Source organism: Amphiura filiformis, chromosome 1, assembly GCF_039555335.1.
Source record: "Amphiura filiformis chromosome 1, Afil_fr2py, whole genome shotgun sequence".
In the NCBI taxonomy this organism is placed as follows: Eukaryota; Metazoa; Echinodermata; class Ophiuroidea; order Amphilepidida; family Amphiuridae; genus Amphiura; species Amphiura filiformis.
In genome coordinates, this window is record NC_092628.1 from 16008400 (window position 1) to 16080488 (window position 72089).

Here is a 72089-nt window from a genome sequence, read left to right on the forward strand (position 1 = left end):
TTGAATGATGGGGAGTGGGGAAGGGTGAATATAGGGGGAGTCTGTACTTCACATATATTGCATGCATGTTTCCCTCGCCTCCCCAATTTTAATAGGGCACGCATTTCCATTGTTTAGTGCAGGTGTGCCAACTATTAATTTCCTGGGTTGTCCGAATCAATTCCAAAAATATGCATCTAATTTCATATTTTGGCTTGTAAAATAAAAACCGTTAAAGGTATGGCCACCAAATTTTCAGGAAATAATCCTCACATGAATATCAATATATGAAATTAATATTAACAAAAAATATTGTGAAATAAGGTATAAGTCAAAAGAATGTTATATAATTGCCGATTATTTTCGAAGTTTAAAGCTATGATAACTCGTCCAAAATATGCATCTAACTTCATATTTTGGTTTATAAACTAAAACCATAAAAGGTATGACCACCAAATTTTCAGGGAGTAATCCTCACATTCATATCAATATGTAAACTTCATATTGATAAAAATATGTGAAATAAGGGATAAGTCAAAAGAATATTATATGATTGCCGATTATTTTCGTAGTTTAAAGCTATGATAATTCTTCCAAAAATGCATCTAATTTCATATTTTGGCTTATAAAATATAAAGCATTAAGCATATGGCCACTAAATTTTCATGGATTATTCCCCATATTCGTTTCAATATGCAAACATTAAAATTAATCAAAAATAATATCGATAATCAATTATTATCGATTATCGATAACCAATAAATCCTTTTTCAATATTCAATGTTTAAATTGTATAGGCCTACGCAACCAACAAAACTGTATATCTGCAGTAATTTGAAAATATGACTTTCTCCTAAGTGCTATAAAAGCATAATTTTTTTACCATTTATATGCACATCATATCTCATGCAACCTGAATGAACGAAACTTGTTCCGGTTTGGATTGTAACACCTTAAAATTCACATCTTTCGTAAAAACGGTTCAAATATTTTTTTCTGAATTGAAAAATCTCTCATGGTATATAATGGCCATATTAGGCATTGTGATTGGCAATTTCAAACTTTTTTCAGTTCAATCATCATGGCCGTGGACACGTGATGCTCTGTTTTGAAAGCCATCCGAGTTTCCATTTTGACAAACAACTCGGTGCGGCAATTATGGTGATATGTGTACAGTGCCTTAAAATAAAGGTAGAAATACAGAAAAAAGAAAGAAGGACGGACATTGGCAAAAATTAATATAATGATGAATATAATATGATGAAAGATATTGTAAAATAATAACAAAAAAGAAAGGAAAAGAAATCTAAATATATTCAGGGGCTCGAACCCGTGTTCCAATGCGCCTGTGGCAGATGCCGTATCCATTGAACCACAGAGCTGTGTTACTTCAACATGCTTAAACTATAATATAATGCTATTCAAGATGCATGTATATAAATATACGCTCTACAAACGGTATACAGTCAAACAAATCACACTTTTACGGCATTTGTTTCATTAACTGAATATTTATCATATAGCAGGTGTTGGCTGACATTGTGCTCCACATTTATTTCAGTTTTGGGCCGGGGTAAAATGACTTTGGGACAAAAACGAACGATATACACGTTTGTATAAATAAATAAAAAAGAAAGTAATATTATATTAAAATTCTTTACTCTTTAAAGACGTGTATACCGTCCGATTTTGTCCCGTAGTCATTTATCCCGGACAAAAACTGAACTAAATGTGAAGCACAATGTCAGCCAACACCTGCTATATGATAAATATTCAGTTAATGAAACAAATGCCGTAAGAGAGTAATTTTTGGACTGTATACCGTTTGTAGAGCGTATATTTATATACATGCATCTTGAATAGCATTATATTATAGTTTAAGCCTGTTGAAGTTACACAGCTCTGTGGCGCAATTGATACGGCATCTGCCTCAGGCGCAGTGGAACACGGGTTCGAGCCCCTGAATGTATTTAGATTTCTTTTTCATTTTTATTTTACAATATTCTTCATCATATTATATTTGTCATAAGCCAATGTCCGTCTTTTTTCTGTATGTCTACCTATATTTTTACGGCACTGTACAAATATCATCGTAATTTCCGCACTGATGATGTTTTTATATAAACATACGTAAAATTGCCCTATCTATGATACGGGTGCAATTACATTAATTTGATGTAATGATAGCTGATTGAAATTGCTCATTAAGTTCTTTTTATTTATCATTTGAATTAGAAGCAATTCGATGTAATACTGCATTTAAAAATCATTCTTTCTTTTTTTGTCAAAGAGTTTTCGCGTAATTCAGACCCAAGCCAAGACGCAAAACCAGGCATTAGCGATGTTTTTAATGACCACCCCCTAAATAAACAAATACATTTTTTCTATTTTTTTTTATTGATCGTAAAGCCCTATCACTTATATGTGTTTGTGTGAAATATGAAGATAATACAACATTCCGTTGCAAAGTTATTGAGTAAAAACGGAAAACAGATGCAATATTTAGGATTTGACTCGGACAATCCAGGAAAAAAGGTTGGCACAGTTTGCCTGTCTTTTGGTATATCTCTGCCCCCGCTCCCCAATTCAATGTTGGACCAAGCCATGTTGTCAACAGGTCCGTGAGACCCTCCAACATTGAATGATGGGGAGTGGGGAAGGGTGAGATATAGGGGGAGTCTGTACTTCACATATATTGCATGCATGTTTCCCTCGCCTCCCCAATTTTAATAGGGCACGCATTTCCATTGTTTAGTGCAGGTGTGCCAACTATTAATTTCCTGGGTTGTCCGAATCAATTCCAAAAATATGCATCTAATTTCATATTTTGGCTTGTAAAATAAAAACCGTTAAAGGTATGGCCACCAAATTTTCAGGAAATAATCCTCACATGAATATCAATATATGAAATTAATATTAACAAAAAATATTGTGAAATAAGGTATAAGTCAAAAGAATGTTATATAATTGCCGATTATTTTCGAAGTTTAAAGCTATGATAACTCGTCCAAAATATGCATCTAACTTCATATTTTGGTTTATAAACAAAAAACCATAAAAGGTATGACCACCAAATTTTCAGGGAGTAATCCTCACATTCATATCAATATGTAAACTTCATATTGATAAAAAATATTGTGAAATAAGGGATAAGTCAAAAGAATATTATATGATTGCCGATTATTTTCGTAGTTTAAAGCTATGATAATTCTTCCAAAAATGCATCTAATTTCATATTTTGGCTTATAAAATATAAAGCATTAAGCATATGGCCACTAAATTTTCATGGATTATTCCCCATATTCGTTTCAATATGCAAACATTAAAATTAATCAAAATAATATCGATAATCAATTATTATCGATTATCGATAACCAATAAATCCTTTTTCAATATTCAATGTTTAAATTGTATAGGCCTACGCAACCAACAAAACTGTATATCTGCAGTAATTTGAAAATATGACTTTCTCCTAAGTGCTATAAAAGCATCATTTTTTACCATTTATATGCACATCATATCTCATGCAACCTGAATGAACGAAACTTGTTTCCGGTTTGGATTGTAACACCTTAAAATTCACATCTTTCGTAAAAACGGTTCAAATATTTTTTCTGAATTGAAAAATCTCTCATGGTATATAATGGCCATATTAGGCATTGTGATTGGCAATTTCAAACTTTTTTCAGTTCAATCATCATGGCCGTGGACACGTGATGCTCTGTTTTGAAAGCCATCCGAGTTTCCATTTTGACAAACAACTCGGTGCGGCAATTATGGTGATATGTGTACAGTGCCTTAAAATAAAGGTAGAAATACAGAAAAAAAGAAGGACGGACATTGGCAAAAATTAATATAATGATGAATATAATATGATGAAAGATATTGTAAAATAATAAAAAAAAAAGAAAGGAAAAAGAAATCTAAATATATTCAGGGGCTCGAACCCGTGTTCCAATGCGCCTGTGGCAGATGCCGTATCCATTGAACCACAGAGCTGTGTTACTTCAACATGCTTAAACTATAATATAATGCTATTCAAGATGCATGTATATAAATATACGCTCTACAAACGGTATACAGTCAAACAAATCACACTTTTACGGCATTTGTTTCATTAACTGAATATTTATCATATAGCAGGTGTTGGCTGACATTGTGCTCCACATTTATTTCAGTTTTGGGCCGGGGTAAAATGACTTTGGGACAAAAACGAACGATATACACGTTTGTATAAATAAATAAAAAAGAAAGTAATATTATATTAAAATTCTTTACTCTTTAAAGACGTGTATACCGTCCGATTTTGTCCCGTAGTCATTTATCCCGGACAAAAACTGAACTAAATGTGAAGCACAATGTCAGCCAACACCTGCTATATGATAAATATTCAGTTAATGAAACAAATGCCGTAAGAGAGTAATTTTTGGACTGTATACCGTTTGTAGAGCGTATATTTATATACATGCATCTTGAATAGCATTATATTATAGTTTAAGCCTGTTGAAGTTACACAGCTCTGTGGCGCAATTGATACGGCATCTGCCTCAGGCGCAGTGGAACACGGGTTCGAGCCCCTGAATGTATTTAGATTTCTTTTTCTTTTTTATTTTACAATATTCTTCATCATATTATATTTGTCATAAGCCAATGTCCGTCTTTTTCTGTATGTCTACCTATATTTTACGGCACTGTACAAATATCATCGTAATTTCCGCACTGATGATGTTTTTATAAACATACGTAAAATTGCCCTATCTATGATACGGGTGCAATTACATTAATTTGATGTAATGATAGCTGATTGGAAATTGCTCATTAAGTTCTTTTTATTTATCATTTGAATTAGAAGCAATTCGATGTAATACTGCATTTAAAAATCATTCTTTCTTTTTTTGTCAAAGAGTTTTCGCGTAATTCAGACCCAAGCCAAGACGCAAAACCAGGCATTAGCGATGTTTTTAATGACCACCCCCTAAATAAACAAATACATTTTTTCTATTTTTTTTTATTGATCGTAAAGCCCTATCACTTATATGTGTTTGTGTGAAATATGAAGATAATACAACATTCCGTTGCAAAGTTATTGAGTAAAAACGGAAAACAGATGCAATATTTAGGATTTGACTCGGACAATCCAGGAAAAAAGGTTGGCACAGTTTGCCTGTCTTTTGGTATATCTCTGCCCCGCTCCCCAATTCAATGTTGGACCAAGCCATGTTGTCAACAGGTCCGTGAGACCCTCCAACATTGAATGATGGGGAGTGGGGAAGGGTGAATATAGGGGAGTCTGTACTTCACATATATTGCATGCATGTTTCCCTCGCCTCCCCAATTTTAATAGGGCACGCATTTCCATTGTTTAGTGCAGGTGTGCCAACTATTAATTTCCTGGGTTGTAGGTATAAATGCCATAAATAGTTTAACGCTGCAACATGCTATGAATAAAATTATCTCAAGTGGCGGCCTTTTCAAATCATAAGCTCTTGTATTGTATTGTGGTCTGTGGCTGTCATTTCTATAGACACAGTGAGATAGTGGAAGCTTCAATTTTAAATGGAAACGGAAAGACATCTCTAGAGGTGATTTTTATTTTATTAATTCAGTTTATTTGTAATCTAGCGCTTGATGGTGCGTTTACATTTTCGTTTACATGATTCCGTCTGTTAATGTAATAATAATTGACCTGGTGGTGACGCTGTGCGCTGGTAATGGATCGAGGCGACTGCATTGAAAACCCTAATCATCATTTATAAAAGGCCTACGTAATCAGTCGATAGTGCGGGCAGTCTTCACTCGCAAACCACTAAACTTTGTGATATTTTTGCGTTGGAAATAACGTTGCAAAATGTGTGATAATAAGATAGCAGGATGTGATGCTCTAGTGGCTAGTAGGGCCGTGCCTGTAGTGCGGGAGGTTGAAATTTCGAACCCTACCATAGCGTTTTGATTTTTGTTGTTGAAAATTATGAAAATTTTTATGATATTAGTAAACAACTTTCAGGAAGGGTTTCTGGTCATTTGAAGTAGAAATAATGAGGTAAAGTGAAATAAAGCGGTTTTTTTTATCTTGACCGCTTATTAACTGTGGTGTTCTATTGTAGATCATCAAAGTTGCTCTAGACAACGAACCGCTGATTCCAATTAGGTGTATGTATGGGTAGGGTGTAAGGTCGACGGTGTAAAATTTACAAATATGCCAAAAAATCAGGTTTGAAATTCGTACATCATAATATTTGATATGTACGCATAAAGAAAACAATTGCAGGGAAGACCGTGGTAAAACAAACGTGTTACATATAAATATTTCCAAATGATCATAATACTGACCGGCCGAAAATCAAAATGCTACGGTAGGGTTCGAACCTTCAACCTCGCGCACTTCAAGCCACGGCGTTAACATCTAGACCATCACAACCTGCTGTATTTTACTCGTATCTTTTGCAATCTTAATTATTCCTCATTCAGTGTCTCGATCAACAAAAATATTTTTAAAACTACTTTTAAGTTCAGTCAAATGAGGTGGTATTACTTTTTATATTGACTTCAATATTTTGTAAGTCAAGGCAGTATTTTGCTTAAATAAATAAATATCACTGGAGTCATCTTGAAACAAATTCATCAGGATTGTGAAGTAAACTAGAGTTTTCAATTATGTAGTCAAATCCAATGAAATTCTACTCACTTAGATAGTTTCGTCTTCCTGGTCGGAAGACTTCTTCAGTAATGCGATGATCCGCTGGTTTTCCCGCGAGACTTCTCATCCCTAGGGTGCACAGTTCTTAGTAGCGGATCATATATGTGATTTAGAGAACATACACCTTCATCGCGATTAACATTGTTTAACGCAGTGTGGTTACCCTAAGTGGTCCATCGATAAGGCAAAACAACAAATTCAAAATAAACAGCCAAATGTGAGCAGGAGTAGTAAAGACAGTGCGGATCGGTGCAAAGGAATGGTTGTCATTCCTTATGTGCAAGGAGTTTCTGAAAGGTTGCAAAGATCTTTCAAACAGTATAGGATTAGCACGGCCATGAAGCCCCTCTCAAGAGATTGCTTATGCATCCTAAGGACAAGATCGACTCCTCACAATCCTGCGACTGTGTATGTGAAATTCCTTGCCAAACTTGTAATAAATCATACATCGGCGAGACAGGGAGAAAGTTCCAAACAAGACTGAATGAACACAGAAAAGACACTGAAAAAATCAAAGATGTCAAATATACCAGAGCAAAAAGAAAAGAATCCGTCACTGAACAGCACAAGTCGGCCATCACCGACCATGTAGCACAGGAGAACCTAGACCCTCCCTCGGGTCCATGGAGAACGACTGGTAATGTAGATTACATAGCATTAAAACCCAACCCAATACATGGACCCTCCCAGTCTGTAAGCAATTTGCCTTCAAGTTCCCACAAAATGCTGGGAGTTCACTTTTACGGATTTGGAGTCTCGCAATCTTTCTATATACCATATCCATGTTTTCACTACATTAACGTTTGTGTAAGCGACTAAAACAACGATATTGTATCCGACCAATCAACGCAGCTTGGCAGCGCGGGGATATTTGAAAAGGCTTCCCTAGCTAAATAATGTGCAAACATTTGCAAACCGCACGCGATAATATACGCAATATGGACAATAGGCCTAAGTCCGAGTCAAGTGGTTGCCTTTTATTATTGCGCGTACCATGGGTCTATCAGACGCGTGCCACTTGAGCTCAATACCTCTCAGTTGTTGACAAGTGTCCCATCCGATCTTGCGTCACATCCCGCGGCATAGCTTTGTGCTACCATATTTGAATTGAAACTGGGGCGGGGCTTTCGTAAGTGACATCGGAAACAACGTGCTTCGTTGAACGAATATTTGGAAGGGAGATCTCTAACAGCTTGGACCAGTCTCGGAATCAGCGCTCAATGGACTTTCGCATTCACTTATAATACGAGTATATTTCTATATTGCTGCATGGTTGACTGTGGTGGGTGTAATTAGTGGCGTCGATTTGTGGATGAAGAGGAATGGGTTTTTGGCATTGAAAAATATAAGGGGGGGTTACAGGACTTTTCATATTTTTTTCATAGGGCATTATGTAATTATTTATTGTTACATTATCCAGAGATGGAACCGAACCGAGACTGGGGGCCAGTCTAAGGAGAACCATGTCATTGACTAGGAGGGGCTAAGATTGTCGAAAAGGACTCAAATAAACACACAAGATGGATACGCGAGGCATTATGGATCAGAAAGAGGGGGCAGGAGATGCTAAATCGAATTGAAGCCTGGGTGTATATTCTCTAAATCACATATGATCCGCTACTAAGAACTGTGCACCCTGGGGATGAGAAGTCTCGCGGGAAAACCAGCGGATCATCGCAAGTCTTCCGACCAGGAAGACGAAACTGTCTAAGTGAGTAGAATTTCATTGGATTTGACTACATAATTGAACACTTTAGCTCATAGGAGTCAACTGGACTATTCTGACGATTATTATTCGATATAATGGACAAGGCCGGCTGTTATTTTGTTAGTGACACTGGTCACCAATGGTCACGCACGATTGCGACACAGGGCCGTTATGAGAGTAACTTTCCAACCTACGACTCGATTATTCCACCAATCATTTTCGCTGAAAATTTAATACAAGCTCACGTTTGTTAATGTCTGTCATTACAGAAAAGCATACGTCCGGCGTTTACTCACTGTTGTAGATATAACCATTTTTGTGATCGTAACATGCAATTTTCTCATTTTCTCAGCTACTTTTTTTCTCATTTTCTCAAGCTTCTTTATTTTCAATATAATTCAACTTTACTTGATTTTTGTTGCTTTACACTAATGTTTGGTATCTTATCCGTGGTCATGGTACGTACTTTAAGTAAAAAACGACCCGTGTCTCCCATTTCTGGAGCTATTTCGCTAAAACACATTTGCCGGGCAAATTTTCAACATTTTATTAGTAACACCGTGTTCACCCACAACCCGTAATAATTTTCTATCGAACAAAAGAGGTCACGAAGTTGCCGTCGTACTGAATACAAAACAAGTCACTGAGGTACATGAACCGGGTACGTGAACTTCCATGATTGTAATGATTTATAGTAATGTTTGTACCGCACAACAATTACATCGAATACATATGACATATCTTCAGTCTCAGATCCGTTGTACACCACATTTCGCCATACTGCATTTTAGAAACGCTTGCTGTTAGAATAAGAAAAATTTTAATTGTAATTATTGCACAGGTCACGGCGACCCTGTGACCTTTCCGGAAAAAAGCCGAGTGGCAGGTTTTTCAAATAAATATTTTCTGTGTAAAAACTGTACCATCAGATAGGTAATGGAATATATGAATATTAACTGTACATCTATCACAACAATTTTTGATAACAACTTGCGTCACAATTGATCTAGTATAGAAGGTAGAGAATTTATTTCGATCTTATATACGCCTTTTTTTTAATTAAGTGAAAATTAATTCTGAAAATTATGTAATTTTCACATTAGACCCGACAAAAGATTACCGTTTTGTTGTTATGATAATCTAATCGTTTGATTTCGTAAATAAAATTAGGGGTCTAATGTGGATCTAGGAGGCAAACTGGAACAATCCAATGCCTTGTCAAAATCATTTGCTTCAAAATGGAGTTCGGATGCACTTCGTAATACAACTTCCGTCACTGCGGGAAACCACATGCACAGCGGAGCACGTGGCCGATATCAAAATCGATTTTATGTATTGTGTATGTAGGCTAGGACCCTCGTATTAATTGTCTCTATGCGCTTGAGAATTCAACAATATGAATAATGGTAGCTTTATTATTATATGTGACTGGACGCGGCGAATCAGCCGTAAAGTCGGCCCCGGTCAATTTTGTTTTATTTCGTGTTTAGAAAATATATACCATAAGCTTTAAAATGGTATATCATTTGACTTCAAACGATATCCAAAGGCGGGGTTATGATTTGTTGAACTCTGTTCCTTCGACAAAATTGTATTTTTATCGGTTCTACATGTGTCTCTTTTTTTATATTTCTGGTAATAAATATCCAACAGTTATTGGCGGTCATTTCAAACCATCCCCAAGTCAACGAGGTTCAGAAATATCCTCTCATTGTTCATTGTTGATTACACATACCTAGACAAAATACAATGCTTTGTTATCTACCACTTGAACAGGATTTAGCCAAAGCAAACAAAGACAAGAACTATTCTATAGAAATAGGTAGAAGCTTATTATCCTCTTCAGCAGTAGTATTATTGATTGATTTAAACAGCGTTTGATAAGATACTTGTCGCAACGAATTGATACACCTATGAATACGACCTTCACATACATTTTACACTTTAACTCAGAATACAATTTGCCGAGTTTACGGCTGATTCGCCGCGTCCACTCACATATAATACACATTAATGTTTTAAGCAGATAAAATTCCAAAATATGATGTAGTAATGAAGTTGCGATTTATTAATATTATATGTTTAAATTTTCACGATGACACTATGAAGTCCTTCGTGGTCGAGCGGTCTAAGGTGCTGGTCAAATGGCATAACGTGATAGCGGCGCAGTTCAGCGTGGGTTCGAGCCCCGCCTCTGCCTAATTAAATTTCCTTAGTTTTTTTAAATTTCATATTATGTTAGGGAAATGTGGCTGGGAGGATGTATGTATGGCGAAGAGTGGTGTGGATCCGTTGCATCACATTGTGATGGTCTGATCTATCAAGCAGAATTACCTCAACAATCACCGTCATATCCCATCAATTTATTATAGAATACGTGGCCAGTCGGATGTCCTTTTCCTAGACTTCAGCAAGGCATTCGACAAAGTGCCCCATGAATATCTCCTTCACAAGCTGCTCTACTATGGTGTGACTGGGAAAACAAATGGCTGGATTAAGAGCTTCCTGACAGGCAGGTCACAGTGCGTTGTGGTAGATGGAGAAGAGTCGAACTGGTGCCCAGTGTTATCTGGAGTCCCCCAGGGATCAGTACTGGGGCCAGTTTTGTTCCTTCTATTCATCAATGATATCGCCGATAATGTAACATCTAATATCAGGCTCTTCGCTGATGATAGTGTGATCTATCGAACAATCAAGACACCACAGGATCAGATTCTCCTTCATCAGGACTTGCTCACTGTGTTCTCCTGGGCCAAGACTTGGGGCATGAGTTTCAACGTCAAAAAGTGCGTCCATCTCACAATTACCAACAAGCGCCAACCTCTTGAACATGCCTATACCATTGACGAGGATGTTATCCCCAAGGAAAATTCCACCAAGTACTTGGGTGTCACCATTACATCAACCCTGTCTTGGACCAAGCACATAGAAACCGTCAGAGCTAAAGCTTCTAGAACGCTGGGATTGATACGAAGAAATCTTGGGCCGTGTGACGTCTCTGTCAAGGAGCGAGCGTACCAGAGCCTTGTTAGACCACAACTCGAATATGCATCTACAGTGTGGAACCCTTACACCAAGAGTGACAAGACCAAGGTGGAGAGTGTGCAACGGCAAGCAGCTCGATTTGCAGTACGAGACTACAGAAGAACATCAAGTGTCTCTGAAATGCTGAACACACTCCAATGGGACACACTGGAGGACAGAAGACTCCTTGCCCAAGCGACCATGTTTCATAAGATCTTCAATGGCGCTGTTAACATCACCATACCCCAGCATTTCAAACCAAACCAGAGGCCAGCTAGAGGTTTGCATCATCTCCGGTTTCACCAGGTCATCACAAATCTCAACTCATATAAGTACTCCTTTTACCCCGGGTGATACTAATCTGGAACGTCCTACCATTGGAAGCAGTTACAGCAACAACACACCAGGGCTTCAGTTCGGCAGCTTTACCAGCCATCCGAAGACTGCAGCCTCCTGCTTCCATTAACGGGTGGTAAATCCCACATCAAGTTTTTAGCAGCACCCTATGTTTTCATCAGCCTTTGTTGTTCACCGTTTTTGTATATAAGTTGCACTTGGACCGCACTGCACCATTCAACATCCGGGACAGCAAGATTTGCTTTTAAGGATGATAATGAATCAAGAATCAAGAATCAAGAATAAAGCTACTTACAATTTTGAATGGTATGATGACAAAATGTGTTTATCGCAGTTTACTGCGTATGAGAATCACTTTGAAACAACTTGCATTGACTTAATAATTGCAATTGCACTCAGAGGTGTATTGGACAAAAAACTCTCATATATGCAACTATGTCTGTTGGAAGAATTATGAGAGGGGATATGTCGCCAAAAAGTATTGTTAAGGGGTACTACACCCCTGTAGTAAATTTGTGGCTATTTTTGCATTTTTCTCAAAAAAATAATAAAACACTGGTAACAAAAATTATGTATATTATTGGGGCAAGGAATCAAATTACTATACTGGAATTTCAGTGACTCAAGACAAGCAGTTCAGTAAATATGATAGGAAATGAGGTACATCCTAGCGGTACCTTATTTCTCATCATAAATAACGAACCGCTTGTCTTGGGTCACTGAAATTCCAGTGTAGTATTTGGATTCCTTGCCCCTATAATATACATTACTTTTGTTACCACTGTGTTAATAGTTTTTGAGAAAAATGCAAAAATACACACACATTTATCGAGAGGTGTAGTACCCCATTAAACCAAAACTTTTTATTTTAAAGCCAAATTGGACTTCACGTACACAGAACTTTATTTAATTGAAAGACTCAGCTTCCATCTGATACCCTTTATTTTTTGGTGGGTGACATTTTATTCTAGTTTTAGTTCAGTAAAATTTGCTAATATTCGACTACATATTTTACCATTTAAATTCACAGTTTTTCAAATAATGTCATGATAGGGTACATGTAATAATCCTTTACATGCGGAAACATGTAGTTCAACCAATTTGTCGTTAACCGAGGTCAATCTGTGACCGGTCGACTGATTGAATAACACGCTTGACACGATATGTACATGTATACGATTCCAGACACTCCACGTACCGTGTTGCGAAGGTGGAGGAGACTAAAGCTGTATTGACGAACACGCATGCGTTAAAAAATATGTAGCCTAGGTCGAACAATAGCGTGACGTAGTTTCCGGCATTGTTCCTATGCACTTTCACCCTCCTGATGTATAGTACAGTACAAAGGCACAAAAGCACAGGTACTCCGGCATACTGGCCAAGTATTACGACACGAGCTGACACGCAAATCATCATAACATCACAAAATGTATTTCCCTCGTTGATTCTTTGTATCTTGAGCTATCTTGGTACGTACGGTAAGTAGTCTATAATAAAGTTGTAGGTTAGTAGCTAACTTTTCAGGTAGATTAAGTTGTAATGATGTGGTATAGAATGTTGCAGTTTTGCTCGAAGAAGCCTGGATGGAAAGAAATATCCGGGGGCACTCAACACCGGGACTCAACAACTTTAGAATTAACGTTATGTGCAAGTCGAATATCCCCGATTATAAACCCTTTTTTAGGTGCGGCTACCCAATAACCGGGGGGATCTCGTATCGGAGAGGAAGCAATCAGAGGTTTACTATTACATTTACATGTACGCTGGGCAGTAGTACATGTACGCTAGTACAAGGAACTTATACGATGTCCTCATTCACAAACTGATACTATCTGTCCATCGTATAAGGTTATTGCCGTACGGCAATGTGGTGAAGGAATATTACACAGTCGAGAATAGGCTCCATCATTTTTTTGTTCTGATCCCTCCCAGTCTCCCAAAACATCAAAACATCAAAAGCGTTGCACATTTATTTACTTAAAACTGACCTTTTTCATATAACGCAGACAAAGTAGGGCCAAGCTACCTAGAAATGGTCAAATTTTGGCAAGAAATGTCTCTGTGTAATCTGTGTAAGTCCCATATCACATCGTTATCGGCGATCGTGATTTTTTTTTTTCTGAAGTTTGGCTGGTACCCACTAGCGTCATGCATGTGACGTGACACAGCTGAAATAATCGACCGGAAATCGGGGATCATTAAAACGTCAACAAATTTCAAAACATAGAAAGCAGTAAACTTATTGGCGAGCGGTCCGAATTTTGAGCCATAAGTTTACGTGGTGAACTACATGTACGCTTCGTGCAGAACGAGCGAAACGAAGCGTGATAGATCTGATTCGAACTTGTTTTTCCTAACATTAAAGGGGGGTAACCCTATTGGTTTTGGGTATGGATTGTCTTTAAAATTACATAATAATATCAAATATCGCCTCCTTTATGCTGCTTTGTGAAAAAACGAGAGCATTTTCAGCGTAAATGTGAATAAATAACCAAATTTGCAATCCAATACCTTGGTATACGTGAATTGCATTCTGGGCAGGCAATGACGAATGCTGACATGCTGTACAATGCCCGGCCCGTATTGAACGGAAAATGTTTTTATTTTCGTCGTACCGTTTCAGAAAAAAAGGAAACAAACTATATTTCCCCTTGCAATATGTACATTTCAAATGAATATAAAAAAGTTTGGGTAAAATGGAGAGGAAAGAACACCTTCCGAGACCGGGTTTTGAACCGGTACCTCTCGGTAAAAACAAACGCGCTAGTCAATTGAGCTATTTAGCACACCACGCTTGCTGTTGCCGTTTTCATAACTATATACGGCGCACCGTCTCCTCAGCAGTTAGTGTGGTTCGCTTTTTTCACAGAATGTGTATGACGCGAAACCAAAGTAGCTGTTGCGGTGACTGATATTTCGTTCATAATTCCCTCCCAGAAATCCAAAGTATTTACCATTGTTTACAAACTGGTATACCTGTAAAAACCGCTGTGATTCATGATTTCTCCGGAAATACATCGACTTGGAGCGTCAAATTTCAGGATAGTAATGAGAAAAATAGTATCTATTATGTGATACCAAAACCTCGTCAACAATGAAAAAAATCGGGGGGATGATGCTGTCGATCGGGTTACGGACCTTTAAAGGGATATTCAGAGAACCATGTCGCCGTCAATACCGAACTACTGCCCATTTAGTTGCCTTAGATTATTATTTTTTAATATTTGAAAAATGAAACAATTGTGGTCAAGTCATCAAAGAAAAGTGTTAGCAGTGCAGATAACAACCAGCATACAATTTTCTCTTTGGGGTCAATTTTGTGGGATTGGAGTTGGGGAAGAATCGGGAGAAAGGATGTAACATATCGCGTTCCAAGTTGGGTCTAAGGGTGTGCTAACACTTTTCTTTGATGACATTGACCACAATTTTTTTATTTTTTCAAATATCTTAACAATAATCTAAGCTAACACACCAAATTGCATTCTGAATACGAGGAATGTCCTGATATCAACTAATTTTGATTATTTGAAATTTTATGACAAATTATTAAAAAAATATATTTTTTATATTTTTGTTATTTAACAGTCCACGAAATAAATGTTATAAATCTAATGATATGTGCTTAAAGTGGATGAAAATGTTGACCTTTCGTATTGAAGATATACATCAAGTTTTCCTTGAGACAAAAAATAAAATTTGTATTATATTCGCAAATTTAAAAAAAAAATCAAAATTATTTGATGTTGTCAAAAGGACATTCCTCGTATTCAGAATGCAATTCGATATGTCTGATGTCCCACAACAAATACTGCGCAAACGTTGCCATCCGATCTCATGTAATCTGATGCAAGCTATGATGCATTGATTAATTTACAACGAGTCCCCGAAACCGGGCCCGAAACAACCTTACCGCCCGGCTTACCGCCCAAATACCGAATCTCCCTTACATACTACAGTAAGACTAAATTACGGTAAAGCTAATAGACTGGTTCTATTTTGGAAAAATCGCAAAGTTTGCGTAAAAGTGGGTAACCAGCAGATTTTTGTTCATTTGGGTATGCTGAACTTGAATTTGTTTTCTACCAAGCAGTAGAGACCGTGACCTACCCCCCCCCTACACCCAATTACCCCATGAGATCGTATAGGTGGCTAAATTCATTTTATTCCAATAGCACTTTCAAACATGTCAAATTATGCGTGTACGACCTATAGTTAAAGAAGTTATGGGGCGCACAAGGTCTAAGGTCGATTTGCTTGCTGTTTTTGGGTCAAAAGTCTATCATCTGAACTTCACATCGCAGATAGTAAAAACTGTTCTTTTCCTGAATCCTTTGAAATTGAGGAACAGTTTGCATCCATTTTTACGAAAATCGGAGCAACTTTAACCCCTGCACAACATGCAAATTGACCTGGTCTGTTGAGCCTCGTAACTTGGTAACTATATGTTAAAACATCCATTTTATTGGACAAGACATGCATAGCTGGACCACCAAAGATAACCAGAGTATATTATTTTATTAGTAAAGACTATTATTATTGTTATAGTGTCTTCTTCTACTTTTACTCCGCTTCACTTTCAAACATACCACAATATTCTGAGTTTTAGGGGACCACGTTTTAAGAGTGTATAATGTATTGTAATGTAATGTAATGTAATGTAATGTAATGTAATGTAATGTAATGTAATGTAATGTAATGTAATATAATGATAATGATAAAAAGTATAATGAAAGTGATTTATTGAAATATTTTGACAATAGTTGCACGAGGAACCATGGATCCCGTAGTCGCTAGAATTGTTCTCCAATTGTTCACCATTATACTCACCGTAGTTCAAGCTACGCAGACGCAAGAAACAAAAGGATGCATATGTTTTGAGGAATTTGCTTCCGGGTTACGAGATCCAATGTTAGCCATTCCAGCAAACGACGAGACTCAAAGACTATTTATTGCAGAACAGATTGGTGTCGTTTACGTTTATCTAAACGACAAGACTAAAATAGAGCAACCATTTCTTGATCTTCAATCTCAGGTTCTTGTTGACCCTGACAATTACGATGAACGAGGATTTCTAGGTTTAGCTTTTCACCCTCAACATTCAAAAAATCGCAAGCTTTATGTCTATTACACTACATCAAGCAAATCGTACTTCAAAGTACGGATTTCAGAATTCACAACTTTGGCTGAAAATATTAATAAAGTTGATGACAACAGTGAGCGTGTAATCCTGGAAGTCGAAGAACCGGAAATGAACCACAATGGAGGTCAAATATTATTTGGCAAAGATAAATACTTGTATGCTTTCTTGGGAGACGGCGGAGGTGGTGGTGATCAACATGGAGAGATTGGAAATGGACAAAATCTGTAAGTTTTGTTTATAGGAAATCTCCGGCAATCCCAACACTATGCCTTTATTTGTATGTTAGGAAAATTATCATCAAGCACGAATCACATGGTTTTATTTTAAACTCATATTGACCATAAAAAAGATTAAAAACAGCCAAAACTCGGAAATCGTCTTGCGCAATGACGTCTCAGTAATACAATGAAGGCTGGCGACAGTTGAGCACAAATAACCATGACGTCATTGCACTAGACAAGTCGGCGCGGGAATTTTGAATATCGCGCGTTGACAGACACAGCTTTTATTCATTTTTATGGTAAACATGTGATTCGTGCTTGATGATTATTTTTCTAACATATAGTCCTAAGGCATAATGTCGTGATTGCCACAGACTTCCTTTAACAGCTTGTTTCCCATATATTTATAAATCCGTACGTGACCACCTCCGCGCTGCAATAACAGCTTGTAGACAGGAAGTCTGGAAGAATGATCTATGGTACGGCGGGTGATCTTGACTCTTTCATTTAAATGCAAAGGCGGCAGTTTTACGCAATGATAATAGATAGTGTCCAAATAGTCATTGCTTTTCATTTTTAAATACATGATTTCACCGTCAAGTATTGAAACTACACCAGGCACAAAAAGAAACTCGTCAGTTATATTCATCCTTGCTGTTCAATAACTTGATAATTTTGGATTATTCTGAAATATACATTTTATTAATTGGTTTTTTCTTTCTTATTTGACACCCTGTTCGTGAACATTGAGCAAGAATTGACCAAGATATGCGCCTCAAACTCTCAAACCCCAAAATGAAAAGTTGCAATTTTAACGATTCAATTGTGCCTGTACACTGTGTGCTTTATTGATTGGCCCGTGGTGCTTGTGTGCAATACAACGATGCGTTCCCATTGAAAATCGTTGAAATTGCGACTTTTGTTTTTGGGGTTTCCGGGTTTGGAGACGCATATCTTGGTCAATTCTTGTTTGTTTTTCACGAACAGGGTGCCAAATGAGAAAGCAAAGTCCAATTAACAAAATGTATATTTCAGAATAATCCAAAATTATCAAGTTATTGAACAGCAAGGATGAATATAACTGACGAGTTTCTTTTTGTGCCTGGTGTACATGAACATGATGAAGTTACGAGGTAAGTCCCTTGATATTCGACCATTTCTCCCTTTGATGTCAACTTGACCAATTTGCCATATAGCCAGTGGTAGTAGGTGACCCAGATGTGGAATCGATTAGATGTGACACTTGTTCAATCCAGCTTTCCAGAAAGTGACCTTCCACTGCTCCAATTATAATTGAAGACCAAATTAAACAATACTAGTTTGCGTCTGACGTCAGGGCAAAGGCGCGACGTGATTGGTTGCTGACCTGCACAGTACAGCATCTTTGGTCAGGTTGCCAGGACGCCATACGCAAACTAGACTTTTTAATTCGGTTTTCAATTATAGTTGTCAAATATTGACGGTTGGATATTATAGCCCGAAATTCTAGTTTTTGTATTTTATACTTAACAGAACTTTTTTTGCAGAGTTTTGTCTTTAGATTATAACAGTGACGAAGCTTCTTTTGATTTAATCTATTTCAGCACGACACTATTGGCCAAAGTTCTTCGAATAGACGTCGACAGACAAGATGGTTTTAAACAATACGCTATACCACCTGACAACCCATTCGTCAACGAAGATGAACTAGTCAAACGACATGAAATATATGCCTATGGTGCCCGTAACATGTGGCGCTGCTCTGTTGATAGAGGTGATCCGGAAACATGTAAAGATAGAGGGCGCATATTCTGTGCCGATGTTGGACAGGATAAATTTGAAGAGGTGGATATTATTGAGAATGGAGGCAATTATGGATGGAGAGGAAAAGAGGGTTACGAGTGCTACGATGTCAATTTGTGTCACAATCTGGGTAAGTTTTGTATTATTGTTTATTGCATTATGGGAAATATACGTATATTATAAGAAAAGTAAGACACTTTGAAAATACACACAATCAACGTAACACTCTGAAAGCTGCTTGCTGTTGATATTGTTATCGCAGCCATTTAAAGGAAGTCTCCGGCAATCACAACATTATGGATTGAGCACAAATAACCATGACGTCATTGCCACAGGCAATTTCGGCGGGGGACTTTTGAATATCGCGTGTAGAGAGCCGGCAGCTTTTATTCGTTTCTATGGTCATTATGAGTTTGTTTGAAATAAAACCATGTGATTCATGCTTGATAATTGTTTTTCTAACACATAAGGCATAATGTTGTGATTGCCGGAGTGTTCCTTGTGTTCTTTATTTTCTTGGCCAAACGCATTTATTTTCCAGAAAAAATGTCAAATAAAACCATGACTCTTGCATTTGTTTTGATCCCAGTGGTAAAATGTTGACAAGGTTTTAGTCATGTTAGCTTTGGTAAACTAATATAATTATTGTTAATAGGTATTTAAGGGTTGTCTCATCTCCATTAGCAAAATCATAATATTATGTATCGTGATTTTGTCAAAATCAATGTTAACGTTTATCGACCAACACGTTTAAAATCTGTCTGCTGTCTGTCACTGCAAAGTATGTACGATACTGCATTCCTCTGCGCAATACACACGATAAGTTTGACAATTTGGCAATCGGAAGTGAAAAATTGCGAAATTAAAACGGCAATTTTGACAAAAGTATAACACGAGTAGAATCACATTGGGCAACCCCCTATTTACCAATCATATACGTTAGCAACAACTTGTCAACCATTAAAAATGCTCGCGGTCCAAGATAAGTAGGCCTGTATAAAATTGTGAAGCAAAATGACTAAATGTTACACTTATTTTTAAAATACTGTCACAAAAACTCATTATCTTTTTCAGTTGGGTGAAAAACTGGAAAAGGATAATGAGTAACAAATTCTAACTCAGAATTATGCTGATTTCAACTTGTATCAATCGAGTCCAGTGCATATCTTTTCTTTTTTACAATACTACGCATAACCATGGAGGATGTCAGTACCTTTCTGGGCGGTGAAATGTTAAAGAAATTTGATCTATTTGACTTTATTTATTTATTTATTTATTTATTATTTGTTATATTATGCATTGAATTATTTTGTTATTTCTCCCCAGAAAATGAGGTTCTTCCAATATATGTCTACGATCATACTGTCGGTAAATCGATTACTGGTGGTTATGTTTACAGAGGGCGTCAGTCATCTAGCCTGCTGGGAAAATACATTTTCGGGGATTATGTTAATGGGTATGTCCTCTCCTTTTGAAAAGTTGCATCACTTAGGTACTACTACTTCTTCTCATACGTAGTTCCAAGGAAAATCGACTAATTTGGATCGTGTATGGGCTATAGATTCCAACTTCTTGATACGATTGATATGCATAGTCGGCGGCAGCGGGTGGGCGGCAGGGGTTGACATATCCCCAAAAATTTTGGCGAGGGGTCCCCCTAAAAAATAATAATAGAAGAAAAAAATAAGCAATCATTGCCCTGTGCATCTTCCTTTTTTTCAACACTATGTTTTGGGCCCAAATAGGGTAAAATTGCAAAATAAAAAAGACCTACAAAAGCAGAAATAAAATACTCTCGTCCTCGATCACCACCCCTAAATTTTAATGCTTCCGCCACCACTGTTGCTATTATGAATGTCGTAAAAGCTTTGTGAATGTTTTATTATCATTAGTACAGGTCCCTGACCAATTCTTCCTGACGCCTTCAGTTCCCAAAATGACTTATTTATGTCCTTGAGAGAATGGTAGAATATGACAAATGGTTTAAGTGACATGTAACGTAATGCATGCTTGCATATTATGTGAATGTATATGTTACATGTGCATGGATATCAATGTTGCTGAATGAACCATTTTTTAAACTTATTTCAGGAGAATGTTTACATTAACTGAGAATGAAAACAAATGGACCAGGGAAGACATATGTTTCGGTAGCGATGACGTCTGTAAAGATGGACTTGTTAATACATACCCTATCCATATTCTCGCATTTGGAGAAGACGAAGCAGGTACCTACAAACTTTTTAAATTTGAAATATGCGTGGCATCTGTTGTTAATGTTCTCAATACGGAAATGAGACATATTTTTTAAACTATCTGAAGCTTTCCAAGACAATGTATATGTTGCAGTATATGTTGCTAAGTGATTTCGTTTATTATGACATTGATTCTTAAGCGTGTCGTATGTCACCGATCTTGTAACATAATGTCAGTACTTAAGGGATCTAGAATGAGCGTTTATGGCGTTTCGACAGTATTTTTTCTGGGACATGAGAGCACCTCAGACGTATCGAATTGCATTCTGAATACGAAGCATGTCTTTCTGATATCAAATAATTTTAATTTTTTGAAATTCATGATATAATACAAATTTTATGACAAATTATTAAAATTTGATATTTTTCAAATTTTGATATATAACAGTCCTCGAAATAAATTTTATAAATCTAATGATCTTCAATACGAAAGCTCAAAATTTTCAATTGATCGTCGGCTTTTCATCCCACCTACATACACTTAAAGAATAAATCATCAGATTTATAAAGTTTACTTCAAGTACTGTTAAATATCAAAATGTCAATTTTAATGATTTGCCATAAAATGTGTATTACATTGCGAATTTCAAAAATGAAAATTATTTGATATCAGAAGGACATTCTTCGTATTCAGAATGCAATTCGATATGTCTGATGTGCTCTAATGTCCCACAATAAATACTGTCCAAACGTTCATACCCCAGCCCTTAACTTGGTGTCAGAGATCAGAGCTGATTATAAAAATAAGATTTTTGTCAAATGATTGCTAGAATTTGTTTCGCAAATAATTTGGATTGCACAAATTTGATTATCAGTTGATGGGTTCATTTAAGGTGGTACTACACCCCCTGATAATTTTGGTGACTAATTTTGCGTTTTTCTCAGAAAATAACTACACACTGGTAACAAAAGTTATGTATATTATAGAGAAAAGGAATCCAATTGAATACATGAATACAAAAGCCACCTAAGTCCATAGGAAGTGATTTTGAGAGAAAAACCTGTGTATCATTTTAATTCCTTCAGTTAGATTTACCTGGTCAATATGGTAAGTTTTACGTGCAAATGAGTGGATTAACCTGTATTAGGTATGACGATTAGCATTTCAGGGACTTCGTGGGATTCATTTTAAATTTTGGACTTAGGTGGTTTTTTGAATCATATACAAAGACAACAATGTTAGAATGAGATTACCACTAGTAAGATAATACAAAATAAAGCACACAGGTATGTATAATGTTGATAAGCATTCTGCCATGTAATATAAACCACACACTTTCCTTTATTAAACCCATTTTTTGTTCAAAAGTCACTCTCTAGCAATGAATGTGTTACAAGTGGACTTTTATACATAATGGATTTCAATCAATGTGTTACAAGACTCAAATCATGGAATTGGGTGATTCTTTCATACATGCTATTTTTCACATGCTTAATAGACACAGAGAATGAATTTGAGTTGTTCTTTCATACATATAACAGGCCTATGTATAGCAACAATTTCCCATGCTTAACTCAATTTGGCCAAAGTATGGACTTATGTGGCTTTTGTATTCATATATTCAATTACTTCACTAAAATTTCAGTGATTCAAGACAAGTGGTTCATTATATAATGTTAAGAAATGAGATTTGAAATGTTTTCTTATCATAAATAACGTACCGCTTGTCTTGAGGCACTGAAATTCCAGTGTAGTAACTGGATTCCTTGCCCCTATAATAAACATAACTTTTGTTACCAGTGTGTTATTATTTTTTGAGAAAAATGCAAAAATAGTCACAAATTTATCAAGGGATGTAGTACTACCTTAACCCTACACAATGTAGTAGTTTCATTGTGCCATTAACAAACTTTTTATTAACTCTGATCCCTATTTCTGGTAATAGTCGAGTCGGGGTCCAATGTCACGGACCTGGTGTGTTATAATGACAGTCAAAGATTATTTCGAATCTATGATTACTACTTTAAAGAAATAGTGCACGTGAAAAAATCCTATAATATTTGAATAATAAAAATAGCTACATGTATTGCACTCTGTAAACGATAATAAAATGAAGTCTTTCTTTTTATTGAACAATAATTAATATAGGCGAAGTGTACATGCTGAGCACTGATCTAGCCAGAGCAGGCAATCCTGGTGGTGTAGTCTTGAGAATAGTGGACCCCAATGGGTGAGTGTTGTTATGTGCCCCCAAATATTCCATAATATTCATGAAAAATATGTATATCACCATGCTATAATTAGTGTGTGGTTTATTCTAGAATGGTAACAAATTATATATGAAGCCTGGATAATAAATGATTTTGGCAGCAGATTAAGGGATCTGGAATGAGCGTATTTTTTGTGGGACATGAGAGCACATCAGACATATCGAATAGCATTCTGAATACGAAAAATGTCTTTCTGATATCAAATAATTTTTATTTTTTGAAATTCACGGTATAATACAAATTTTATGACAAATTATTAAAATTTGATATTTTTCACATTTTTGTTATATAACAGTCTTCGAAGTTAATTTTATAAATCTAATGATATATTCTTAAGGTGTATGTAGCTGGGAGGAAAAGCCGACGACCTATTTTTTTGGGTGTTTTGGGGGGGAAGTCCATATCTTCAATACGAAAGGTCAAAATTTTCAATTGATCGTCGGCTTTTCCTCCCACCTACATACACTTTAAGTAAACATCATCAGATTTATAAAGTTTACTTCGAGTACTGTTAAATATCAAAAATATCAATTTTTAATCATTTCCCATAAAATGTGTATTACATTGCGAATTTCCAAAAATCAAAATTATTTGATATCAGAAGGACATTCTTCGTATTCAGAATGCATTTCGATATGTCTGATGTGCTCTAATGTCCCACAATAAATACTGTCCAAACGTTCATACCCCATCCCTTAAAGGTATAGCATGAAACTCTGTGAAATTTATGTTAGCCAGTAGTGGGACAAAAGTTACCATATATAATATTGTGTGAAGTCTTCAAACTTCGGTTCGCAGTTCTTGTGTGTAGGAGAAAAGAAAATACGCCAAAGGCGGCAGTGAAAGCCAATAGTGCTTGATTGTCTTGTCAACTCAAAGAAGTGACAGACTGAAATATCTCCATCAACGAACTGTGTATTTTACTGGACATAGTGTGTTATCTGACTGCCAAGTTCTGTGCATCAAGTGGTGTAATTCACCTGTTTGGTGTTGGTTACTGCAGCAGGTTGTTATTATGTTCAAATGTTTATTCGAGTTTCGTTATCATTTTTGTGGTTTGTTTTTTTTAGAGGAAGTCATCGTGACGTAAATTCAAAGGCATCACAAAGTAACAGTAACAAAGTGGAAGGTCAACACGGTAAGACTATAATTTAAAATGTATATAATAGCAGGGATGCAAGTTTTCCTGCTTTTGCAGGAATTCCTGCTTTCATGAAGTCCAAATTCCCGCACTTTTCTTTATTTTCAGCCCGTTTTGGAGGCTTTGGCCCAGATTCAAGCACTTTTCCTTCAGATCAGCTTGCATCCCTGTAATAGTCATTGCTTTTCTTATCTGGTTTGTCTTTGATTTGCTATGTAGCAAATAAAATGATATTACTATGTTGAGAAGACGGAAGTAATTATTTGACCCACGGGAAGAATTCAAGAATGGTTTACCAAATATCACTCTTCGGTTTGCCAAAAAATTCATGCACCCCTTTTGACGTATCAAAAAATATTTGCACAAATCCCTTTAAATTGTCAAATTATTGCCATGTGTTCGTAATATGTACTAATACTCGCACACGTTTTAATTTAAAAATGATGACGTTCTACTGAAGTAGATTGTTTAATTTCTAAAACTATTAGGATGTAGTATTTGAGACTTTTGATAAATAAATTTGACACCTCATTTTGTTTCCATTTTCAAATTCAGATACTGACGTTATCCTGTCGTTGAGGGCAGGAGCACTATTGACGAGTTTCATTGCTTTTATTGTGGCTATTGTGATTATACTTTATAAGAGGGCGTATAAGACGAAAAAGAAGGTATGAGTATAAAGCTATTCATGTTTTATGAATGTTTCAAATGTTTCAGTTTTATTGATGTGACACTATAAAATAAAATTTATAAACGGAAGAAATTGGAACAAACTGCGAGCGTTGCATTGTATAATTACAAAAGAACTTTAAAACCATATTTATACAGGGCTACCCTTTCGATAAATCTGATATTACAGGGACCCTGTGTCATAAAATACAAATGAATTAGCTGCTCGAGGGACTCGAACTCACGGCCTTCTTGCAATGCTTTCTCTGCAGGTAACCAGATGCAAACAAGACGGGACCGAAGCCAAGGAGACGACACCGCTCATATCAAGCTAGACCTAGACGTGCTTTGATTTCTGACTTTTGATTTCATATAATGCTTTTCGAACTTAAATTGAAAGGCCACCTTAAAATAATATATTTCTTTAAACAGTAGTTACTAGGCACAATTAAATAAGTGAGTAAAATGTGTCCATAGACATGGCAGACAAGAGTCATGTTATTCGTACACATGGTATTATACTCGTAATTATATTATTGTGTATTGTTCCTCGCCTCTGTAAGTAAATATTTTACTTTAAAAAAATCTACATTTCCTTCATTTGCATACATTTTTAAAATTAAAGACCAAGACAATGATGGGTTTTTTTGTATGAACCAAAAACAACGATTTTTGTTTAGGGTTTCAATTGTTTTAGAATCTGCTGATTGTGTAAGATTGTTGTGACTATAAAAAATAAATCATTGAATACTGGAGAAGCTTGCTAAACTCCCAATTAGAATTACTGGGTCACTTCAGGTTTATACAAGTATGCTTGTCCGTTACCGTACCAGCAAGCTACATCAAGCAAGCTATATCAAGAGACAAATGTACGTTTATATATTTTTATACGCAACATAACTTGCAAACTTTCAGGATAAAAACGAGATAGTTCAGATAACTTACGCCAACACTAACTTTTACGCCGACACCCAGTCTAATCAATTCAAAACTCGCTCTACTGTGACTGATTTTCAACTGAAAATAAAGCTCTCAAACATTGTATGTAGAATAGTCGATATAACATATCTACGTTATTTAATCTATTTTCAATACCATTCTATCCCCAGCAAGTTAACGCATTAAAATATTCACAGCTCGAACTTATGATTTGATTTACGATTTAAAAAGCACTCAGTCGATGCGTGAATACACGTTATTTTTTTAATAATCGGGCATGTATTATAAACATGATATATGACACATTCTTTTCAGAATGAAAATTATGTAAATAATTCTGTTGCATTTACTGACACAAATTAACAACAGTTTTTGTCATATCAGGCGAGCAATGGCCTCATCTTGTGCTCAGATATTTCAGGAACTCATTGTAATACCGGTGTCTTTAGAATTACTGGTCACTAAGGCAACTGAATGAACTGGAAAGAGAATGGACAAAATAATATATTAATGTCACAATCTTTGCATTCTATAATAAAAATTCCTTTAAAAAAGGAATGGGGCGCCCAATGGAGCTTTCATGTAATGTGCTGCAATGTAACCGTTTGGATACTTTTTTTCTTTAAAACAATAATGTAATATTAGCATAGATAGCAAAGAAAGGTGTAAAATCGTTTGCATGGGATGTAAGAGGATATGTTTCAAATAAAAAGGAATAAAGCTCAGGTTACCATTTCGGTTACTATTGTTAGGAAATGGTAGATCATGTGGAGCAAAATTATTTTATTCAGAATATAGGTTTACATATTTTATCCTTATGGATTGTTGTAAAACAGCTTTTATTTCTTATGATTGACTGCATCAGGTTACCATTTGTTAGGATATAGTTTATGATGGGGGGGGGGGGTGGTAATTGTTGGAGCAGAATTATTTTTTCAGAATATAGGTTTGCATATTTAATTCTTATGGATTGTTTTCCAAACAGGGGTATTTATAAATTTCTTATGATTGACTGCATCAGTAAAGAAGACAAGGACAAACAATCTGAAGAAGTGTTATTTACCGATTTAAAAAAACAAATCAATACTGAAAGATATATGAATATTAACATTTAGATAGCAATGCTTTAGGCCTGTACGAGACATACTAGTCCTAGATTAGACCATTTCAACATGTTATAGAAATAAATAATAAGAACTATAAGTTGTTACTAAGGTGATTTACAGAGGATGTTTAAAGACATTCCCATGACCCAATGGGGTTTCTGACCTTGGTATGTCTGGTTTTTGTACACATGTGGCAAGTTGACCATACTTTGCATTGGGATTGTGTGCAAATATCTGATGTTTTTATCCTATTATTTAACACTGAAAACATCGAGACTTAGGAATAAAATTAATGCAGTGGGACAATATGAATGTTTCCTGTAAGAAAATCAAATATCAGTCCTAAGTCTCAACTATTAGCTCGTTGGCTGCAGTTTTAAAATGACCATTTTGTGTGTGTGGCAATGGGGACTTTGCCTCTAAAATTAGGTTATATTGGTCAAATTTCCCAATCATAGTGCATTGTAGGAATGCCTTTAAGCCTCCTCTGGGTGATTTATAAACATTTAATTTTTCACAAAATATTTTTATAGCCCAAGTTCAGGGCCTACGTGTAGTATACATGCATACATAAATAATAATCATTGCAATTAAGCCAAAATTTATTTTTGAATAAAGCCAATACATATCTCAATATGTGCTTAACAAGACTGATAACTAAATGCCAAAACTACATGTAGGCATACAATATCGAAGCTTCTCTCTCTCTAGCTCTGCAGGGCTTCCATCACCTTTAGTCAGGTAGTTTGACAAATTATCTTTAGTCTAAACACCGATAATATTGCATTTCCCCATGTGGAAATACACCTAAAAATATTTTTATTGGACAAAATACGTGTCATACGAGTGAGCGGTTTTACCGTGTCGCACATCATCCGGAACATACACTGTGTTAGTATAGCGCCATCTCTTGAAATCTAAGATCTTATTAGCAATCAAGAGATTTCAAGAGATGGCGCTAAGAGACTGTAAACTGGTCAAAGGTCGCGGTTTATTTAGTGTTTTTATAAGTCCATTAATTTTGTATTTTAAACAAAGAATATACGCACAACATTTTATCCCGTGCATATCAGAAAACAATAATAAAATAAAATCCAAGCAAATTGTGGTTTTATTTCTAAGCTGGGCATACTTTTAAGCAAAAAAGTTGCGAAGTAAATCTAGCAAGACCGAAATTAGAAGCTTTTTGCAAAGTCAAGCCAAATAATGGGCCGCCGCCGTAACGGGCGCCCCAAAAATGTCAGAAGCTTTTATTTTGTATTATTCTAATACCCAAACATAACTAAAATATTAATGTTATTAAAGAATTAAATTGTTATCTCATACTTTTTTAATTTTGAGCGAGAAGAGGGCAATCAATTTTTCGCATGTCGAGAGAGGGCAAGCAATTTTTGGCACGCCGTTTGGAAATTTTAAGGACTCTACCACCATGACCACCGACTCATAATTATTGCATAGTCCCTAAACCTTTGACTGCTAAATAGCACAGTCTGTATCTAATGCACAATTCTGTCAAAGCAAATTTGTTGATAATCGAAGAAATTGTTAAGGAATGGGGTATGAACGTTTGGACAGTATTTATTGTGGGACATTAGAGCACACCAGACATATCGAATTTCAAAAAATTAAAATTATTTGATATCAGAAAGACATTCTTCGTATTCAGAATACAATTCGATATGTCTGATGTGTTCTCATGTCCCACAAAAAATACTGTCGAAACGCTAAAAACGCTCGTTCCGGATCCCTTAATACAAATTTTATGACAAATTATTAAAATTTGATATTTTTCACATTTTTGATATATAACCGTCCTCGAAGTAAATTTTATAAATCTAATGATATATTCTTAAAGTGTATGTAGGTGGGATGAAAAACCGACGATCAATTGACAATTTTGACCTTTCATATTGAAGATATGGGTTTTTGCCCCAAAAGACCTATTTTTTTTTGGTGTTTTGGGAAAAAAATTCATGTCTTCAATACGAAAGGTCAAAATTTTCAATTGATCGTCGGGTTTTCATCCCACCTACATACACTTTAAGTATAAATCATCAGATTTATAAAGTTTACTTCGAGTACTGTTAAATATCACAAATATCAATTTTGCCATAAAATGTGTATTACATTGCGAATTTCAAAAGGACATTCTCCGTATTCAGAATGCAATTCGATATGTTTGATGTGCTCTAATGTCCCACAATAAATACTGTCCAAACGTTCATACCCCTGCCCTTAAGGTTCCAATCAAGTTACAAATTACAGATACTTACTTAATCTTTTCCAAATATTTATGCAGCGAGCATTGTGCCCATCCCATTTCTTGATCAGACCATCCTGCAGCACCCATTACATATCCTTGGCGACCACAGTTAAAGCCACCAGTAGTATGACTAAGACAAAGGCTACGATTTGACGATAAAAATTAAAGAAACAAACCAATATTAATACATTTACAACAAAATGCGCCCAAAATAAATTGACGGACTACAGGTATTGCATTAACTCAACTGTATAAGATCAAACTAAATTGATGGACTACAGGGATTGCATTAACCTCAACTGTGTAAGATCGCTTGCATTCATTTCAATAGCAGTTGTTGTTTTATGGCCGACAGGGTTTTTTTATAGTTGCATTAATGTTAGGTATACTTAATGTTTTAGAGTCATTTTTTTGGACATGCTTATTATGATATTCAGATAGTGGTTCTTACTTGTGTCCCATTTCGTGTGCCATTACTTGTACACCATACAAAGCTCCTATATAGGACACCGATATCTTGTTATATCCACATACACTGCATACCCATGCTACACCGGCAACGTCCATGTACATTCTGCAATTCAATGTTAGAAACAATTTGAAAGAGGACGTTGTATTCACAGAATCAACCAAATTGTTGTGACGATAATTCAGTCAATAATTGATTATTGATCATAGGGCAGAAAGCCATGAATAACCATTCATCAAGTGAACGTTTTGATATCCAATTCTGTGCATCAATTGCACTGAGTGAACCAAGGATTTGTTTCTCCGTTAATAAATTCATCACTCCTTGCTAGCCTTGCGACTGAGGCAGGTCTACTCAACTTTGCTTCACGATGGATAGTTAGACTGGTAACATGATGACGATTCTAATGTCATCATGTCTTGCACGTGATTCATATTAAATTATACTACTTATGTGATGTAACTCTGGTAAGATTTCATATTAATTCATACACCTTGTATTTTGATCAGTTTAACGTAAATTCATAATAAATTCTATGATACGTAATTTCTGTTTCATCTTGTTCATTTAGAGATTGTCATTCCCGTTTCCGTTCATTCCATCATCCCTTGGGGCTCCAAATCTGGTACCTCGCTCTTCCTTCCCATGACTAATTCCCCAAATTAAAAGTCATAATAAAATCAATAGAGAGTGTTTTCTTTGCTTTTTACAGGCCCGTTGAAATCTCTTTTGGTGTGTTCTTTTACGGCTTACATTGAATAGCAGTGAAAGGAGACTATAAGTCCCGTAAAAAAGAAAAGAAAAGAGACGTGCATTAAAAAAGGCCTTTGACCAGCAAGTTTTGTATTTTCTAATTATATTTCACTTGAATTTTGTTGCATGTCAAACCGCTTTTACCACAATGATCATCCTCGATATAATAAACCAGGGGGAGTGCTTAATCATGAACATACTATTAAATGAAAATGAATTTTGCCGCTTGGATGATGTTACGATAAGATTTGGCCTGAAAAGCGTGTTTATACGGACCAACCCTCTTATGAAGAAAATTAACCTTGATTCTGGCCACTCAATGTAAACTTTTTCAAAATGTCGCCCTTCGATCCGTCACATTTCTCCATGAAATAAGGCCACAGTAAAAAGACGAAAGTCGATGAATCGATAACCTGCCCCGTGCCCCTATAGCTGTAAATCAGGGGTGGTCCATGCAGTCATCTGCTCAATGTTATGCAAATGAATGTTCAGACCAAATTTAGGCTAATATTTAAGGCGACAAATTGCAATTTTTCGCGCATTTGTCCCCTTCTTCAATGTTGGCAATTTTGCTGTGCTTCGCGCAGAGCTTGTTCAATGAAATTTAATCCGGAAGCGAGACACTGCTTCTCGCGCATTTGGGTCGTTCAACATGTTCAAATATTTGATTATTTTAGCTAGAAATTGGCAAATTTCCTGCGCTTCCTGTGGAATTTGTTCCGAGAAACTTTAAAAAATCGCTACTTTCAAATTGTGCAATGTTTATATTCATTTTGCTTTGAATAATAGGCAAATCGCTGAATCGTTTCAAGAAACTTAATCTGGGAGCTAAACGCCCTAATTCCTCCGCTGTTCATTAATTGCACTGGTCGAAACATGCGTAACTTCGCCGTGAGGCTAAGGTCTACTGCTGCAATGCCTTTGTCAGTCCAACATCAGAGTATATCTGATTCAGTTGTGTCTTGGATCCCCACACTCAGCTAAACACCACCATCACCATATTTGGATCAATCCAATGACATGCAGCAGCTAGTTTCGTCATGTCTCTGCATTGCTCAGCATACTGGACAAGTTCAACTGGGATTCCCTTCAACACGTTCAACATCGACGAGCTGTGTTAAGGGGGTACTACACCCCTGGCCAATTTTATGCCTATTTTTGCATTTTTCTCAAATATTATAGCGCATAGGTAACAAGTAAGATAGGTATTATAGGGGCAAGGACTACAACTACTGCACTGAAAATTCAGCACCTCAAGGCAAGTAGTTATTGATTTATTGATCAAATATTGGTTTTCCCTCATTTTTGACTGTAACTCCACAACTGTTGTCTGTGCTGAATTAAAATTCCAGTGCAGTAGTTGTAGTCCTTGTCCCAATAATATACATATCTTACTTTTCACCAATGTGCTATAATTTTTGAGAAAATGCAAAAATAGGCACAAAATTTGGCAGGGGTGTAGTACCCCCTTAAAGTCACCATAATGCACAGAAACACAATAGGCTGATCGATAAACCAGCGGCACATTGACAGCAGACGCTTCCTAACTCCCGTACTATGATGAAGGAACTATATGATGGTGGATAACTCTCGCTCAACAAGTAGTCGACTCTCTAACTACAGACGTCTTTCAAGCCCAGAGCTGGAGACGTCACCTTCTGTTTGCGCAACCGCGTGTTTTTAATCCTGCATTTTGCCATTATTTTATGTGCTATATAGCTTCATCCACAACAATGTTTTTATGATGTTCAAGTGGAGCATGTTGTACCAATATGTCTACAAATCATTATGGTGCCACTATAGTTTTTTGAGGTTTTGTAATAACAGTATCGGAAGAAGAAGATCCCGATTCTATTGTTTAGCGTACATCATTACTAATTTGTGGCGTCAAACTCAGATAACATCGTTGAAGGTTAGTGTGTCAAATATAATGCATGGAACACTGAACAATGGTGAAAGAACTGGGCACTGGGAGTATTATAATTTGATACTTACGGTACAACAAGAGACACGTGGTCCCATTGTGCTTTATCCGGGTGATTATCCGTCCATTCGCGAGTTAATTCTAAATTCGTTCCCGCCTTTGTTGATATTGTGTTCAAAATTGTCTGTGAGGCGAAAAAATACCAGCTATAGTCAAAAGGTTATGCATTCTATGGTAGGACAATTTTCATTTAATTTGCACAGGTCATGAAAGAGTTCTAAAAATCTTCTTGGTCTAAAACTGATTCACGTTAATTGGGAAAGATTGGGATTATCTATCCTGGAGTGTTTTATCTGTTAGACGTTGCGTCTTTATATTCTCTGCTAAACTTTGCTCTAAAGCTTAGACTAGTTTTGGTATTCTAGTCTCGGCTCTAAGGATCTGTGTCAAAAATGTCAAAAACTAACCAAAATGACATTGAGTTGCACAAAACGTGTGATTTTTGATACCATGCAACATTAATGTTGAGGTTTTAAAAGATTTAAACTTTACATTAAAATTTCTTGGAAATATTCCAAACACATTAATGTGTGTGAGAATTTTTTTAAGCCAGCTGGAATTCTTTATGCAACATTTTTATCAACATTAACGAAAAAATATATTTACAAGTACCGAGCATCATCTTATATGCAAGCTTTCATTTTCAATATCGTACAGGTTTTCAAATTTGAACAAAATTGTACAGATTGTTTAAAAAGAACGAAAAGGATTTCACCGAACGAAATATGAAGCCCATTAATAGTTAACCACTAGTGCGCATTGTGTTGAATGTTCTTTCTTTCAAACTTGGAATGAAGTGAATTGACGCATGCGTTATGTAATCGCTAGATTTTTGGATTCTAATGTCTATTTCTCGACTTACGTCGGAGGCAGAGACTTACATTAGTCTTGATGATCGTTATCCGAGAAAGAAGCAAGTTAAGACTTGGAAGCAAAGCCATTCGATGTGCCAACTGTTAAAACAAACAAAGACGAGAATCATAATTGTAGATTGTATAATATCTGCCAAAGAATTAGTGCTATTTCTACCCCTTTCGATATGCAAAAACATTGCCCCCTTTTAAAAGCATGTCTATAATTCAATACAGATTAGGCTTGTCTACCCCCTTTCGACCTGTCAAAGTAACCTTGCCCTGCTCCTCTTAGGCCCCGTATCCATAGGCTGTTCCCTTGTGGAGTGTGCCCTTGTTCCGTGTTCACTTGTTCCCATGTGACCTGCCACACAGACAACCTATGGATACGGCCACTAAGCAAAACATCGGTTCGTTGTCTGTGTGGCAGGTCACATGGGAACAAGTGAACACGGAACAAGGGCACACGCCACAAGGGAACAGCCTATGGATACGGGGCCTAAGGCGTGCCACAAAATGGTTGCCCCAAATACATAATTATTGCCCCACCTTTTATGAGCTCTTACTTACAACGGGAGCTAAAGGGATTTAACCTCCGCTTCAATATGCAGGGAGTGGAGGTAAATTTAATTCAACCAAGTGGAAAACAACATTTGCTGAAAACCAGACCATTTCCCGTGAAACGGCCATTCATCAAGCTCTAAATATTTATATTTTGTTTTATATCTATATACTTTTACACGCATTCATACAAGTACACATGTTTTATCGAAATAGTAGAACAGTTACCGCTTGAAACGTTGCAGTAATGCATTTGCAACTGTCCGCTCCATTTGTAGTCCAGTATTGGTGATCAGCAACAATATGAAGCTTCAAGTATTTCTGATCTGGGACAAAACTGCGCGTTTTGATATCCGACATCTGCTCCACCGTATCATGGAACTCATCACGCACTCCGCATTCCCAAGTATGAATGTCCGCAGGTGCTTTGTAGATCACGTGACCAAGTGCGTTATCCATACCTCGTTTCTGCGCATGCGCATGACGCAAAGGTTCAATGTATACGTCTCCATACCCTTCTCGGGAAATGGTTCCAGTCTGGGATATAAACACAAGAGAATTCAGAATTGTACCTTATGATTATTTGATTTGTTATTTGCCCCATTTATACTAGTCACTTGTGCCCGTATGGTTGGTGTGATATAAAAAATACTTTAGTATATGAGCCACAGAAGATCGTTTCTCCCATACTCCCATTCATGGTATGCCCTACCAGCACATACTTTCTAACTTTTCTTATTTGCAAAGCTTCAAGCGGTAGGGTATCGAACCTACACTATGGCAGATAACTCGACATAAACAACCTAGACACCAGAGTCTAGAAAAACCATTGACGGCACTAATCTTTTTTCATTATACGCCGGGACGGAGCTACGTCATGCCAGTGAAAACAACATATTTTTTTATTGGAACATACACTTTTGTATCAGTGGCACACGCCTAACCAGCGGTGCGTTCAAAAACAACAAATGTACATTATATAAAAAGAAACAGAATTATAATACAATTGAATATAGTCCTACATGCAAAATTATGGCCTTAGTGCAAAAATTAAAGGAAAAGAAATTGCCTGTCTGAACCCAAGTTGACTTGAAATTGGTCCTTAGCAGGAAAAATAAAACATAATATAGAATAATGAAAAAAATACAATTATATTATATACTGGTATGACATGACAATTAATGGACATTAAATATCTTTCAAGACAGAGGATCTCAAGGACCATGCACGTTTTAGGTAACTTTTACAAAACATATCAAAACAATTGTTGACTTGTACATTCTCACGGTCCCATGAGGTTCCCAACATATTAGGCAAGTCCCCGCCATAAAGATTTGCCAGAACATTTCTAAGTTCTGTTCCGAAAGAGTACGCTCGAGCTCGGAAAATTCTTCCGAACGAATACCATTCAAGGCGGTGCATGTAAAGAGGAAATGGCAAATATCTTCTTTGTCATTTTTGCACATGGGACAATTTTCGTCCATGCCTACATTCCAGGAATGAATTCTACCATTTAGGGGTAGAGTATTAGACCGTGCCTTAAATTTGAAACTTGCTCCTCGGAAATCAGTTTGTTCCAACAGATACTTCTCCAGTCTTAATTCTTTCTTATACAAAACATAGTCATTAAGAGAAGATTTAGCTTTAGCGTTAAGTGCACTCGTACATTTGTTTGTTAGCTTGTTTAAAACACGTTTTTGTCCAGTGTGGATTTGCCGTGGAATCATACCCAAAAAGATGGCCTAGATCGCATTTATTTAGAGCGGATCGGACAGAAGACAGCCATTTATATCTAATGTGATCGATATTACAATCAAGACTTAATAATGTATTGAACAGTAATTTTGGCCATCGGTGCATGTCCATACAATCTGAGACGATTGAGACAATTAAGGAGCGCATAGAAATTTACCTTGATGCGATCTTGAATAGAAGCAATTGATTCCCAGCCTAAGTCCCCGTAAAGAGCGGCGATAGGGGTATTACGAGAAGCCTTCAGGATGGATCGCGCCATTTGTGTTTGAAGATTTTCAATACGTTTGGCATCCGCTACATTGCAAATCCACACTGTGCTAGCATAATTAATACACGGAAGGGCTAGAGAGCGCCATAGAATATCCCCGTAATACACTCTATTAAAATCATCTTGACCATCAAGAATTGACTTAATATACCCAATAATTCGATTACCACTTCCGAAACATGTGTATGATGATCGGACAAATTGTTGTTTATGTGAACACCGAGATATTTATATGAATCGCAGGTAAAAATGGAATCTCCTAACTTCCAAAGCATGTTTCTGTCCTTCCTATTGGATTCTTTACCTATGATCATAACGTTTGATTTGTCATAATTAAAACCAAGCCGCCAGGTGCGCGAGAAAGACGAGGCGACGTCCAGCATTTTTTGAAGTTCATTTGCATCATTGGCAATTAATACAATATCGTCTGCCCAGAACAAACACCCTATTTCTACATCGCAGACACGCACACCAATCTCGTCGCAGCAATACTCTTTAGTGTGATAACGTGTTCTTCACACCTGTGATCCTTCCTGAACCCACCCTGAATTTCTGAAAGAGCGTTATGATCTTCTAGAAAATTGGATATAGCTTTAGATACAATGCGATTAAAGATCTTTGACACGCATGATGTTAAAGTAATACCTCTATAGTTATTAAGATCTTTCTTGTCGCCTTTCTTAAAAATTGGTACAATGGTACCCTTGTTCCATTCCTTTTGAATAACATATGAAGAGATTTCGCTAGGCAGTCTCCACCATTCTTAATGAGTTCATTAGGAATCGAATCTAGACCAGGCGACTTATTATTTCGCGCATCACTAATTGATTCAATCACATCGTCGAGTTCTATCTCAATATTACAGAGCGTATCATTACCAACTTCGTCGCTATTATCATAGCTAAGATTCCTAAGGTACATAGCATTACATTTCATGTCATTTGTGAACTCCTCTTGATGCAAACATTTATTCATTTTACCCAAAGAATGAAAATATTGAAGCACAGTTTGATTCATTACTTTACGGTCATTTGTTACATTACCAGAAGTCGGAACTTTCAAAGCATAAATATTATTGGTTTGAGTTTTTGGCCCGCGCAAGTTTTTCCAGAAATCTCTACTTGATGGACCCCCCTCTTTGGAAATCTTGATACTGCGATCGATTCTCATTTGCGTTATTCGATTTTAATAGGCTGTTTAGCCTTTGTCTTTTTATCAATATAGTATTTCCAAAGCGCATCACCTTGATCTCTATTATCAGAACCTGAAGAAGCCCACCTGCGGTGCAATTGACAACTGCGCTTCCTGTCCTTAATGGCATTATCAATTGTCTTGTCCCACCATTGTTTCTGCTTACCATTATGAGTTTTCACACCAATTGTATTATTAGCTACTAAGAGGAGCTTATCTTTATATATATATAGTCAGTGCCGGTGAAGACAATTTGCACAGATCAATCAAATTTGATCACTGGACAGTGCGCCCACTGCGCATCGCAAGCGTTACACTTTGCGCCGAGAGCGTGCTTGGAATGATTTGTTTAAATATGCTAAAAACCCGGTACCCCAGGTCAACATAAAAAGTGGTAACCATGTGTGTTCTTCCTTTTTTTCAAAACCCCCCTTTTCACTGATTTTTCATTGATTTTACCCCCCTTTTTTTGCCAAATCACTGACAAAATCAGGGTAAAAAATACCCCCTTTTTCAAGGTTTTCAATGAGAAGATTTCCAGACACCCCTTTTCAATGACTCCAAATATTTTAATATATTAAGTACAAAATGTGCAAGTATGAACATTACTTTGTGTCTGTTGTACTCCCGGCGCACGCCAAACTTCAAGTGCAACAGGGGAAGAGAAACAACGATACAAAATAAAACTTACATGCATCAGAATTCGAACAGAATTAAAAACCAAGGAAAAATATCACTCGGTCGGTCGTAGAATTCGCTCCAATCACTGCCAATGTTTCCCGCAATGTTTTCAATTCACCACATGGAAAAGTGTATACGGCAGCCAAAACGGTTACATCTGACACCATCGATGTTCGCGTCGCTCATTCAGCTCTCTTCAAAACGTGAGGGAGCATACGTGCAACACCCACTAGACAACTATATCGGGAAACCGCCGTGCCAATAGTAAAAAAGCTGCCTTCTGACGCTCTCGCTGTGACGATTGAGGGCGGAATCAATGAAATGCCAGAGGATGGAGGCTGAAGACTCGGGCTGAAGACATCGATCGAACGAACCTGTGAAATACCCCTTTTTTTTTAAATTTCGCGGAGACAATGCTCAGAATACCCCCTTTTTTCGCGATTTCGCGGTCCGCGATTTCAGTCAACAAAATACCCCTTTTCTGCGAAATTTAGAACACACATGGTTACCACTTTTTATGTTGACCTGGGGTACCGGGGCTAAAAATAACCCAAGACCGCTCTCTCATATACTTCATGTGTTTAAGGTTCAAAATTATTTTAGGGAGATTTGTATCTGTCAAACAACTTACCATTCCTCCGCACGTGTTAACTGACACTCTAGAGTTACCGTGTCCTTTCACAGTACCACTATAGAAACAGTCTCTTGGGATATCCTCCCTCGTCTCCATTCCATCCTCTTCCAAATACATACACGAGGTCGTCTGCTCAGTGAAGAAATCCTTGTCTTTTGTGACTTCCACGTGTAAATCGTCATCAAAGGCGCGAAGTTTGAAATAGAGTTCATCGTCTTTGATGACGTCACGTGTAAATGTGCGCACTGTCTTTGCTGAAGTTACCTGATTGATGTAAACGATTTCATACTCTGGAACTAAAATAACAATAATTACGTTTCAAATCCATTACCTTAAAGAAAATGATGTTAAAAAGAAGCATGTCAGCATTTTATTGGCAGCCTCATACGCACGCGCTTAAAGACGCCGCATAGATGCGAGAGCGAAACAAAATGAACAACGCGTTGTCGTCACTGCCACAATAGGTAGAAAAATGGTACAATCATCTCTATCTAAAACCAACACAATTTGCTTAATGTCTTTTGGGTCTTTTTTAAAAAGATATTTATAAATGTGATTAAAATCCTTTTTCAGTCCGTATCAACATAAAATTTATCTCACAAAGTATATAAAACACAAATTTATATAAACCGTGGTTTGCAATTATTATACAGTAAAATACAATAATGCAGATAATGAGATAATAATATGAGGGTTGTGGTTGTGACTCAATAACTGCTTTTGTTGTAATTAAACTATAATTAAAAAATATTTATCAGGGTATATATTTTATGTTTATGGTGTTAATTGGGTTTTATTTCAGCGGGTAGTCAACAATTTTGTGGCTAAAAGAAGGCCAATATATCACTAAATATCACTCTCATGTGTAAAACGAATAAATTAGTATAGAGAAATTATACTAATCTTATTTCATCATTAACTTAACAAAAAAAATTAATTACATAAACAATGATATTGAGGAGAGGATCGAAAGGCCAATAAGACCTAGAAAATCTAAATAAATAAATAATACATTTTGGATTTAGCGCCTTTTTCCAGATCTTAGAGGACTTAAAGCGCTGTAATTTCGCTGCCATGATGAATCATCACAATCAGATCGCATCAACTAGGCCGCAGCCGGTTGCAGCGCAAACCTATACGCACTTAGATTGTAATATTCACCAATTTTCTGTGCAACTCCCCAAATTCCATTGGGTGAAGGTGCATGAAATCGGGATCAACCAAATGCACATACAGTCCTTGGGCACGGCCGACTTGAACCCGGGACCTCAGTGGTGCAAGCCGAGGGATCTATCGCTGCGCCAACTCGCTCTCCCATATTATTTTTATTTCCAGAACCATACTTTGCATTCGCTTGAAATGATTAACCAAACCGGTAGATGCATCAGTCAATATTCCTAATATTTAAATAAGAGATATCTTATTTGCATATTTGGTAATGTTATGAAACCACTAGCCAAAAGCCGACCCCATGTGAAACATTGAGGTGATCCCTGAGCTAATTTTAATCCTTTCAACCAAAGCAACATAATATTACTGATCTCCTGATGTTTGATATTAATTTTACAGGCACGGAGAAAACACGACATCATTTTAATACATGGTGGTGACGTCATCGGCAAATAGGATAAATTCTAGTATGGAAAAGGTATTGAATCACATAGAGTATAAGTAATATTCGAATGCTTATACGATTTGTTCTTACAGTAAATTCGAATCGCAAAATATCAGCATAGTGGTATCAAAAGGCATGATCAGATTGGAGTATGGAAGAAGTCGTTTTCATTTTTTTTTTAAAAGCATACGTTTGACACATTTATTTTACAACAACAAATTTTGTTCGGATTTTCAGCTAAATATGAAGATCTATGAGGACATTTTTTGATTTAAAAATATCCTACTTTTAAAATATAAATATACACCCAAAATGGCTGAAATTCAAAAGTTTCAATCTAACTAATAGCATAATTGTACAGACAAATCGTTGACTTTTGATGGATATTTGAAAAAAATGCGAGAAACCTTCCAAAGGTCAAATGAGCTCTACACGATAACTAAATTGAGCTGTCTTGTTCAAAAAGTGCGAATTCAAAGGTGAAAGGCCAGAATTGTGTTTGGTGTTTTTTTAAACAAGTGAGGTTCAACTTAAAATAACAACACATATGTTCAACTTTGTGGAGGGGTTCTTGATTTCGATTTGGTTTGGAATTTGCGACTGGAATTTTGAAAAATTACCCAACAAAATATAAAAAATTTGTTATAGAGGCCCATTAATGTATGTTACCTATAACTAAATCTGAAAATGCTACCTTACTTACTTATACATCCCCGTACCCATTTTTCCACTAAAGTCCTTCCCCCCATTCCATATGATGCAAACAAGATGCAAAAATTCCCAGCCGCTGTCGATATCGCCACCGAAATTCAGATTGACATAGCATTGTAACTCGGTATTCATGAACATTCCCAAAAATAACACAAAAATTGATCGGAAGTTTTACACCCCTTTGGTACTTTTAAGGCTTCTTGTATCTCAACGAGGGTTGTTTAGATGACTTGCTTAACCAACTTGATTAATAATAACTTTGTAAACAGTGTTTTAACAGTGTAACAAGCAAATGATTAGTAGTTTAAAGGAATAATAGGTTGTTTATTACCTTTTTGTGTCTCGCCCAAAATTCCAAAGTATTCGGCAAGTTCATCTTGTGCAAGACGTAACTGAATAAAAAGCAAATTAGCCGTTGCTGTTATGAAAATGTGATATACCGTATGTAAATCTAACGGATGCATATCTTGACGAGCGTGGTTCAGAGGTTTAATTCACTAGTGTTGAAACTTGCTGGGGTATCGATTTAGAGAAATATCCGAATTTCATTGGCAACATACTGTAGATTAAATTCGGATTACCATAGTGCATTTAGAATTGGTATAAAATAACCCATGAGAGTAATCCGTCATTCGTAGGGGACGTTAAGCCGTCGACCCCCATTTACAGAGAGCCATTAAACATCTCACAATCAGTTATGAAACGAGTATGGTGTTAACCTATGGCTGTTCTGGTATTAATTGGATTTACACAATCTAATTTCAGACATGTGCGGCACTATTGCACTCATGGAGGAAGTGATATCATTGGCTCTGATATTAATCAACAAAGCGAAGTAATCTTTTTACATTTTACAATTAATATAAGAGCCACGTAGCATCAAACTGTTTACCAATACCACCAACATTCAGTGTGTAATGAAAGATGTTTGATCAAAGAGTTTCTTCTTACCTTCATAGACGGATTCCTGGTCCATCCCAACCCCAAAATCGATAGAAGCAGTAGAAGCCTCATATTGTGTCTAGTGTGTAATTATTACTTGTCACAACTAACCGGTAGGATCAAATAATAATTTCATTTTATATCCAGACTATACTTTGCTTTCATAGGTCCGTGATATCCATAAGTTTAATTGGGCGATACCATCACATGGAAGAGGGGGTATATATTATCGCCGTAAAATTTTATCATCAGGTCAATATCCCAGCTGAGTATCAATCCGAAGTAGCCATAATCACATATCCGAAAACACATGTCCCATCAATTAATTGAATATATGAATACAAAACCCACCCAAGTCCATACTGTGGCTAAATTGAGTTAAGCATGGGAAATTGTTGCTATACATAGGCCTGTCATATGTATGAAAAAACAACTCAAATTCATCCTCTGTGTCTATTGAGCATGTGAAAAGTAGCATGTATGAAAGAACCACCCACGTCCATGATTTGAATCTTGTAACACATTGATTGAAATCCAGTATGTATAAAGTCCGCTTGTAACACATTCATTGCTGGAGTGTGACTTTTGAAGAAAAAAATGGGTTTAAGGGTACTTGCCCATGAGTTTCATTCATGGGCGTGTTTGAAAACCGGCACAGCGCATTAGTAAAAAGAATAAAAAATACTAAAATTTTCACCGGGGTTCGAACCAATGCCAATTGCACTATGAATGCTAAAGATGCCTATACTGTGCCACGGTGCCTGCGGTTAACATTAGGCGATTTTCAAAGATATACATATCAACACGTTTCTAGTGTATTGAAAATCAGATTTTGGTAGGAATACGGTCATAGAAAGACATATGACTCTACTTGTCTGTTTGTTTTTCATTTAATACAAATTATTTTTTATGAATTGAACTGGTACGACTCTTAGCACTCGTGATAAACGACGATTAATTTAGTAATAATAAAATGAAAACGCTGGGTCATTCACGACGTCATTTGTAATTTATGTCAAAACCTGGGGAGGACCGCACACATCCGTGCTGCATGTATACGTGCGCAATCGATACTCAATGATCCAGACAATAGCGTTTGAATATACCGCCCTGCTTGACACGTCTTGTCACTTGCGGGAAGATATACTATATAGGCCTACCCTAATAGCTTACAATAGATACCCCACCGTAAATAGCTCTGTTCATTACCTCGCTGTGCTAGTTTATACGCGTAGTGTATGCACTTTTGAACCATATTTTGTTCAAAAATGATAGGAAGGGACTGTTTTCAGCTAAAATGTTGGTTATCAGCAGATGCTTAATGATACCGGGAAGTGTTGCAGAAAGGTAAGCGTACTCTTTATTTATTCAAAATATCACATATCAATGAATTTAAATTTGAAATCCAAAAAGGAAATGTCAGGTCAAACTTCTCACCTTAGAATTATTGTGAAATAAAATCAAACCAAATTTAGGCTCCACAAACAACGTCCAATTATTCCCATTGGTGTTTGCTACATGTGCATATAATAAATTATGATTTGGGGCTAATTTGAGAAGAGTTAATGCCTCGAGTTTCAAAATACACCGAGTGATGTTTTTTGATCAAAAACATCGACAATTCAAGACTCTGTAAAAACAAATCGAGAATTTTCTGGGATAATTGCAAGTAAGTATAATGAAAGTTATGATCTAAGCTACCATATGCATCATTAATTTCCTGACTATGATATTTAGTGTTTTGGCGGGATTATTTCAACCAAAAAGAGCATGTAGCCTTTATAATAAAGGAAAGTGTGTGGTTTATATTACATGGCAGAATGCTTATCAACATTATACATACCTGTGTGCTTTATTTTGTATTATCTTATTAGTGGTAATCTTATTCCAACATTGTTGTCTTTGTATATGATTCAAAAAACCACCCAAGTCCAGAATTTACAATGAACCCCACGAAGTCCATGAAATGCTAATCGTCATACTTAATACAGTTTAACCCACTCATATGCAAGTAAAACTTACCATATTGACCAGGTACATATAACTGAAGGAATTAAAATGATACACAGGTTTTTCTCTCAAAATCACTTCCCATGGACTTTGGTGGGTTTTGTATTCATGTATTCAATTGTCGCTCACCCCCAAAGAAATTTTAGGTTATCGATAACATCTCTGTGCACAAACAGGGCTTTATATAACCTTGGTTGGCAAAACTTAGCTACGTGGGTGAAAGAAAAACGTATCTAAGCCAAATAATGCGATAGCTGCCCACTTTTGGGATAAGTGGGCGAGGTAATCTTCAAGGGGGGTAATTTTTAGGAAAAATGTTCAAAAATGGGATAAAGAGTACAAGAAAAATCTTAAATATGAGGGTGGCCACAGGGGGCAAGGGGGCAAGAATCGTCATGGGGAGTCAGCTCAGCACTACGGATACGCCAATGCTCTGGTGCAAGGGGTCTCGATTTCTATTCCCGATGAAGACAATTTCCCGATTGATCTCTCCATTACAGTATTTGACATGAGAGGCATAAGCAGTGCATGACAGCCAGGTCCGTTCAGGTTAATGTGTAGCTACTCATACACCCTTCTTTGGACATCATAGGAAAACAATGTCTGAATGATTTACCCAGGTTAAATACATGTAGAAAGAAGTACAAAAAACAATTAAGCGAAAAAATGTAAACTGTTAATTTAAAGACTAATCAAATGGTAATTAAAAAGGAGTTATCCTGGTACATTTTCAATGGTATGATAATTACTTTTATTTCAGCTGGTAGCTAAAACTGGGTTGATGAGGCGTGTCAATATCCTTCAAATGTAGGCCTGCACCCGATCCTGTATCCACCTCATTACCATAACCTCGTTGTTACATACACTTTGTTAAATATACAACTTGGTCACTTCAGGTTTATACCAGTATGCTTGTCTGTTACCACACCAACAAGCTACATCAAGAGACAAATGTACGTTTATATATTTATATAATACGCACTATAACTTACTAATACACATTTAGGATAAAAACGAGATAATTGAGATAACTTGCACCAACACAAACTTTTACACGGATACTAGTCTAATCAATTCAAAATTCGCTCTACCACGGTTGTTTGGTGTGTATAAAATTGACTTCATTATTGACTAAATGCAAACTATAGATGGCGCTATTTATCCTAAATCATATTTGTTTATTTGCAAGGGGTAGGTGATTAATATAAACATATTTCATCAAACAATAAAAGGAATTATCTGTATTAAAAGCTTGAAAGAGTAATTTCCAGAACAGTCACCAATTGTGTCGTTAATAGAAACATTTTATATCCGAAAAAGCTATAAAAATGCCATAAAAGTGAATAATTTTGTAAAAGAGGGGTAATAAAAGTTGAGAATGACTCATACCTTAGCATGATATCATTTAGCTGTTTAAGCCTAAAATTTGGTTGTACATGATGTTTTGTTTGAAAAACTAATAAATGATCCCATCAAACAATGATAATAAACAGTCCTGTATTCCTTAATTATAAATAGCAATATATAAATTCTTGATCGAGAGAAATGGAGGTTCCCATTATGGCTGGGCGCCTTAGGTCTGGGCGGTTAGGTCCATTTGAGGCCAACTTGCAGTGGCGTACCGTTATATCGGAAAGTGAGGCAAGTGAACATTTTCAAAATATCAGGCTCGGTGGCTCCCCTCCCAATCGAATGATTCGCATTTACCTCCATTCAGTGGTACTAGCTTTGAAGTTCAGCGTGTTCTATTTTAACTTGGCGTTACGTGGCGTTATCATACGGACGAAGGTCTTTCGCGGTTGCTGCCCTTGGGCATTTTTGGGGCCCTTGACCCGGGCCCAATTGGCCCAGTGGTATGGTAAATCCGACCCTGCTCTCCATTATCAGCCCTTATTTAATTTTCGCTTTTGTGCTCGGGGCCCTGAACCCTCGGGGCCCATGGACTTCGTCCACCCTGGCCCCCCGCTTGCTACGTCCCTGCGCATATGTACACGCAAGAATAACGCTCAGCTAACGTATCACACGCTGAACTTCAAAGCAAGTGTCGCTGACTGGAAGTAGTAAAATAGAGTATAGTATTGGAGACATGCAGGGCCGTTCCTAGGGATTTTGCCGCCCTAGGCAAAGCCTTTCCCTGTCGCCCCACCAAAGCAGTGGCGTAGCTAGGGGTTGTGGCGCCAAGGGCTACGGATACATAATGGTGTCCCGCCCATTTGTGAAACAGTTACGCGCGGAGCGCGCGAAAATTTGGACAATAAAGTTGAATATTGGTCTTAAATTGATCTTTCAAATGATGTGACTAAATGCGCGCAAAGCGCGCGAAAATTTTGATATTCATCGCTTGGAGGGGCGCAGAATCGATGCTGAATTGGCCAATTCGGCGCCTCCCTAAGGGTGGCGCCCAGGGCACGTGCCCTCCCCCTTGCCCCCGTCGCTACGCCTCTGCACCAAAGCACAGATATTGGAACACATGTGACCAAAGCATACCTCGCCCCTTTTTTATTTTTCCTCACATTTTATTTTTATCCGCCCTCATTTTCTTTTCTTTTTCGCGCCCCTCTGCGTTTGCCGCCCTAGGCGACCGCCTTACCTGGCCTAATGAGCCAGGGAGCAAGTGAACTGATTTACGCATTTCAAATTTCCTGAAGAAGGAACACTTTAATGTAAATATATCCTTTTTTTGCTTCTAGTACTTTGCGCGTAAACGCAGAATTTAAATTGTTTACCAACTCCCTGCCCAGACCAGACATCTTCAGACCTGCAAATATTATACTATTTCCAACACAATAAAGCAATTATCTTTTACAGGTAGAAATTTAATATAATGAAATAGGGCTATATGAATTACCTATATGCATGCATCAATCCAATAAAATGAAACTTATTATAAAAATTACTACTCATGTAGAATACCACGAGAATCCTTTAGAAACAGTGTTGTTAATAGAATTGAGTGGGGATCAAGTATTGCATTTTTGTTATACTTTAAAGTCATATTATAACATTCCTGTAAAAATAGATTGGTATTTATTTTCCATAAAATGTTAGCTTTCACTGTCAGATATGTCCCCTTTTAATTTTGAGCCGAACAATTGAGGGGAAGCATAGAAAATTGGAATTTACTATTAGCGCCCATGCATGTTACTCCCGCGGGTGTAATACGGTACGATCCTCTGTGTGTGTGGGGGGTGTGTATATATCCCGCACGCCGTGTACGTACTGTGCATACGTATTCGACTAATATTTCCATCGTAATAATAAAACGCCAGTTCCAGCGTTTTATTCAAAATCTCGGATTTTGACAAAACTACGGCACCTAATGTCTGGATTTTTGCAGAGTATCTTTATTGACTAAAGTACATTTACAATCGTGTAAAAACCAGAATTAAAAAAAAATTGAGGGCGTTCTCCTGTTATAATATGGCTTTAATATTGAAGCTTCCATAATTCCTGTCTTGTCATGTTTAAATGTTAAAAACTCTTTATGTACATTGTATTACATTATACAACAACATTCAAATTTAGGTTAATAAAGACCAATAACATGAATAATGGCCAGTGAAGCGAGCCAAATGATTAAAATGATAAATTTCAAATATAGTATGTAAGTTAAAACAACAATTTTCTAATAAATTTCATTTCGAAATCCTGCTGTGTGCATCAAAGTCAGATTTTAATATCATGGCTGTAATTCGGTAACTTTATTTGAGTTCAGTTTTATTAATAAAGCATCGTAGCCCTTGGGCAAAATTGGACAGAATTTTACAAAGTAAAAACATATATATCAGCATCACTACATGTATTAATAAACAAGTTAAATATAATAAATATAAAAAACAATGAAAACAATATTGAGAAAGCATAAAATATTGCACATAGCAGAATAAATGACAAAGTACCGGGAAAATGAGATCATGGATGGGTACGCAAACGGGTATGCGCGCACACCCCTTGCACATGTGCGAACAACCCCGCATAACCCGCACACGCGTCCTCATCACCGGCAACACACCCCACCACACCTACCCTCCCAACACACCCCAACCCAACCCCCCCCAATCCACATAACTTACAGAACCGCACATACACCCCGCCCACACGTATACCCAAACACCCAACCCAGAGGATGATTTTTAAAAGCACTTCCCACCACGCCACTGTGTTGACTTGCGGCTAGCACAGCTGTGTGAGTAAACATGACACCACTGCTGGCACATTGCATTGACGGCCATGGTTAAATTTGAATTTGGACTGATATATTTACAATAAAAACGCATTCACAATGCTAGTCGATTTCACATTTTATGTTACCTACAGAAGGTGTGAATTATCCTTCATGCATACATCACTTTAGATCTGAAATCGACCAAGTAATAATGACACACGCACAATTCTTAAACAACATCTTTTGCACAGAATTCAATGGGATTTGAAAAGTAAAGTGGCAGTTGAAACTCTGGTGATAACACGTTTGCAGTGCATGATGGGGCTTCCTTAAATCATCCTCTGCACCCAACCTTACACACGATGCCACACCATCCCCCCCCCCCCACGTTTTGATCCATCATAAAGTCACAAGCACATAATATTTTGTAGAATTGTGAAAAAGCGCAGTAATGATTGCCAGAGTTGTCTTAAAATCACCAGATTTCATGGGGTTTTTTTTATCAAATTTTGCTTTAATTTGATTTTTGGACGTACGTGTAAGATGGGCAAAATGCGATTTCTTACTTTAACGAGTACGTACGGAACTACGAATCTTTAGAGTCGGCGGCAACATTCCAACCATTGCCGATTGCTCATGGATTTGAGCTCTCTAAAGTTAAAACTACAAAGGCATGGAACCGAAGAGTGTTTCAGCAGGAATATGCTAAATGAGTATTACAGTAATGCACTATCAAAACGTATTCTATTTTGTTGATTTTATCAGTATTATATAATAAGTATGTAAAGTTCTATTTTGAATTTGTGACGTACGCCTCGTAATTATGCATATTAATAGGTCTGATATTAAACCTATATTTTGGTATTACAATAACAAATAATAGGGTGAGAATGGTGCACCAAATGGCTTCAATTGGAACTTCATTTTGAATAATTTCCCCACTTCTGAGTGAGGTTAATCCCCTCAGACACCCCTACGTCGCGCAGGCGGGATGTGCAGAGCTGTCCCCTCGAAGTATCAATGACTAATAATGATTATTGTGTCCCCTCCCCCACCCCCACATCCCTTTCAAAAATCGATTTACGCCCTTGGTCTACAGGGATCGGAAGCAAGCACTTTTGTGTGAGCCATGTCTATTATGGCAAAAAATGGCCCTTTTTGTGGGGCAATTTTAGCTGATTTTAACAAAAATTCCACTTTTTTGCATGAAAATTGTCAATTTTTCACGGGTTTTTTTTAAATTTTTTGGTCATGTTAAATGATTTGGTGATGTTGTTTAGTCAACCTACAACGATCTATAGTTGTTTACAGGTCAATAAAGTGGATTGGTGATTCTAAATAGATGCCATAACAGAGATGGAACACACATAGCAGCGTCTAAAGTACACACAAATAGGCCGCTGGCTTCCTATCCCTGTAAGTATATTCGTCTCAACTGTCCAGTATGATTCACAGGAGAATCTTGCTTGGAAGTTGGAACGCTATAGACGGAATACATATATCTCTTTAAAATGACTTCGAGTAATATGTTTATTAAAGAAAAGTGCAACTACCGCATCTTTTCGTTATGATAACATTTACTTTCAAATACAAAAATGTTCTACTACATAGCATTATTAATTTTTTGAACAGAACAGTAGTAAGAATTTAACTAAAAGAGGAAAACGGAAAGTCTAATATTACACATTTATCACATTTCCCTATTTGCTATACCTGAACACATAGTCAGTTTATTCAAACGACATGGAGTAAATATCTGTTTAAAGAAAAAACACCAGCTAACTTATTTTCCAAATACTAATGTGTCCTAATATAATGTTATCGTTTTTGTTATATTTGTACACTTTCTACGCTAAAAGTTAGAATCTGACTAAACAATTATTCGCTAGTACCACACATAACATTTGTAGGCATATATCTGAATACATAATCTATTTTGCTTGAAGTAAATATCTATAGGAAAGTACACCTGTATTATCTTTCTAACATCATTTCCTACTACCAAATACAAAACGTGACCTGATACATAGTATCATTTGACATTGTGTTTTGTTGGAACACTTTCTACAATCAGAAAAGTGGTAAGAATTTAACTAAACGAGGAAAAGGGAAAGTCTAAATATTACAGTTTTACAGCAAATCGGATTTTCTTTTCATAAAGCGCCTTGTCCAAGTGCACAACACGATGGCTCGAACTTGCAACCCACCGATTGCGATGTATTATTAGATTTATACTTAAATTTATCGGATATTCCGGGACCCGTACCGCTGCGCCACCGTGCCCCCAATCATGCCAAATTATTCTATAAATTATACTACAATTTTAATACTTTATCATGCTAATTAAACTCTCGCTTGAATGCGCCAACATTTTGTTCCTGTCTGTCGTTCTTCTTCCCTTCTCTATGTTCTAGATGATATTTTTTTTAGTTTTAGTTTTAGTTTAGTTTTTTATATTAAGTCCAATGTTGTGCCAGGTTTTTTGGTTATTCTTGAGCCACAGGTAAATGCAGTAATAAATGCCTTCCGATATCGAGCGTTGGTGGCGCTGTAAATGATCGGATTTAAAGAAGAATTTACCAAATCTAAGATCCTTCCAACCAAAAGCATAATCTGTATGTTGTTATTATCAAAATAATAAACATCGGTCAAGTTAGCAATAAAGTAATATATTTGGACAAATTGGTAGGGAGATAAACACAAGAAGAAAATGATGCCGTTAAGAATAAGCATTCGTGCTACCGCGTTACGAACTTTTGTGGCTTGATTCTGATTGCCTGTCCTTTCACTTCCCTCACTAATATCTCGCTGACTGAGACGATGAATGATCAACGCGTACAATACCGTACTGAGGCAGATGGCAACAATATACGGTACAAACTCACAGGTAGTCGCAACAATTTGCCATTCAGCTTTCACTGGCCTACAGATGTTCACCAAAGTCGGTAAACGATTCTGATATTTCTCAGGCCAAACAACGCAGTATCTTTCCTGTTCACCAGACCAGTTTGGAGTAACGAGAGCCGCGAAGATAATTGCTAAAACCCAGGCTCCGGAAACCATCTTTATAGAGTGAGCTTTGTTATTTATCATCCGATGCTTCAACGGAAAGCAAATAGCGAGAAACCGTTCTATACTCACCAGAGTCACCAAGCTTATTGAAGCAAAGTATCCTATGTATACTGCAGTCGTTCGGCTCGCACAAGCTGAGACAGTTTTCCAAGGGCCACCCACTGCAAGATCTGATGACCTGTTGAAATATGTAGCGACCGTTTTTAGAAGAATTAGAATCAAATCAGCGCAAGCCAAGTTGGCAAGGTAGAAGTTGGTCGTGGTTCGCATGTCACGGACTCGAACTAGAGTCCATAAGAATGCGAGATTGGTTGTGAAACCGACGGCAATTACTATTGGAAATACATAACTGATTAAGAGTTTTTCTGTTGGAGTGTAGAACAAATTCTCCACGGCCTCATCGGGAAAGTAGTAGAGAATCTGAAGTTTGCTTCCTGCGGGACAGTCAGGGATTTCAAATGGTAGATCAGTCTCGTCTGTTCGATTTGGGTCTGTCATGTTCAGTGCTCATAGATGCTGTTGTCAAGAAAATCATCATTTGAATTAGCCAAAATGGTTTCCATTTTATATCAAATGTATAGTTCAATTACTGAAAACCGGGAGAGTTGGCACTAGATAGTAAGAGACCTTCAGATATAAATGCTATCATGCCAGGCGTTAACACTGTCGAAGACACCAACACAAAAACATTCGCGAGCAGAAATCCAGAAATACGTAGGCTCCAGGCCTGGGAACTTTGTACCACACACTTGCTCTAAATTAGCCAACCTGTCGATAATAGAAATAAATAAACTCTCAATTTTATATAATAATAATAATAATAATAATAATAATAATAATAATAATAATAATAATAATAATAATAATGATAATGATAATGATGATGATGATGATAATAATAATAATAATAATAATAATAATAATAATAATAATAATAATAATAATAATAATAATAATAATAATAATAATAATAATAATAATGATGATGATGATGATGATGATGATGATGATGATGATGATAATAATAATAATAATAATAATAATAATAATAATAATAATAATAATAATAATAATGATAATAATAATAATAATAATAATAATAATAATAATAATAATAATAATAATGATAATGATAATGATAATGATGATGATAATAATAATAATAATAATAATAATAATGATAATGATAATGATAATAATAATAATAATAATAATAATAATAATAATAATAATAATAAAACGACGATGATGAAGACTATGATAATTATGATGATGATGATGATGATGATGATGATGATGATGATGATGATGATGATGATGATGATGATGATGGTTTCCGTAAATAATAGTAATATACCTTGAAATAATCCACTGACAATGACTCCCATCATAGTTATAATGATATATACTTACTGTCAAGCTGTACAAACGAGGCAGATTGTTGGCCCTATCTCCCGCCCTATCTATGCCTTAGAAACAACACTATCAAAAGATTGAGAATTACGTCTCACCAGCGACAAATAATAAGGAATGTTATATGTTCCCTACTTATTTCATTAGAATGAGGAACATAATTATCATTAATTTTATCCTCCCTGCTGTTTGGCCGATTGTTGCAGCAAATCAGTGAAGGCCCGTTCATCAAAGAGGGCAGTGTTGTAGCTGGGCTTGCATTTTCAAATCGAACCTGGCGTTGGAATATGTTACTCACATGGTCACGTGGTTAATCGATTCAATTTGTTTATAACCAATATTCAGATATCTCATATTCAGTGTGTCCCAGAAAAACAAAACGGGTAAATAAAGATTAGCAAATGAACATAAGTCGAGAAATGGGCGTCGGAATCAAATATTTGAAGAAAAAAAGGCTCATTTTATTTTGCATATACATGTACCTAAATTTTATTGGATTCGTTTGACTAGTTGTAAAGAAATGAGCGATACCATAATACAGCTCATTTCAAATTTGATCAACAGGTCTTTTTATAACTCATTAAATTTAGTCCTCTTATCTATATAAAATCCGACGTGTTTTCTTGTTCATGCTTTCACTAAGGTAAACTACCTGAATATAACTTTTGATTTGCTTTCAGTGGTTGAATTAAGAAACTTATTATGGATTTCTAAAATCGGATAGGTATAAGATTTAGGTTAGCAACTATTTTAAACTGTTGTGATCTGGTAGTTCACAGCATCTTGCATCTTGGCAAAAATTGCATTGATCATTTCATAGCGAGTGTGTAGAAGAATTAAAATATCACAGATATGCGGCCTCGGCTTTTCCATATGCTTCACATGCCTTGCACAGTTGTCCTTGCACCAATAGCCAGTTTTCTCTTAATTTCAGTAGTGCTGCTACCGATGTTGTTAATCATTGAACCCAGGCATTCAAATTGCTTCACCTCCTTAAGATTTTTTGGCGGGCTGAGAGGGGGAGCAAGCGATTTTTGGCGGGCCGAGAGGGGGGCAAGCGAGTTTTGGCGACCGTTTGGAAATTCCCCCCCCGGGGGCTCATAATTATTGCACAGCCCCTAATGATTACGAAAAATGTTTCATGTTTGGTCTTGATGTTGATGCCGTTACCAAACTTCCTGGTTGCTGTTTATTTATGAGTTCATCATCTTGTCCAGTTGTCAAAATTAAAAAGAGTGTTCATCAAACATACAGAAACACCACAACAGAGTGGTCTATAGGAATTGAAATACTTGGTATTTGAATACCAGATTACTTGGATCTGAGAAAGAACCTTTTCTACTTTAATGAACGTCTACTAGAAACGCCTCGCCTCTAATGATTTTGTTTCAAGAGTACCGGTATGTAACATCATCTCAAATTGGATTTGTTTGAGAACTTTTGTCACTGTATTTTAGGTACTAATTAGGTTCTTATTTATAAGGGGCTGTGCAATAGTTATGAGCCCTGGGAGGGTAAAACTGGAGGGAGGCAAGAAATTTTTGGCGAGCCGAAAGGTGTTATGGAAGATGAATTTAATCGATTTTTCAAAAATGCACGTTTCACCAGTGTAGATATACTTCTTTTGTTATACATGTCAGGATATTTTAAATGGATGCATAAATATTCAACACAATTACAACAAAATTGGTCTACTCGTATCATGTTTTGCAAGCGATATGAAAGTTTTCCATCCACGAATAAAATTTTAGTCTGTTGTTTGGAGTGGGTCCGTTACAAAATTTAGACAAGATTAGTAAAGTGTCGTCAAACATTTTGTAATATTCTGAATATAAGACATAAGAGGGTTGATCGGGTCTCACGTAAGCGGCATAATACATTCAGTGGTAATTATAATCAAACGAAAAGTAAATGAAAATTGAATCAAACACTTTAAACAAAACTATTTTACCCCCCCCCCCAATTGCAGCACACGGCATAATCGACATCATTACATAGAATTGGAAAATAAGTATTTAATTTCGCAATTGTAGTTGAATCGTTACCATCCAAATCTTTCAATTTCTTTTGATTTACACAGTTTATCAAGATTCAACTGTTTGTATTATTTTTTATACATATCATTATCGCATCAAAATTATGGCAAAGACTCGAGATCAATCCAGAGCGTCAAAAAAAGCGCAGTGATTTACATAGTGCGCTACGTACATCGCCTAGACGTTGATCCACAAGACTCAGCACACTTTACAGGTTGTCGCTGACCACTACGGCCCCATATCATTCCACAAACCATTAAAATAACAACACACTATTAGGAGATGCAAAGAGGCGGGGTTTTTTTTTTCAGATTGAGTTATTTTAATATCATTTATAGCAAATTGAGTCAATTACCGTGTTCGCCCTTGTATCATGTCAGTAAAATATTCTGACAACAGATTAGATGGGGAAAATACAAGCCAGGTACTATATACATAACTGCACTGCCCTCATTGATGGATTGAGTCTCCTCTGACTTGCTGGAGCAATCGACCAATCAGCAGAGAGGCTGAAAATTAATAATATGTTTCTTATATGTTTCTAAAAGATAAATAAGTAGGAAACATGTATCGTTCTGATTTTTCACTGGTGAGATGTAACGCAATTCTCAATCTTCTGGTAGTGGTGTTTCTAAAACATTGAGTTAGCAATCTCACAAGTTTGTATACAGCTCGACAGTAAGTAGATCATTAACTTTGTTGGAAATGTTAGCTATACATTCACGCCTCTGTCATACTATCTGTCACGGTAGCAGCTTTTTCTAATGGTCCCTTACTTCTTACTTATGACCTTGTGCCAACTCCTCTGATTTTAAGTTCACTAATTTCAATTAATAGCCGAGCTTGGTAACTTTGTTTGAATAATTGAACTTCGATATTTGATGTACAATGGAAACCACTTTGGCTTATACAAAAGAGGATTTCCCTGACAACAGCACATATGAGCACTTCATGACAGACCCAAATGGGACAGATGAGGCTGATCTACCATTTGAAATACCTAACTGTCCCGCAGGAACCATACTTCAGATTCTCTACTACTTTCCCGATGAGGCCGTGGAGAATTTGTTCTACACTCCAATAGAAAAATTCTTAATCAGTTATGTATTCCCAATAGTAATTGCAATCGGTTTCACAACCAATCTCGCATTCTTATGGACTCTCGTTCGAGTCCGTGACATGCGAACCACGACCAACTTCTACCTTGCCAACTTGGCTTGCGCTGATTTGATTCTTATTCTTCTAAAAACGGTCGCTACATATTTCAACAGATCATCAGATCTTGCAGTGGGTGGCCCTTGGAAAAGTGTCTCAGCGTGTGCGAGTCGAACGATTGCATTATACATAGGATACTTTGCTTCGATAAGCTTGGTGACTCTGGTGAGTATAGAACGGTTTCTCGCTATTTGCTTTCCATTTAAGCATCGGATGATAAATGACAAAGCTCACACTATAAAGATGGTTTCCGGAGCCTGGCTTTTAGCCATCATCTTCGCGGCTCTCGTTACTCCAAACTGGTCTGGTGAACTGGCAAGATACTGCGTTGTTTGGCCTGAGAAATATCAGAATCGTTTACCGACTGTGATCAACATCTGTGGGCCAGTGACAGCTGGATGGCCTATTGTTGCGACTATCTGTGAGTTTGTACCGTATATTGTTGCCATCTGCCTCAGTACGGTATTGTACGCGTTGATCATTCATCGTCTCAGTCAGCGAGATGATATTAGTGAGGGAGGTGAAAAAACAGGCAATCAAAATCAAGCCACAAAAACTCGTAACGCGGTGGCACGAATGCTTGTTCTTAACGGCATCATTTTCTTCTTGTGTTTATCTCCCTACCAATTTGTTCAAATATATTACTTTATTGCTAACTTGACCGATATTTATTATTTTGATAATAACAACATACAGATTGTGCTTTTGGTTGGAAGGATCTTAGATTTGGTAAATTCTTCTGTAAATCCAATAATTTACAGTGCCACCAACGCTCGATATCGGAAAGCATTTTTTACCGCATTCAACTGTGGCTCAACAACAACCAATAAAGGTGGCACAACATTGAAAACAGTATCATCAAGCACATAAACATGATAACGAAGGGGGAAGAAGAACGACGGACAGAAACAAACTGTTGGTGCATACAAGCGAGAGTTAATTAGTATCAAATTAGGGTAACTTGTTTAGTTACATAAATAAGAACGTATTTATAATATTTCTTGTTATCAAAATGCAAGCTCATTATGTGCTGGAAAGAGTAAATCGAAAGTGTTTAAGGTGGTTTTATGGCTACGGTGTCATGCAGAGACTTGGTTGAAAATGATACACATGTAGCTTGTGTGGATAGGTGAGAAATCTCACCTGCCAATTTCTAATTTTTTTTCCAAAAGAGCGTTTTAGACTTTTGTGGACAAATGAGGTGTCATAATGCGTAAATAGCAGTCAAGTTAGCTCAATCAATAAGGCGTTCGACAGTGGTGTGAGAGGTTGCGGGTTCGAACCCTGGCGGTGCCTAGTACGCTCTCGTGGAAAAATTGAGTTAGCTTGAAATTCCCCTGGACAAGGAACTCACAGCTAATTTGTCTCGTTCGAAACTCGGGGAGCTGATCCTGGTTGCGAAGGTTATTTGTGGTATGTCTGGGGTGTGCGCTCTTGAAGCAGCAAAGTCCCTGAATTGTTGTTTAATGGTTTATGGAATGATGTGGGCCGTAGTGGTCAGCGACAACCTGTAAAGTGTGCTGAGGCTTGTGGATCAACGCCTAAGCGTTGTGCCTGTGCGTAGCGCGCTATAAATCACTGCGGTTTTGTTCGTTATGTTTTTAGAAACAAATTCTGCTTCGACTGGATATTCCAAATTTAGCATAGGTACTTACTTTTAGATAGATGTTTATATAAAAACAATAGATTCTAAATTTATTAGATAATTACTCGAATTTGGTGGTAAATATTCGCAACGATATTATGTGTATTTTCTTTAATTAAATATTTACTCCAAAGATTTACGTATTTTAATAGAGTAGAGTAGAGGATCGGTAGAGTAAACTCATTAACCATTAACCAAAGTTCTTGAAATCTGATCCAGAAATTGCACTTACTCTGTGTACGTTTCAGCAACACTGTTGCCTTTGCTAACACTTGATGATGAGTGATTTGGGAGGACATTTGGAACGCGGCTCGAAGAACACAGAAATGTAATTACCAGAGCAAGTAGAAAAGAATCCCTTACAACAGTTAACAAGTCAGCAATAACAGATCACGTAGTCGACAAAAATCATGTTATTGAATGGGGGACGCTGAGATCATTGGCACTGAACAAGAACGATTCGCACGCTGGATAAAGGAGGCTATAGAAATTAGAAAGAGGAGGGGCACCACCATGAACAGAGACGACGGACAGTATCAACTCTCACACATTTTTGATGAGTTTCTAGAACTGGGTTCAAGAAAATCCCCAGATGGAAAATCAACTGGCATCACCAAGACCTACCATGGAGATATATCTAGCGTCGGTTGCCAATAGGAATCACTCATCATCAAGTGTTGACAATGGCAACAGTCCCGGGCAACAGTTCCGGGGCAACAGTGTTGCTGAAACGTACACAAAGTAAGTGCAATTTCTGGATCAGATATTAAGAACTTTGGTAGCTTTTGGTTAATGAATAAGTATGTATTTTGGTAGTAAATGTTGTCAGGACGACAACATAGGTGTAGTTTCATAAAACAGATCATTGCTCTTAGTCTTATATAAAGATATTCATGTATACCCCAGAATAAAAATCGTGGTACAAGTGAAACATACCTTCCTTTTCGTCATTTATGTAGATTCTTACTGAACATCTGAAGACGTATAAAGTGTACAAACAATGTTACGATAGATCTGAAACTATATGAAATTAAAACAAGGGGAATTAAACTAAAGGGGAAATTAAAATAGCTCAAAATCTATCGAGTTTCGATTTTCGATCATCTGTATTTCGACCCGAAATTTATTTTATTAACACAAAAGTATTGCAACATTGTCAAAAAAAGAATTCCCCACACTGTAAATTGAATATTGCTCCAATATGTCATTTCCCCTTACATTGGCATTTAAACACGAAATGAACACACAAGACAATGTTTTGGTGCGATTCAAGGTCACCCGGTGCCTTAATGGGTAGCCACGTGACCTTTCTTTCTCCTGAGTCCCCAGACCTTGAAGGACCTTTATTTTCTAATGCTGGTAATTTCTTCTACCCTTCACATCCATGAATTATTTTCCCACCACCATTTTCCTGATACCTTGCAAAAAGCAATAAAACCATTTGGAGACCATTGTAAAGGTATCTGAACATTCTGTCGACTAAAGTGTCTTCGTTTCTGCATTCAACGGGTTTCCGTGTTAGCGCCATTGTAAGTACTGGAATAGGCGCATGATGTCACCAGAAGTGACACCTTACATCTCATTTATAAGCATAATCTTACTGTGGGTACTACACCCCTTGATAAATTTGTGACTATTTTTGCATTTTTCTCAACAACACACTGGTAACAAAAGTTATGTGTATTATAGGGGCAAGGAATCCAGTTACTACACTGGAATTTCAGTGACTCAAGACAAGTGGTACGTTATTTATGATAAGGGGCAAGGAATCCAGTTACTACACTGGAATTTCAGTGACTCAAGACAAGTGGTACGTTATTTATGATAAGAAAAGAGGTACCACTAGAATGTACCTCATTTCTTAACATAATGAACCACTTATCTTGAATTACTGCAATTTCAGTGAAGTAATTGGATTCCTTGCCCTATAATATACATAACTTTGTTACCATGTGTAGTTATTTTTTGAGAAAGATGCAAAATTAGTCACAAAATTTTCAGGGGTTGTCCGGGGGTGTAGTACCACCTTAACATTTCCACCCAGTACGTCATGTAAAATCGACCGGTTATTAGATCACTGAATGTTCAACTTACAGTTTGCGGAATTCATCATTTTTAGCAATGTTGCAATACTTTTGTGTAGTGTGTGTATTGAAAACGAGTCGGCTTTGGGTTGAATATGGACACAATTTTAACCACATTTTGAACATCTGGTTAAAACTGAGGTTGATAATCGACGATAATAAATGTGGGATCGATGTCGATTCCACGTTTACGTACATATCAAAAGGTTTGGCTGCAAAACGATACTCCTGTAAATGGATCTTTGCACAGTTTGCACCTCGATACACCTGAGTACACAAATTTGTCCAAGCACAGTAAGTCTAGCAATGCATTGTCCCTACACAGTCTGTGTTTACACTAAACGATTGAGTGCATATCATCATAAGAGCTGTGTGAGCTTCTATCTGGTGACTAGTGGAAAATACGGCATCTGTGATTGGTTTTGTCAAATCCCAATAGTTTCCTTCATCCAATCAAAAAAGTTTTTATATCGAACGAAAGCCAACACTTCCCGCTAAATACAATTTTTTCATTACGGAAACAGATTCAATGTTTATAGTAAGGCGAATGTGGTAAATCTGTTGAAACCGGCCTATTTTTGACCAAGATGTAGGTTTTAAAAGTCAAAACCCCGGTTGATTCTTACAGTATTTTGCAAATTTTACGTTATTAAATGAAAGAGCACGCTTATATTGTCTATACTAGATTCATTGCAATGAGCAATGGACAATGCTCTTTAAATTGCGAATCTTATGCAAAAAGTTACTATTTTTGCCTGTTTTGTCATACGTTAATTGAATTTACAATGGACAATGACTTTGCTTAAAGAGCGCTTAGAAATTGGTATATGTTGGGCGTCGACTTGTTAACTTGTACCCACTTGGCTAAGCTTTGAATTAACTTTCTTGATATGTTTTATTTGATGCAGGATTTATTGAAACTGTCCAAATGATATGCCTACATCTCATGTTTATAATATCTCAATCTAAAACTTTTTATTTTATAGTAGGTATCTACAAAATTTAAACTCGAACACATGCACCCTGCTAAAACAGTAGCGCCACTAGCGTGTCAAGTTAGCTCAGTCGATATAAGGCGTTCGACTATGGTGCAAGAAACTTACTGCTTATTGTCTCGTTATAACCTGTACGAAACTCGGGGAGCTGATCCTGGCTGCGAAAGTCTGTTGTGGAATGTTTTGGAATGTACCGAAACATGATGGGGCAACCAAATGAGAGAACATCTACTTTAGCTTACATACAGCAGCTATGGTCGGCGATCGATACACATCGTCCACACCAGGTAAATAATTATTTCTGTACAGGAATTCCCTATTCAAATATTAACTACAGTTAAATAATTCGCGTGCGGGACGGTCATACACACACATCAAAGGATCGTTCCGTATTACGACCGACGGAGTAACACGTATTGGCGCTAGTAGTAAATAGGTAAATTCCAATTTTCTTTGCTTTGCCTCAGTTGTACGGCTCAAAATTAAAAGGAGACATAGCTGGCAGTAAAAGCTAACATTTTATGGAAAAGAAATACATATCTATTTCATAGAAATGTTACAATATGGTTTTAATAACAATCTTTTGTATTCAGGCTTTGTTTTAGTTTTGTTAGTTGAAATTGCTGCTGTGTTATATAGGTCTACTGTAAGAATATTGCATGTCCATTCCTGACTGAACTCTTAAAATAAAAAAAATAAAAAGTCCTCTCTGTTCATCATCTGAATAAAATACTGCATCTGCCATATGTCTGGCCCTATTCAAATGGCCCGCCAAATGCACGGTGGTAATGACCCTCGTGTTGTATTATGTCACGTATAAACAGGTTGCTCAGGAATGCGTGGAATGCGGGCTAGGTACGCAAGTTGTGAACTTGACATTTACAGGGATAGTGGAGGGTAAAGAAAACGCACTGATTTATAGTGCGCTACACAGTGTCATCATCCCTATATCTTCGTGTCAAAAATTGCCGGGATAGTAGGTTGAATCCATTAGTTCTTCAACAGCTACGCATGGTGATTTTGTTCGAGATAGGCCGAACGACACAGGCTAAGCACATTATGAGATACCACAGCGTTTCCATTCATTGGCTGAAATGACACGTTTTTACGATCTGCGCATGCTCATAATGAGTAATATTACCCTCTTTGATGTTGTCAACACAAGAAAATTTGTTGTCAGTTTTTTGTTTTCAATTAACTCACTGGAAGTTCAATTAACTAAGATACGATTACCGTGTTCTTTCAACACATATATTTAACTGCAATTCCACCGAAACCTTTTTAAAACGACCGATAATAATGTGATATTCAGCTGTTTGAGAATATAATCATATGAAAAGAATATGACACCACCAATGTTTAATGTTCAATGTTCCATGCATAACTCGGAGCTCATTAGGCCATAATAGCTATAAATAATAATACTAGAAATAAGTACCAGAAATACTTTAACGCTGACATGCTATGAATAAAATTATCGTCAAGTGGCGGTCTTTTCAAATCAAAAGCTCTTGTATGTATTGTATGAATCCAACATTAGAGAATGAATTTGGAGAAAACCTTCTGATAATTACAAACATTCGCTGAGCAGCAAGACCTTCCCTCTAAGCTTTTAATCCGATAAGCTGATTATCTATTTGTTTTCATGAATTGGAAGACATTTTTTGATGTATTACTGAGCTCAATCATCTGAAATTACCAGAGCGTGAGCCACCCAGGCTGGTGGCTCAGCATAGTATTTTATTAACAGAAGGTTTTCTCCAAATTCCTAATGAACTGTGTGTGACTGTGACTCAATCAATTCTATAGACCCAATAAGAGAGTGCAAGCTTCAATTATCCTGGTCAATAGGATTATGACTCTTTTCATTAAATGGAATGGAAAGATATCTCTAAATGTGATTTTTTTAAAAATTAATTTAGTTTAATTGTAATCCAGCGCTTGATGGTGCGTTTTACATTTCCACGTGATCCCGTCTGTACAAATGTAATTATCGACCTGATAATGATGATGTGCAACGCCAAGACGTTGATCCACGAGCCTCAGCACACTTTACATGTTGTCGCTGACCACTATGGCCCAACATCATTCCATAAACCATTCAGAGACTTTGTTGCTTCAAGAGCGCACACACTAGACATTCCACAAATAACATTCGCAACCAGGATCAGCTCCCCAAGTTTCGTACGGGTTACAACGAGACAAATTAGCTTCCTTGTCCAAGGGAATTTCAAGCTAACTCAATTTTTTTCACGAGAGCGTACTAGGCACCGCCAGGGTTCGAACCCGCAACCTCTCGCGCCATAGCCGAACACCTTATCGATTGAGCTAACTTGGCTGGGTAAATAGATTATGTTATGAAAATTATATTTATATATGTTAACATTATACTTAAAATATTTTCAAAAATCTACGTCGTTTTGGATTTCTGATGTGTCAAAGTTCACTGACCCGTGTGTGTGATATCCTGAAAAACTAGTGCACTACGTGTAACCTTTTTTTGGGATACTCGGTATTATCAAACAGTTATAAATAAATATAGCTAAAATGGTATCGTGAATGAACTCAATATCTCAAGGATGGTAGGTGATTGACATAATTTCATTAGCTTCATTGTTATGCAACTTCACTTATCAGTTTCTATTGGGCCACTTAGTACATTCAACAAAATTATATTACATTAATTTCTATTTATTGATAATTGAAAAATAATGAAATATATGTTGCTCACATTCCCCGGTCACATCCAGAATTGTTCGTTCACACGAGCCCCAGTAGCCTACCAATTAAGTCGAATTGCGTCAAAAGTTCTATAAATTAATCAAATTGCATGACAACCATGACGTTGTAAATTATAAATAAAATCACCAATTTAGTTGAATTTACATGTAAGACCCGAGTTAAAAAGAGAAACGAAATGTGACGACCCAGTCACATATTAGAATTGAACTATTATCATACGATGTTTTTTTAATATAAACACATAAAAAAGCAAATTGAGATTTTCAGACCTTTTTTTATTCAAATTAAAAAGGAAAATAATAGAATTTGTGTATTTCGTATTAACCCCTCGTGGTAAAAGCAGGGCCGGGCGGCAAAAAGGAAGGGGCGGCAGAAGAAGAAGGGCGGCAAAAAGAATTATTAAAGAAAATAGGGCGTAAAATTGTTTTAAAAAATACCTAAAGTATTGAAGAAAAAATTTCGGGTTTTCAAACCATCGTAAAATTTTCGGGCTGTTGAAGGGGGCGGCAAAATTCACCTTTTCTCCAGCCCCACGGATAGGAGCGGCCTGAGTACGCCACATTACCCATGGTCTGAACAATAAATAATTTCATACTGTAATCCGTTTGTTCTCTGTAGTATCTAAGACGTGATAATACAATATCTTACACAAGTTTATTGCATCATGCCAGTTAGAACTTATGAATAAAATCTGAAATTATAAATGTACATGGCAATAATGGAGGGATTTTCAAAAAGGTTGTTTTATTACAAGTCCATTGTTTAGGCATTCAATATTGCTAGGGCATTCAGTATTGTTTAAGCCTATGCATTCAGTATTGTTTAGGCATTCAGTATTGTTTAGGCATTCAGTATTGTTTAGGCATTCAGTATTGTTTAGGCATTCAGTATAAAGCCTATGCATTCAGTATTGTTTAGGCATTCAGTATTGTTTAGGCATTCAGTATTGTTTAGGCATTCAGTATTGTTTAGGCATTCCGTATTGTTTAAGCATTCAGTATTGTTTAAGCCTAGGCATTCAGTATTGTTTAGGCATTCAGTATTGTTTAGGCCTAGGCATTCAGTATTGTTTAGGCATTCAGTATTGTTTGGGCATTTAGTATTGTTTAGGCATTCAGTATTGTTTAGGCATTCAGTATTGTTTGGGCATTCAGTATTGTTTAGGCATTCAGTATTGTTTAAGCATTCAGTATTGTTTAGGCATTCAGTATTGTTTAAGCATTCAGTATTGTTTAAGCATTCAGTATTGTTTAGGCATTCAGTATTGTTTAAGCATTCAGTATTGTTTAGGCATTCAGTATTGTTTGGGCATTCAGTATTGTTTAAGCCTAGACATTCAGTATTGTTTGGAGCGCATTCAGTATTGTTTAAGCATTCAGTATTGCATTCAGTATTGTTTAAGCCTAGGCATTCAGTATTGTTTAAGCATTCAGTATTGTTTAGGCATTCAGTATTGTTTAAGCATTCAGTATTGTTTAAGCATTCAGTATTGTTTAGGCATTCAGTATTGTTTAAGCATTCAGTATTGTTTAGGCATTCAGTATTGTTTGGGCATTCAGTATTGTTTAAGCCTAGACATTCAGTATTGTTTGGAGCGCATTCAGTATTGTTTAAGCATTCAGTATTGCATTCAGTATTGTTTAAGCCTAGGCATTCAGTATTGTTTAAGCATTCAGTATTGCATTCAGTATTGTTTAGGCCTAGGCATTCAGTATTGTTTAAGCATTCAGTATTGCATTCAGTATTGTTTAAGCCTAGGCATTCAGTATTGTTTAAGCATTCAGTATTGCATTCAGTATTGTTTAAGCCTAGGCATTCAGTATTGTTTAAGCATTCAGTATTGCATTCAGTATTGTTTAGGCCTAGGCATTCAGTATTGTTTAAGCATTCAGTATTGTTTAAGCATTCAGTATTGTTTAAGCCTAGGCATTCAGTATTGTTTAAGCATTCAGTATTGCATTCAGTATTGTTTAAGCCTAGGCATTCAGTATTGTTTAAGCATTCAGTATTGCATTCAGTATTGTTTAGGCCTAGGCATTCAGTATTGTTTAAGCATTCAGTATTGTTTAAGCATTCAGTATTGTTTAGGCCTAGGCATTCAGTATTATTTCACTCAATTATTTTGGCAAACAAAGTTCGTTTCATCTTGTCCATCATGTTCATTGAATTCACGGAGCAAAATGTACAATAATTATGCCCCAGGGACCTTTATCTTTAACTTTTCCGGTCGTTTTTTAGTCGTATGTATTCTTCTTCTTATTTTCAATATGAAGTGTTTTTTGCTTTGTCTAGTGAATGAATTTACAATTCAGGGAGCTATCATTTACGTAGTAATTTTACTACACACAAAATATGAAGTTATCCCGCAGGGGTTATAAATTATCAAAGGGCTGGTAACCAAATGGCATTCTTTAATGTTCTAACATTAGGACTGTTGTTATTCACGGATGTTTCGTATGACTGACGTATAAAGTTTTCTTTTTATTTTTAAAGTGTTTCTTTCAAATTCCTTGTTTCGAAGACCTCCCCATGCTTCAGTTGTTTTTCCTATGCCAAACACTGCTATAGTATAATAAAATGATACAGTGAATGAACTTTTAAATGCGCGTAAAATTTAGTAATTTTACCCAATGTTTGCCCCAAAACACAGTGTTTTTAGAGCTAAACAGGAAGATGCATTAAGGCAATTATTGCTTTATTTTTTTCTGCTGTTCTCCCCACCCATGAGCTCCCATGGATAAACTTAGGGGGACGCTCATCATTCCGCAACGTAAATATTATTGTAATGCTTCTGCCGCGACTGCCGAGTAGGCCCCCTATTTGTAATCCAAAACTTGGCCACTTTAGTGCACATGCCTTCTTTATGGCGAGTTTGGGGGCCTCAAAATTTTGCCCTGACCCAGGGCCCCAAAAAAGGTAAATCCGGCCCTGCGGTACGGTATTCGTGAGAGAGTGTTGGTTCACCTATGACGGCCGGGATGTGTTTATTTTCGTTGGATCATAGTGTTATTTTTGTGAGGCAATCCTGAGACTGGAAAGTCCACATTGCTGTTGCAATTGCTTTACACAAATGTGCTGTGACAAAATGAACATTGTAGTCGGCAAATAATAATACCATCCCGGTACGCCTCTGTTCGACGACATTGTCTCACGCCAAGCAATTCCAAAAGGTTGTCAGCCCTGCCCTACATCCACCGCCAGTCGCCACACCAAGTTTGACGCTTTTTGAGACACGTGAACAACTTTGAGATAAATTCGAGTTCATTATTAACACTATCATTTTATTGGTAAAAGCAATTTAGACTAGACCATCAGTTTTATCATTTTCGATTGTAACCCTTGATTTAATTATGCATTCAACATACATTACATTAATGAAATGTTTTTATTTCATGTTGCTCATGTTGAGCTCACGTGCAAAATCGTTCGTTCTTTCAATATGAATTATAAATCGAATTGTGAAACCTATGACGTCCCTGGCCCTAAATTAATACGGGACTGCACTTTCAGAAATACATTAGTTAAAAGTGCTGCAAATTCTTAATAATTATTATTTATGTAAGATATATAAAAGTATACATATGTCATGTAAAAAGAAACATTTTGGAGACAATTAAAAAACAAAAGAACTCACTTTTTGGCCTCAAATTTGTGTAAACACACTTTAGAAAAAGGAAATATCCGAAATTTAGCTTTTATGTGTTTTCAGACACTCCATTCCTTTGGACATTGGTTTTATTTTATCAGCTAAGACAAAAAATATAACTTTTTAGCATTTTTGGCTAGAAATGTCATTTATAGTCAACATTAGGTCCCGTAAGAAGCTTTAAATTAATGTATTTTTGAGAGTGCACAGTCCTCTTTAAAAAGCATTATTAAATTCAATTATTGCATGACACTATCCCTACTGAAGGATCGGTTGACCGTGGCAAACCCATGATATACACATATATCCAGAGCTGCAAACCCATTAACAACTGCTAAACCCAGTGACTGCTCCCCCCTGACAATTTTCAGGTGGGCGCGGTCACTGGGTTTTTAAAAGTCTCTATGGTAAGGCTATCAAACATCTTTAACATGTATAGTTTAAATTATTTTCAAGAATTAGTAACAAAAGAACTGAAGACCCAATTTTCTATTAAAAGAATTTGCACTATCATACAATTTATTATTTAACGACACACTTTAACAGTAGTTACCATAGTTACAGAGCTCTCAACATGCTCAAGTTGAACTCCACACATTTTAACTAGTCTATTGTTAACAACTTAACATCTATAACGAACAAAAAAGGTTTTATTTGTGTCAGTGACAATTGTGTTCCCCCCCTTCAGAATGTGTTATTTTTCCTTCAATTTTGACCCAGATTTTTCTTCTAATCTAATGATATCAAAACCTGAGAGGAAAAGAAGTGTGCTATTGAAGTACTAATTTAATGTATGCATGTTTCTTTCTGCAACCATAATGGGCTGCTGCAACCTTAATAGGCTGCAATACACCTAACCCTTAGGGCTAGCGTATTGAGCCCCATTATGGTTGCAGAAAATAAATGTGTCCCAGACTTTCAGATAAACTTTATTGCTTGGCCCATCTCAAGTTAAACTGTAAATTAAAAAGCAAAACAATCAAATTGATCTTTCATTTTTATAAACCTCTATGATGGTCTGAATAGTTAATAATTTCAGGCTGTAATCAGTTTATTATCTGTAGCATCAGTGGTAGAAGTTTATTTTCCATTTCAACTTTACAAAGTGCATGACAATATTAATACATTCTCCTGCCATCAAATGGGAAGCAAATGAAAGATACTTTGCACAGAACTGCCTTGCTGTACATGTACAATGAATATTCCTCTACAAAACAACAAGAATGATACATGTAGTTTCTGGACTTAAGTACGAGGGGGTATCCAAAAGTTTTTGACATCACCCAGAAGGAAAAGAGATATATTGATGAAATTTTGTCAGTGTAATCACTGGTCCTTATGTACATTATGGTCCAAAAATAGTCTCATAAGTATGTTTATTTTTTTACAGGTGGCGCTATGATGGGCAGTAGGCGCATAACCTTTTCAAGATAAGATCCTCCACTTTCTTGAGTTTCTTCACTGTGGCTGCATCATCCGTAAATGATTGACGTCCACTTCTTGGCTCGTCTGTGAGGGACATGTGGCCAGTTTGGAAATTCCTTTTTCAAAAAGCAACAGTGCCATATAATGGGCAATCATCACCGTAGATAGCTTTCATTTCATCATAGATTTTCTGAGCATTGTAGGCCTAACCCTCCAAATGCAGGAACTTAATCACACTGCATGCCTCAATTTTCACCATCTTGCAGGTTATGCGCCTACTGCCCATCTAGTGCCACCTGTAAAGAAAGTAAACATACTTAGGAGACCATTTTTGGACCATAATGTACATAAAGATCAGTGATTACACTGACAAAATTTCATCAATATAGCTCTTTTCCTTCTGGGTGATGTCAAAAACATTTGGATACCCCCTCGTATTTATTGGTAGCCCCCCAGTGCACAGAGTGAACATACTATATCTGGTCTTCAAGCATTAATTGCACAATTTATAATGTTATGTAACATCCAAGTTCTGAAGAAAACATAACAATTAGCATACCAGGTTATCATTTTATAATTTATATGGAAAAATACACACCCACAAAACTTTTTGGTATAACCTGCTGTGGAAAGTGTGCATTAATACTCATATTAAAGGTGCTCCGATTCAGCGGATGATGCTACAAAAGATATATATTCCATTCAATTAAAAATCATTGCACTTCATAAAAAACTACAGCTTGCTGTGATCAATATATCTTCATTACAGAATTCTATCATGTAATTACTGATATCTTCCTTTATATTATCAGCAACCTAAATATTCTAGTTCCTGTGTGGTGCCGTGGGGTGTGGTGCCCCGATTTGGTTGAATATTAAATCAATTAAATTACATATATTTTAATATGTATTTGTATTTTAGAAACTAGTGTGATCAATGTGATATTTCTTGCATAATTTAACTCTCTTGTTACTGTTGATATCTTTGGGATTATATTTGCTACTTTTAAACAAAATTTTTGATCAACTTCCACAAATAATGGAGTTTTTAACTCAATTATTTCTTTTGAATATTTAAGTACAATACTATTTTCAAATATACATGTACACGTACATCACAAAGTGCATTTACTTGAAAAAAGATGATGCACAAAGATGAACCAATGGTGTTAGTGTGTGATATGCTTCTTGAAAGCATATTCAGGAAATCAGTGTCAAGGTCGTTCCAGCACAGACTGTACCAAAATGTTTTGTGGGGTGCAAGTTTTCATAGTTCCAAATTTTAAGGTGGTGTGATTGTTACAATGGATAAACTGGAAATATCGCTTTCAGTCATAGAAATTTGAAAACATTAAATTTTTAGTAACTGAGGATGCCTGTTTGAAGTCAATAACTTGAAATCTGAAATGAAACCACAGCATACTCAGCAAAACCTATTGATAAATTGTTAAACAAAATCATTAATGTATACTTTATTGCAAATTATTTATTTGAAATACTAACAAATACTTAAATGCTAATTAATCATTCTTACTTATAAGTAATTCCAAAAATTGTTTTCATTAAAAATTCTTAGAAAGAGTTTCAATTATTGTGGGCCAAAATCAACAATACCGTAAAACCTTGTCTACAAGCATATAGTGTGCTTTTGATGAATAATCCAGGTACCATCCATTAACAAAATTATAAAATTGTGGAGTTCTATTGTACTAGTACTATACAAGTACTATTGTAAGACCAATCTATTATATTGGCATATAAGGCTGTTTCATATTAATTTAGCTTTCATCAAAAAAAAACTTATATGCTTGTAGACGAGGTTTTGCGGTATGATAAAATATATTTACATACATAACAGTTAAGATTATTTTAAAATATCTTAACCAAAACTATAGAAATTCAAAAAACTCTGAAATAAACTAAGCATGTTATGCCCTCACATGTAACTGATTGAAGGTGCAGTTATACACAAATTTCTCTTTAAATTTCATAGAACAAATTGAAATAATTATGTCAACATACAAACATATGTGGTCTTATAATGAAGTTATTGATGGTTAGTGCTTTTAAAGGCTTAAAGGCCACTACAGACTCCAAGTATTCAACATAGAATATTTGATATAACATATCTACATTGTACATTATTTAATCTGGTCCCATTCTATTTCCAGTAATAATTAAGTTCTAATGAATGACGTCAAATTGATAATTACATAGAATATCTGGTAGAAATATATTATCGATTTTACGTTATCTCAGACATTCGTTAGAACTTAAACATTACTCACCGGTGTGTCCAGGATCTTTTCCTAGGGGGGGGGGGGCTCAGAGAGGCTTTCAGAGTTATGCAGGGGCTTAATGGTAAAAATCGCCAAAAAAGCGGCTGATTTTACATGATTTTTAACAAAGTGCGGGGGGCTCCAGCACCCAAAGCACTGTTACTGGAAATAGAATGGGAATAGAACAAATAATGTAGATGTTACATCAAATATTCTACATCCACCAAAAATTCTGTAGGGTCCTTTAAACCTCCCTGAGAGTTTTGACTGATACACATTGTATGACAATTTTGTTATTGCTGAAAACAATTAAATTTTATTCAATAAAATGGCACTTTTTACCCCATTTTGAATTTATATTCACTGACATTTTACTCCATTCAAGATTCATAAAACCTTTTGGAATGTACCCAAACATTGTCGGCAGTCTAATCAATTCCTGCCAGGAAAGAAAATGCATTGAACAATATTTCATATCTATATACATGTTATGTAAATACATTTTAAAAAGTCATTTATTAATGTTATAATTCAGATAGTCCATCATGTTAAACGGCCAAAATATCCAGTGAGGGTTTATTTCACTTAACCATGTTATTTCTGTGGATTTATGTTTATTTGTTGTCTTGTTTAATTGTAACACTTGGGTTTGTAAACTGTTCTTCCTTTTTATTAATTATATTCAGTGTCCTCTTGTAGCGAGCAATCCTTCCACATCGCATTTATTTGTTCTTGTGCAGGATGCGTAGCCCCATTACCTACTTTTCATGTTATGTTAGCCTAAAATGGACAGTAACTTTTCCTGACAGCGATATTACTTTGGCATTTTCAGTCAAGAATAACAAATTCAAAGTTTATACAAATCATACATTATGGCTTAACGTTAAATTAAATCAAAACAACCATTAATGGAAGTTGGCATTAAACACTGTTTAAAGCCATATTATAACATTTGCTGAGGAGGACGCCCTCACTGAATTTTTTTAATTCATTTTTTTACACGATTAAATTGTACTTTATTAAACCAATATAGCCTGCAAAAATCAAGACTCTAGGTGCTGTAGTTTTGTCAAAATCAGAGATTTTGAATAAAAGGCTGATTCAGCCCTTTATTATTACGATGGAATTGTTAGTCGAACGCATACACGATGTTCATAACACACAGTGTGTACGGCGGCGTGCGCGACGGTGATGTACACAACAAAGGGTCGTACCACAACATGACCGAAGGAGTGTAGTGCGTATTGGCGACATGTGCGCTGGTAGTAAATTCCAATTTTCTTTGCTTTGCCGTGCTTGTTCGGCTCAAAAATAAAAGGGGATATATCTGACAGTAAAAGCTAACATTTTATGACAAAGAAATGCTAATCTATTTTTTTTGAAAATGTTATAATATTGCTTTAACTGTTGTGACATCAACCGAAAGATCCAAATCCAACAAGCTAACTGTCTGCA

The 72089-nt window shown here is 36.4% G+C and overlaps 3 protein-coding genes across 3 annotated transcripts; 2 read left to right on the forward strand and 1 right to left on the reverse strand.

Moving 5' to 3' along the window:
- Window positions 1-13170: 13170 nt before the first annotated feature.
- Window positions 13171-27059, forward strand: LOC140159221 (HHIP-like protein 1). The gene is made up of 9 exons (XM_072182664.1): window positions 13171-13243; window positions 16526-17129; window positions 18710-19038; window positions 20235-20364; window positions 21000-21136; window positions 23253-23334; window positions 24445-24512; window positions 25071-25183; window positions 25457-27059. Exons 2-9 carry the CDS (start codon window positions 16540-16542, stop codon window positions 25517-25519), a joined length of 1512 nt encoding a protein of 503 aa, XP_072038765.1. The 5' UTR covers window positions 13171-13243; window positions 16526-16539; the 3' UTR covers window positions 25520-27059.
- On the reverse strand, window positions 26575-36124 carry LOC140156242 (snake venom metalloproteinase lebetase-4-like). Its single transcript, XM_072179242.1, has 7 exons — window positions 36023-36124; window positions 34339-34647; window positions 33580-33651; window positions 32710-32822; window positions 29944-30066; window positions 29503-29634; window positions 26575-26602 (listed from the first exon to the last, which is right to left on the reverse strand). The coding sequence occupies exons 1-7, from the start codon at window positions 36122-36124 to the stop codon at window positions 26575-26577; spliced, it is 879 nt and encodes a 292-aa protein (XP_072035343.1).
- Window positions 36125-55268: 19144 nt separating this feature from the next.
- Window positions 55269-56688, forward strand: LOC140156285 (neuromedin-U receptor 2-like). The gene has a single exon (XM_072179271.1). The coding sequence runs from the start codon at window positions 55492-55494 to the stop codon at window positions 56686-56688; it is 1197 nt and encodes a 398-aa protein (XP_072035372.1). The 5' UTR covers window positions 55269-55491.
- The last annotated feature ends 15401 nt before the right edge of the window (window positions 56689-72089 follow it).

Coding starts and splice junctions, on each gene's coding strand:
- LOC140159221 (XM_072182664.1), top strand. CDS start 16,540: ATGGATCCCGTAGTCGCTAGAATTGTTCTCCAATTGTTCACCATTATA. Junction 17,130..18,709: donor ATTGGAAATGGACAAAATCT/GTAAGTTTTGTT, acceptor AATCTATTTCAG/CACGACACTATTGGCCAAAG. Junction 20,365..20,999: donor TTCGGGGATTATGTTAATGG/GTATGTCCTCTC, acceptor AACTTATTTCAG/GAGAATGTTTACATTAACTG.
- LOC140156242 (XM_072179242.1), bottom strand. CDS start 36,124: ATGGCGCGATCCATCCTGAAGGCTTCTCGTAATACCCCTATCGCCGCT. Junction 34,648..36,022: donor CTATTCAAGATCGCATCAAG/GTAAATTTCTAT, acceptor TTTATATCCCAG/ACTGGAACCATTTCCCGAGA. Junction 29,635..29,943: donor GCACACGAAATGGGACACAA/GTAAGAACCACT, acceptor GTCAAATCGTAG/CCTTTGTCTTAGTCATACTA.
- LOC140156285 (XM_072179271.1), top strand. CDS start 55,492: ATGGAAACCACTTTGGCTTATACAAAAGAGGATTTCCCTGACAACAGC.